The sequence below is a fragment of the Sorex araneus genome, chromosome 2, assembly GCF_027595985.1.
Source record: "Sorex araneus isolate mSorAra2 chromosome 2, mSorAra2.pri, whole genome shotgun sequence".
NCBI classification, from domain to species: Eukaryota; Metazoa; Chordata; class Mammalia; order Eulipotyphla; family Soricidae; genus Sorex; species Sorex araneus.
The window spans coordinates 152,183,598-152,255,686 of record NC_073303.1 but is presented as its reverse complement, the minus strand read 5'-3'; positions in this window follow the sequence as shown (position 1 = coordinate 152,255,686).

The window sequence follows — 72,089 nt, the reverse complement described above, 5'->3', positions numbered from 1 at the left end:
GATAGTTTTGCAGAGTTGTTCTTGCAAAAACTTGGGGCTAGTTACTTAGTAAAAAAGTTTTCAACAAATTGTGGAATAAATATGAAGAAAAGTAAATTTATATGTCCCTGCACAGATGAAGTTTTATATATATAAAAGTTATATATATATAAGTTATATATGTGTATATATATATATATGTCATTTCCAAACACTGCTGCACAGATAAATTTTTTTTACAGATAAATTTTTAAAAGACCCTAATGTTGAGTGAAAAAGAAGGGATGAAAATGATATATAAGGGGGTATGGTGTCACCAGCAGGTCAACCTGTACCTGCAGGGTGAGTGCATCAGCAACCTGATGGTGCCTTCAGGCTTCCTGATACCCCCAAATTGCCACTGTGCCTCTGGTCAGACCCCAACAACTTAGGGCCAAGTTTACCAAGAAACTGAATGGCCAAAATTTAGGTATGTGGAGGCCACACCCACAAACCACCTCTGGCTCAGCTATATAAGCTCATATATCAGCCTGTTTCAGAGACTCATAAATCTCAAAAGAGATCAAAAACCACAGTTAGGGCAGTGCAGCACGCACTGTGGGTGAGTAAGCACACCCTGCATGGCATATGTCAATAGTTTATTTCTCTGGAAAACATGAAAACAAGGGCCATGATCCAGAGACACACAAAAGAATCTCCAAACTGAACAAACAGCTCACTGTAGAGATGCCTCCGGACTTTAAGCCAGGCCAGCTTCACTGGGGTGCCTCAGACAGAGGCAGGCGTCATCCCTCCATCTGCCCCCTAAAAACCCCAGAGGCCGTAAACTTCCAGAACCCAATGAAAAGTGCAGGTATGCAGGTTCAGTGACAACTCCAGGACTCAAGGGATAGGAGATGGGCTGGTTCCTCTCATTGCCCCCATCCCCATGGGACCCTGGAGGTAACACCCACAAACTGCCTCTGGCTGCTACTTAAGCTCCTTAGTGGCCATGATCCAGAGACACACAAAAGAATTTCCGAATGGAGCAGCTCGCTGCAGAGATTTCTCCAAACCCTAATTATCTAAAATTTAGAATTCCAGGAACATGCGACTGCTCTTGTTGCCACGTGACATCTTATGCTATTCATAACGAGCAATACAAAAGAGAGTATGGGAGAGATTGTCTGCCACAGAGGCAGGGGGAGGAGTGGGATGGGGGGAATACTGGGGACATTGGTGGTGAAAATGTGCACTGGTGGAGGGTTGGGTGATTGATCATTGTATGACTGAAACTCAAACAGGAAAGCTTTGTAACTATATCCCACAGTGATTCAATAAATAAATCACTGTATCACTGTATCACTGTCATCCCATTGCTCATCAATTTGTTCAAGCGGGCACCAGTAACGTCTCTCATTGAGAGACTTATTGTTACTGTTTTTGGCATATCCAATATGCACGGGTAGCTTGCCAGGCTCTGCCTTGCGGGCTTCATACTCTCAGTAGCTTGCCGGGCTCTCCGAGAGGGGTGGAGGAATTGAACACGAGTTGGCCGAGTGAAAGGCGAAAGCCCAACCACTGTGCTATCGCTCCAGCCCCAATAAATAAATAAATAAATAAATAAATAAATAAATTTTTAAAAAAGAGAATTCCATATACCATAGAACTCCTGGGTAAAGACTAAAATATTATAAAACAATACTACTTATTGCTAAAGGTGCATAATTTTGCTGTAAGGATATAGATCAATTTCAGGATAATGGTTAGTATTGAGACTTGAGGATGAAAAGCATTTAACTTTATCATTTTCTTTATTTAAAAAACATCTTAAGGAGACAGGTAAAAATATTAAGAAGTGCCAAATTCAGTTGGTCTGCACCTGAGTGTTTTATTATTCTCTATATATTTGAAAATGTCCATAATTATATGCTTTTAAGGAAACAACGACATTATTCCCATAGTTATTGTTTTCAATATACAATTGAAATTGCATGAGCTCTCTCCTTTTTGCATACTATTTTTCCTCAAATCTCCTTTTCTGCTCTCTAATTGTAAATGATAGTGGTAGAGAAAATTTAGAGGGTGTTTGCTCAAATCTTTTATTTAACACAGGTACTTCTGATTTCAGATTGGTGTTCCAAGTAAAAACAATTGCTAGAATTTCATTTTATGCTTAATAATCTGTAAAGTGAGGTTTTGATTAACTGGATATTTTATTTTAACCAAGTCAAGGTCTGTGAACAATGATTTCTTTTTAAAAGTAGAACTAATAAATTGCACTCAACATTATTATTCTGTGGAACATGTAGTTTTGCCGGTAATGACACAAAAGACAGTGGAGTATCTCAGGGTCATCATCATAATCATCAATTGTCATTATTTTGATAATATGTGGAAATGTCAAATGAAAGAGATATGGTTGGTAAAATGTCAGATAATATAAAATAATGGAAATGCAGGGAAGCAAGGGGATTTTCACCTTTTGAAATATTGAAGAAAGGTGTTTTTTATATTTAATTTCATTTAAATTTTGGAACAATCTTACCAGGTAGATTTTGTTATTCTTATTTTTACATATAGATAATGAGATTTGGTAATTCACCTTATTTATTTAAGAAAAAGCTTTGACTTGAAAATAAAGAGAGAGAGAGTGTGAGAGAGAAGAGATAAGAACAGAGAGATGTGAAATGTCCTTTTAATGTTTCAAACCTTTTCAATACCATACTCAAGCTCTATGAAATTGGAAAACTCAAAAATAAATAAATAAAAGAAATTGGAAAACTCAAATTTTTAATCATCAAATGCAGTGTTTCTCAGAGTAAAACAGTTCTTTTTTTTAATTGAGAGACAAAAACAATATAAAAGCATTTTACCTCTGGGTATGCAACTCCTGATATATGTAGGCCTCATTACTTGGATCCACGCAGTTGCAACTTGTACATGACCAAAGTTGAGGATTGACATAAGGTACATTGAAGACAAGGTCGGCAAAACTCTCCATGATATTGAAGCTACAGGTATCTTCAAAGAGGACTTGCCACTGACCAGGCAAGTGAAAACAGAGATAAACAAAATGGGACTATCTTAAACTGAGAAGCTTCTGTACCTCAAAAGATACAGCGATCAGAATACAAAGACAGTCTACAGAATGGGAAAGGTTACTCACCCAATACCCATTGGATAAGGGGTTGATATCAAGGATTTACAAGGCACTGGTAAAACTCCACAAGAAGAAAACATCCAACCCCATCAGAAAATGGAGCAATGAAATGAACAGAAACTTTCTCAAGGAAGAAATCCAAATGGCTAAAAGATACATGAAAAAATGCTCTTCATCACTAATCATAAGGGAGATGCAGATCAAAACAACAATGAAATACCATCTCACACCACAGAGACTGGCCCACATCCAAAAGAACAAAAGTTACCAGTGTTGGCGCGGATGTGGGGAGAAAGGGACTCTCTTTCACTGCTGGTGGGAATACCGACTGGTTCAGCCCTTTTGGAAAACAGTATGGACACTTCTCAAAAAATTAGAAATTGAGCTCCCATTTGACCCAGCAATACCACTTCTGGGTATATATCGTGGAGATGCAAAAAAGTATAGTAAAAGTGACATCTTCACCTATATGTTCATTGCAGCACTGTTCACAATACCCAGAATCTGGAAAAAAAACTGAGTGCCTGAGAACAAATGACTGGCTACAGAAACTTTGGTACATCTATACAATGGAATACTATGCAGCTGTTAGAAAAGATGAAGTCATAAAATTTGCATATAAGTGGATCAACATGGAAAGTATCATGCTAAGTGAAATGAGTCAGAGAGGGACAGACATAGAAAGATTGCACTTATTTGTGGACTATAAAGTAACAGAATGGGAGACTAACTCCCAAGAATAGTAGAGATAAGTATCAAGAGGAGTACTCCACAGCTTGGAAGCTGACCTCACACACTAGGTGAAGAAGCATCTCTGATAGAGAAGGGATCACCAAGCAAAGGGTACTAGGTGGGCCCCCTAGGGATGGGAGATACAGGCTGAAAATAGACTATAGACCGAACAAGATGCCTACTTAATACCTCTGTAGCAAACCACAACACCCAAAAAGAGAGAGCAAACAAATGGGAATGCCCTACCACAGAGACAGGGTGGGGTGAAGGGGACAGGATAGGGGTGGTGGGAGGGATTCTGGGACCATTGGTGGTGGAAAATGGGCACTGGTGGAGGGATGGGCACTCGATCATTGTATGACTGAAACATAAGCATGAAAACCTGTAAGTCTGTAACTTAAAAAAAATAAAATAAAATCTCTTTAAGAGACAAAAAAATTGAATATTGAACCCCCATTGTTTGGAGATGCATTTTGATTTTTGAACTGTGAATATTTATGGTATGTATTTATTTATTTTAGTATCTTTTATATAGTTTGAGTAACATGATTACAATAATATAAATGCCTATGGTACATTTGGTACTGATGTACAAAGTTACCATAATTTCACAAAACCAAAGTTCCCAATACTTTCCACCATGTTACTTCAAAGTACACAATAAGTTCCATGTGTTACTTCATCTTTATTCCCTTCACTTCCCCTCCACTCACTGTTTAGTAATATTTGTTTTGTAATTCAGGGCCAAATGTTTATCATCATTATGTATTGTCTAATTCCTTGTTTTTGTTTCTTTCTATACTACAGATGAGTGAGATCATTCAGTTTTTGTCCTTTTCCCTCTGACAAGTTTGCTTAATACAGAATGTTTTGTTTACTGTATTCCAAAATGTATACTATAAGTAAGGAGAGTCAGTTTTTATCTATAATCACCTCTAAACAACTAATTTCTAGCTGGTAGACAAAATCCCTATAATCCACAATATTTTCCTTTCATTGAAATCCAAGAGGATACATTGACAAAGGTGTAAGTTGAAACTACACTCATATGGGAAGGTTGGACTGAATTAGTAAAAATATGGTCTCTTGATTTAATTATAAAGAAGTGAGGCAGCAGTGTTTTCAAGTACATGTATGCCAGGATTTCAGTTATCAAACTAGACCTAGTATTTGTCCTTGGGGTCTTAATTATTGGTAAGAAAAAAAGTGGTATGCAATCATCTTATCAACAGAGAATGAAGTAGGCATTTCTTAAGTGATTGCAAGTTTATTCTCTTAAGCGTGTTAAGCAACTCCTCGCTCCCTTTCATCTTATCAACAAGCATGGAATACTCTTTCTTCATAAGAAACACTTAGAGAGTCTTTCAAATCTAAAATAAACATCTGTGAATTATAGAGGTTTTGAAATTTCAACAGCCACCACCCCCCAATACACACACACACACACACACACACACACACACACACACACACACACACACACACACACACACAGTGACTTCACTAAGGAAACTAAGTGACTCAGTCCACATCCCTGGTGGAACCATCCTGAATCACAATATTGGACCACTTATGCTGGCAGCTAGTTTCTGGTAGTGACCACCCTATTGTCTGGCAAATGGGGGCTACTATGTCACGAGGAGCCCAGCGGACATGGGCAGGCAGACTGGCAGCGCTGCTTGCTGCAGCTAATTATTCTAGTCCAGTGTTTCCCTTCTGGGGAAGTAGGAGGAGAGAAATAGATGCCAAGTTCTTGCACAAGGTCAAATGTTTCTGGAGGAAGAGAGCCAGGGTTAAATTAGCGATCAGAATGAGGTAGGAAGCTGGGTGGAGAAACAGGCTGTCAGGGGTGGGCTGGGGTGGGGGAAAGTCTGGAAATTCAAATAAAGACAGCAGTTAAAAATAATTACTAACACATTTCCCAACTTAGAAAGCTAGCCACATCCCACACCGCGGCCAGACTCTGAGGAGGTTGGAGCAGGCTCAGGCATAGGAAGGGATTGTGGAAGCCAGCTGCCTGAATCTGGTTTGGGAGCTGTGCTCCTCCAAAAGGGAAACTCCTCTCCAAAGAGAAAGCAAAGGACATCTCTGCCTAGATTCTCCTTTAAGATAAACATGCTCTACACATGTGGAGTATTCATCCCATCCTTTAAGGACCGCTCAATAGCACAGTCAAGAAAAAAAACATAATTTCAACATCAAAACAGGGGAAAGGAAAATCTTTTAGAAAAATGTAAGCCTTTGTGAACCTAAAATACCTCCCTTCTCTGTTGTTCTTCTGCATCACGGGAGGAATGAAACTGTTTGTGGGAGGGACAGATCTCGGGGGAAGAGGAGAAGGGGAGGGGGGTGGGGAACGGAAAGGGAGCCAATTCTCTCCGGAGTCAGGGAGAAAATCATGATTGGATTGACTGTTTTGACAGTTGATTTTTATTATTTTTTTGCTGCAACTTTAGAACCCTGACAGACAATTGCTGAGCATCAAATTGATGAGTGAATACTTCATCAGATCTGGTTGCCTTAACAACTAAAATAGCCAAAATGTTAAGACAGTCAAATAAGATTGATTATTTTTGATATAATCTGTGGGTGGTTGACCCAGGAATTCTCAACCTAATCATGCATATAAACACAATGGCTGTATCAACAGATGCAAAAGCAGCCAGAGGACAATTGAGAAAGCTGTCAATCACCTCCTTGCCTCATTTCTACAATGCCCCCCACCCTGAATGACACGCAGAGAAAAGCCTAAAAAAGTCCCTAGATTGCTTCTGGGTGCTGGGTGTCTTAGCAAGCAGGCAGTCTCCAAAGCAGAGAATTTTAATCCTTTCAGTTTCTAGCAAAAAGACATACTCTGGCTTGTAATGGAAAAACAAATTTCCCCAAATTGTTGTCTAGAGGTGCTGAATCATGCATGAATGTCGGCAGACGATGCCAAGCATGGAATCATTTCATAGGGGCTTTATCTGGTGTGAACCAAGAGAACTCTACTTTATGAATTTTCTTTAAACATTCACAGATAATTGTTGTGCTGTGTCAGAGACCAAAAGGGAAATTAAATCTCTCTCATAATTGGATTTGGTATTTGCAGGCGTTCCTGAAGACAAGGGGGAGGAAGTTCATTTTAGATTTAAAAAAAAAATCTTGAACTAAAAAGTGCAAACACCGTATCAGGTGCTTATCTGAATTCAAATCACCACTTCCAGATCCATGGCTGCCTTCAAATCATGATACAGGTATAAAAGATTCTCAAAGCTTCCTTTTTATTTATTTGTTTATTTGGTTGGGCATTTTCTTTTCACTCTGAGTTCTAAAAATATTTTTTGATAGCTTAGTGGCAGTGCAGTATGTGTTGAAAAAATAGGAATTGATTAAGAAGTGAGAGACTGTGAGAAACTAAAAATGAGTGAAAGAAGTCTGCAAAGCATTTACAGTGTAATCTTCCAATAGAGATTTGAACAGTATCACATGCAATTAGAAACAGATGCATTTTCAACCTTTATTATTGAACAAAGAACATTCTCTGAATTTCCCCCTTTTTAAAAAGAATCTGAGAAAACATGACACTAAAATCTATATGCTAGCATGGCATTACTTTGAACACCTACTTGCTTGAAATTTCAGAGTCAGTTTCAACTCTTGGAGGTCCTGACATAAAAAGCATGTAACTGGATATTACAGAAAAGTTATTGAAATAATCACTTATGAAAACAAAACACCAATCTCTAAATATCCGTTTGCTATATTAATTACCGAAGATATTAATTTGATATATAATTAGTTTAAATAATGACTGTAGATACATTTGAATGTATAAAACATGATGTCATATTCTATTTTGTGGGGATAGGGGTGCTCAGGGAAACTGGGGTCCACTCTAACTGATGCTGAGACAAATTATTCAGGACTAGACAATGCAGCACTGCTTGGCCCAGAGGTGCTTGGGGCTAAAGGATCATCTCTAGTGATGTATAAGGAGGCCAGGGGTACCTAAAATCAAAATTAGGGCCTTGAATATGTCAGAATGCAACCCTGAGCTTTCTCCCTGGTCCCATTAAATGGCTTTATATTTTACAATACCTTTTACCCTTCTTATTTCAATTGTTCCACATCACAGTCCTTTGGTCTTTGACATCTATATTGGACCATGCCCATAAATCTGTAGTCTTGTCTAACATGTAAGTCTTTCTCTTTCAGATAGAGTTGCTTAGAACTGAGCTTTACTTTGTAAAAGGATAGTTGCTAAACGAAGAATGAAAGGGTAGGGCCCAAACACAAACAATCCACTTTAAAGTGAGCAAATTAACCGCAAAAGATACAGTGACCAGAATACAAAGACTATCCACAGAATGGGAAAGGATATTTACACAATACCCATCAGATAAGGGGTTGATATCAATGGTATATAAAGCACTGGTTGAACTCCACAAGAAGAAAACATCCAACCCCATCAAAAAATGGGGCGAAGAAATGAACAGAAACTTTACCAAGGAAGAAATACGAATGGGCAAAAGGCACATGAAAAAGTGCTCTACATCACTAATCATCAGAGAGATGCAATCAAAACAACCAGAGATACCACCTCACACCACAGAGAATGGCACACATCCAAAAGAACAAAAGCAACTGCTGTTGGAGAGGATGTGGGGAGAAAGGGACCCTCTACACTGCTGGTGGGAATGCCGACTGGTTCAGCCCTTCTGGAAAACAATATGGACGATTCTCAAAAAATTAGATATTGAGCTCCCATTTGACCCAGCAATACCACTGCTGGGAATATATCCCAGAGAGGCAAAAAAGTATAGTCGAAACGACATCTGCACTTATATGTTCATCACAGCACTGTTTACAATAGCCAGAATCTGGAAAAAAACCCGAATGCTCTAGAACAGATGACTGGTTGAGGAAACTTTGGTACATCTATATAATGGAATACTATGCAGCTGTTAGAAAAAAGGAAATCATGAATTTTGCATATAAGTGGATCGGCATGGAAAGTTTCATGCTGAGTGAAATGACTCAGAAAGAGAGAGACAGACATAGAAAGATTGCACTCATCTGTGGTATATAGAATAACAGAGTGGGAGACTAACACCCAAGAATTGTAGAAATAAGTACCAAGAGATTGACTCCATGGTTTGGAGGCTGGCCTCACATTCTGGGGAAAGGGCAACTCAGAGAAGGGATCACCAACTATAATGTAGTCGAAGGCCATGCAGGGGAAGGGTGTTGTGGGCTGAATGAGGGCTAGAGACTGAGCACAGTGGCCACTGAACACTTTTATTGCAAACCACAACAGCTAATTAGAGAGAGAGAAGAGAAGGGAATGCCCTGCCACAGTGGCAGGGTGGGGTGGGGGGAGATGGGATTGGGGAGGGTGGGAGGGATGCTGGGTTTACTGGTGGTGGAGAATGGGCACTGGCGAAGGGATGGGTTCCCGAACTTTGTATGAGGGAAACATGAGCACAAAAGTGTATAAATCTGTAACTGTACCCTCACAGTTATTCACTAATTAAAAATAAATAAATTTAAAAAATAAATAAAAATTAAAAAGCAAAAGCTCAAAAAAAATAAATAAAGTGAGCAAATTACTCCTTTCTTGAGAATCTGTACCAGGAAATTCCTAAAAAGTAAGACAGTGATGAGAACTGACTTCCAAGCGGTGATGTAGAGAGAAACTAACTAAAGTTCTAAGAGAGCAAAATGTGTAAGTTAGCAGAAGTGACAAAGAAAGGACATAGAGATAGCAGGAGAGCTAGGAGTACGAGAAACTGAAAAGCAGAGAATAGGCAAGAGCCCTGAAGTGGGACTCTATGCCCTGGTGCTGAGACCACTAAGAAGCACCTCGGAGGCAGCTGCCCTTCCCATTCTCGGTTTGTTTTCTTTTCAGGAAACCCTTGGAGACATGGCCAGAAGAGCATTGTTACCCTCTGCGCTGTTCAAAAATGAAAACTAAAACAAAAAGGGGAAGCAATTATATTTTCCGAAAGGATATTTATATTATGGTTCTTGACACAGGAGTTAAAAGTGTTAGAGCCAACACACATTCCCAGATTTTTCTAGAATTGATACTGATTCAAGTTTAACACAAGATGGCATTAAAATGATATACCCCTGATCCTTTGGCACTACTTCCATTAAGAGGTTCTGTCCATGTCTCCTATCCTTGAAACTAAATAGGAATTTGTAATAGTTCTGATCTTTGGAGACTAGAAGGAGTAATGCAGCTTGATCTTTGAGACTAAGTTAGAGAAGATTATACAACTTCTACTAAGTCTTATGGGATGCTTTTGGAACCCAAACGTTGTAATGTAAAGAACCCAACCATGTCCACTTGGACAATCTGTTTGGAAAGATCCTGAGACTACTGAAAATAATACAGGTGCTATTGGACAGGACAGTCAACAGAGAGACAAGATGGTTAGACAAAGAGGTTTTAATAAACAGCTGACATGTTGAAAGAAAGTGGGCTCACACCTTCTCTGTACAGCTCCAAGTAAAAAGTTACATACCTTTAGTGAGAATATGATGCAGACCAGTGGGTGCCAAGGTGCTTGAACAATTTCACTGTTTTATGATCCTGGCATTTTCAGAGAAGGACAAGATAAGGTAAACTTGAATATTCTTTTTTTTTGGGGGGGGGTCACACCCAGCGATGCACAGGGCTTACTCCTGGCTCATGCATTCAGGAATTACTCCTGGTAGTACTCAGGGGACCATATGGAATGCTGGGAGTCAAACCTGGATTGGCCGAGTGCAAGGCAAACACTTTACTTGCTAAGCTATCACTCCAGCCCCAACTTGAATATTCTTTACATTTTAGCTAGATCAGCCAGTACTTTCTCAGCAGCCATACCCAGAGGTGTTTGCTAGTTTATAATGTTTAGACCAAGCTCATAGCTGATTTCAAGGTGGTTTCAGGAATAAAGGAGAGAGGAAGAGGTAGAAGATCTCCCAGTTCCTACCTGTTCCAACCATCCCTCTTTTACACTACATCCTCCAATCCCAAACCTCCATAACTATTTTGAGTCTAACTACTGTTTGGCTGAAAGTACATGAGAGATCTACGCCAGAACCACCCAGCTGAGATTTTCCTAAACTCAATATCCAGGAACTATGCATAAAATGCTCTTTTCAGCTATGGTTTAAACATACTGTAGCAATAATGCTTTCCAGACATTGTGTTTCCTCCTTATTGGTAGGAGAGATATGATATAATACTTTGTTCTTTTTGTTGAAAAAGAAACCACTGCACCTCTGAAAATTTCACTAAAATAATAGTTCCTGAATGTCCAGTGGGTTTCTCTCATACCTTATGGGGTTTGTCATCTAATCTGAGCCATGTAATGCCACTAAGAAAGTGAACAAGCAATCTGAGTCTCTGGAATACCCAAATAGTCAGGTTATTATATTATAGGAGAGAGGTTTAACATAGCCCTGGGAAAGATTGTGTATACTATTGTCTATTCTATATGCAGCCACTACAGGCTACCAGGCATTAGATACCAAGCTAATCTGCTCTAACAAAGATTCACATTTATCACAGTGCCTACCACTGGGCATACTATTTCAGTTTCTGGTAGTCCAGTAGGGTTAGGTTGAATTTTTTTGATCAACCTTGAGTCTTTAGGGCTTCAAGAAAGACATTAATGCCTGTTATTTCCCCTAGAAGCAATATTGCTTGATGATTTCTCCATAGTTGTGGGGCATAGTATGAGACAATTCTCTTGGACTTTTCAGAAACAACCATAGATATCCTGTTGACATCTGAGTCAGTTATATATTGAGGCACTAGAGAAATGACCACAGATTGGGCCTATAAACTGAAGTGATTCACTGTAAGCAAGGTTTCAATCTGAACACACAGTTCTTGAAATGGTTGGATATCCCCCCTTTTTTAAAAAAAAATAATTTCTCACCTAAGTTTATAATTATGGATCCCTTTGAAGAAGGATTTAAGGATCGTTACAGTAATACTTATTTTGATCTTACAGAGTTGTCCCATTAAAATTACGCTTTCTTAGAGTCAATCCACACTGGGTTGAGAATAGGATCAGCCTATAAAGCAAGCAAGATATGGTGACATTTTATTGAAACCACCAGCCTCTCTCTCTCTGTCTATGTCTCTGTCTCTCTCTCTCTATTCTTTCTTTCCTTCTTTCTCTCTTTTTGTTTTTTAGGACACATTCAGCCATGCTTAGGGGCTATTCCCAATATGTTGGTCAAGTGTTACTCTTGGCAGTACCTGGAGGATCAAGGGATGCCTGAGCTAGAACCCAGAACCTTTGTGCTATCTCCATAACAATTTTTGTTCTCTGTTGTTGTGTAGATCGAGGAGTAATTTTGTTGCCTATTTTGACCTTAGGAACACTTTGCTACATTAACTTATCTCCATAGCACTTAGTCTATGAATCATACTACCTCCACCGATACTGCCATTCTTTATAATAGTGGGTGCACTTTGCTTTCTCTATTAAAGTACTATTACCTGGCCTCTATTTTTTTAATCATCCAGTCAGCATTTTGCTCTCCAAGAACTAGTTTTACAACAGCATCCTCCAAAATCAGTCCTAGTTACCAGAGGTCAGCCAGCATTGAGGTTCTCTCTAGTACATCCATTTCCTTTGCTAAATGGAACATCCTCTGAACTCTCTCAAAGAATACAATGAGCAAACAAGTTTTCTGACATTACATAATCAGCCATTTCATTATAACTACTTTCCAGAACCTTGATCCATTCCTCCACCATTTGCCCAGTAATATTGTCATGTCTCCTGAATCTCTTGCTAGATCTCAAATCCTGCATCAAGGGTCACTGTTTTAATACAATATTTATAAAGTATATTTATTTTTCTTTGGGGGCCACACCAAGCAATGATCCAAACTTACCCTTGGATCTGTGCTCAAAGATTACTCCTGGTTGAGCTTGAGGGACCATATCCAGTGCCAGGGATCAAACCCAAGTCAGTCATGTGCATGGAAAGTATCCTACCTGCTGTACTATTGCTCCAGCCCTATAAACTAACTTTCTACCAACATTATACTCCACCCCCATAATCCAGTATCTTTCCAAAACCTAGTTTGTTATATTTTTCTGGTTATTAACTACAAATGGTGACAATGTTCTTTTATAATGTACAATCCTTTTCCTTGCTTTGCAATTCCAGGCTTCCCCAGCTGAGTTATATTGTTACTTCAGCCCAAGTTATTCTTCTAGTGATTGATTGCACTGAGAGGAGATTACAAGAAGGAGATGTTGTCTTGTAAAGTTGAGGCCTTTTTTTCTAGGCCCAGAAAGTACAATAGAATCTGGAAATTTAGATTTCTTACCTTGTGTCTCAGCACATCCTATGTTTTCCCAACAGGCCACACCTTAGCAAAGGAGAGAGATCCATGGGGTTCTGGATTTTTCTGCTTTCTTTGCTCCATGAGAGGAGAAAGTCTATTTTCACAAAACTTTCTCTCTCTCTCTCTCTCTCTCTCTCTCTCTCTCTCTCTCTCTCTCTCTCTCTCCCTCCCTCCCTCTCTCTCTCTCTCTCTCTCTCTCTCTCTCTCTCTCTCTCTCTCTCTCTCTCTCTCTCTCCCTCCCTCCCTCCCTCCCTCCCTCCTTCCCTCCCTCTTCCTCTCCCTCTTCCTCTCTCTTACCCTCTCCCTCTCTCTCTCTGGCAGTTTGGTGCTCAAGCATATAAGTTTGAGGTCCATGAGGGCTACCTTGGATATGCTGCAATGACAATGATATGGAGCAAGAGGCACCAATAATAAGATTCTGAGCTCACAAATGCCAGACGTGTGCTTTAGTTCTTTCAGCTAGCTCCCTCATACTGAGATGAGAAAGTCTAAATACTACCAAGGAGGATATTAGGCTTTCATACCATTTTTATTGGTGATGACTTGCCCTCACTTAGCCTTTTCTTAAAAAATTTTAGGGCCATATCCAGTAGTGCTCAGGCACCACATCTAGTAGGGCTCAGGTGCCTCTGGTGCTAGGGGTTAAACCTGGGCCTATCACAATGCATGCGTTCCAGCCAGTTGAGTTATCTCTGCTGCTTGCCTTTAGTTCCTCTGATGCATGAATAGTCCCCGGAAGTATCATTCCATTTTAATGTCATTATAATGACCACTTTCCCCAGACCTCTAAATTGCCAGATTTATTGTACTTGATAGTGTTATTCCTTTCCAAAGTATTCCATTCCAGTTCACTGCTAGTAAAAGTTTTAATTATTGTATAGCAAACACATACCAAGGGCTATGAATGCTTCATCTCCCACCAGTGATGGTGTCATCTTTGCCAGCTGGCTGAAGTCTGCTTTCTCCAGCCCCTTCTGGTGCCATCTGTGGCAGGTCAGGTTCCCTAGGAAACAGACTCTGAAATTCTTAGTTTTGTGTGCAAGAGGTTCACTGGGAGAGTGCTCCCAGGAATAAGAGCCATAAGAGTGGTGTGGCAGTGACCATGTAGGCTTCAGATGACTGTAAGAGGCACTTTGGACTATCAGTATTTCAGAGTTTTGCTTCCTTGGGGCAGGGATGCTGGATCTTCCTAAATCACTGTCAACACATGTCAAACATCTTTCCACCTAGGAAGGAGGCCGACCCTAAGTGGGGGAGTTCTTTTGGACTGCTGTCAAGTCCTAAAGAGGAGTTCAGCCTAGGGTTTCCCAGAATCCGGGGAAACAAAAAACCTTGATCTGAAAAGGAATCTGAGTGGCACCTGGCAACATGTACTATTTTCCACAATCTGATGGCTATTTTCCATGTCTGCATTTGGGCCTACCTATCTTTTTCTGATTGACTGACAGCTTCCTGACTCTCGATAACAGCATGAGTAGAATTAAAGTAGCGATAACAGCCCACTAGTAGTTACGGACCCGAGGTTCTTTGGCTCTTAAAAAATAGAAATCTGTAAGAGGCCCTTATTCTTTTTTTTTTTTTCCCCCAGACAAAGTTTATTGGCGGGAAGGGGCTTGTGGAAGGCCAGGGTTGGATCTTGTGTCTGAGCAAAAGGAAGGTAGCACAGGACAGCATGCCTTGACTGGCTCCCCAAAGAGAGTCTGATCAGGTATTCAGAAGCATCTATCCAACCCGCAACTTCCTAGTCTGTTGCCAGGAAACGTGGCGCTTGGCTCCAGATGCATGCAAATGGCCACGGGGCTGCGCATGCGTAATTGAGACCCATGGCACCCAGCCCCACTAAGATGGCGGCGTTGCTCATCTCCGCCTCCGCAGGCAGCTTGAGTAGCGTACAGACGGCTTCATACTGTGCAAGCACAGAATTAGGGGTTCCTCTTTGCCTTGCCAGGGGACACAGGGAGTGTTTGTAGTCAAAGGCCTGACTAACTGGGAGACTCTGGAGAATTTGTAGGTTGGGAGGTATTTGGTCTTTTCTGTTCGTTCTTTTGTTGTTTGGGTTTGGAGACTACACCTGGCAGTGCTTGGGGAAGTACTGCTGGCTCCGTGCTGGGGTACTTAGTGGAAGGTGACTCCTGCCTCTGTGCTCTGTGGTGCCCCTGACAGTGGTCTGGAAGCAGGAGGTGCTGAGAACAAAACCTGGCCTCCTGTGCGTGTGCAAAGCGTGTGCTATAGACAATTGCACTACGTCTCCAGTCCCAGTGCTTCGTCTTAAGGTGCTATATGCTGGGAAAGCTGTTTAAGTGTCTGAAGAATTTACCTGCTAGTTTCTTGATTGAGGTTAGGGGCTAAGTTTTGTCCTTACTCTATTTCACTAAGAGGCAAATGTTGTTCTGATAAGAATTCCTGGTCCTGAATTCCCATCATTCTGAGAGATTCTGCACACATCAGGCATTATTTGATCCCACAGCACACAGGAAATAATGTTGGAAAGCTCATTCCAGTTCAGTCTATCCATGAAATGCTCCCATCAGATTCAGTGCATTGCACAGGTCCACAGACAGGGAGCAGTAAAGGAAAGGATACCTGTGATGCTGTGCTTTAAAATATATATAACATTGCCGTTCACTGTTCTTGGTACAGAGCTCCTTAAATACTTGGTGATAACAGCTGAAGGTGATTTGGAGTGTGATAACGAGGTGACTTTTGGAGAACCCATAGATCACCAAACTATGAGGAAGACCGCTAGGGAGACAAGTGATTAAGGGTTGGGATATTCAGGATCTCATTCCAGCATTGACCAGACCTCCATGGCTGGAGATTAAATTTCATCACGAATTACCCAGGATTTAATCAACCAAGGTTATGTAATAAAGTCCAATTAAAACTCAAATGAAAGGGCTTCAGAACTCAGGTTTAGTGAAAGAGGGTTGGTGTCTTCAGAGAGCACAGACTTACTGCACCACTTACCCCAGGGTTGAACTTTCAGCATCTCTTCCAGAGGATATTTCTGAGCTAAATACTTTTCTAATAAATGTAAATTTTACTAAGTGAATGTCTAGTGATATTTTGGGAGTGGGTTGCTGGGGTCTTTGGGTCACACCTAGATATGCTTAGGGTTTGGTCCTGGCTCTGTAAGTTCTCAGGAACCACTCCTGGCTGTGCTCAGGGGACCATATTTTGTGTTGGGGATCAAACCACATTTAGTCTTGTGTGAGGTAAATGCCTTACCTGATGATGTCTCGCAATTTAAATGAACTTTAGAAGGGACACATGGAGACATGAAGGTCTAATCAGAAGCACAGGGGACCAACTGTGGTTGTCATCTAAAGGGAGGGAAAGCTGGTCTTGTAGAACTGACCCCTCAATGTGGAATCTGATGCTGCTTCTGTCCATGGTGTGTCCAGATCAGAACATTAAAGCTACAAAGTTTGGAATCTTGACATCATTTGGGCCATAGTTGAAGGATAAGAAGAAAAGTGTGACAACATAATTTATTGCTCTTGGAACTGGACAATACAAAAATCTGGAGTCTACTTCTGGGTTTGCCATTACCTGAATTACTTTGGGGAAAATCTCTTAACCTTCTTGCATTTTTATTTTTCCAACTATGAAATGGGTTTTGGCATATTCAATATGCACGGGTAGCTTGCCAGGCTCTGCCGCGCGGGCTCGATACTCTCAGTAGTTGCCGGGCTCTCTGAGAGGGGTGAAGGAATCGAACTCGGGTTGGCCGCGCCAAAAACAGTAACAATAAGTCTCTCAGTGAGAGATGTTACTAGTGCCCGCTCGAACAAATCGATGAGCAACGGGATGACAGATGAAATGGGCATGAGATAACCAAGTTGTGTTATTCTTGTTTTTAGCAGTTTAAAAATATCGTTAGGAAGATATAAAGCAGTATTATTATTGTAGTGAAAAGGGAAAGATTATTAAGGATTGGAACATGAACTCTAAATTGATTTTATTTTTATGTTCTCTCTGTCTCTGTCTCTCTCATCTCTCTGTCTCTGTATCTCTGTCTCTGTCTCTGTCTCTGTGTCTCTCTGCCTGTCTGTCTGTCTGTCTCTCTATCTCCCTCTCTCTTTCTCTCTCTCTCTCTCCTCCCTTTGCCTTTGGGCCTTATGGTTTGAAATACAGATAATGAAATGTTATCAGGTATATCCCTTACCTACTTTCAACACTCAAACTGGTTATTTTCTCCTCTCTACAGGATTATAAAGATAAACCCAAAGAGAATCTGGCCAGATGTCACTTGGAAATCTCCCCTTGATAGTATAGAAAGGAACAATTTTAAACAAATTATCTAATACTGGGAGAAGGCCATTTTCTATAGTTGTAACCAAAGGCAAAACTACTAGCAATGCTACCTAAATCTCCCAGGACAGCCATCCTCTGATAGAATGAGAGAAAAGGAAGTGAGAGGTGAACAGTAATAATATTTTGTATTCATATAGATTTTCCCCTCCATTGATTTCCAAATATTTGGCAAACCTTAATTGACTAATCCTCGCATATCCCTTTGAGGTTAAGTAGGCAGCAAGTATTATCCCTGATTTTTAAATGGAGGAATAAAGATACAAAAAGCTTAAGAGCCTCGCCTGAGGTGACAAACACGGACTCTTTACAAAGCTGAGCACCCAGTGACGCAGGACCCCCTATGCCTATCCATCATCCAGACGCAGATCTCACTGTGCAGGGCCATGTGGGTCTTTTGTTGAGCTCTCTGAATCAAAGTCCTTGACAATTCATTTTACCAAAGACAGATGACATGATATCTTTGTTCTTATGTAGCACTTGCTTTGGATCAAAGGCAAAGATACATATTTTCAGGCGTGATGAACTTTTCTACAATTAAGCAAAGCTCAGTGTGGGCTGAAAAGAGGCCGTGTGTGTGTGTGTGTGTGTGTGTGTGTGTGTGTGTGTGTGTTTAATTTCCAAGTAAGACACCGATGTTCTTTTCTAGGGCTGAATAGTCTTTGAATCTAACAGCAAGGCAGAGTCTGTGAACAAAACCCTCCCTATTCACTTCAAACTGTAGTATCTTTGCTAAACATTCTTCAGAGAATTCCCAGCTTTGTCTAGCAGATTACCAAGGCTTCTCTTCAAACTGCCCAGCTGACCCTTGTTCATCTAGTAGCCTTGATGTTGCCAGGAGAAACAGACTGTCTTCTATGGATTAAAGATTGTTTTAGAATATAAGACAATTTTGCATTTTGAAAAGTCTGGTGAGAATTGCATGGAGATTTTAGGTATCTATATAAGCATAAAATCTATTAAGAACAGAATGATTTCACCTTAACAAAATTCATAAAGCACTGCACATTTTAGAGCATAGTCATTAAGCAGAGAAATGAAATTTTCATCCATGTTTCTTTAAGTGCTGGGTTGTATTCAGGGCTCAGGACACCTTTCTGATCAGAGAGTCTATAACCTGGGCCCCAACAAAGTCCTGTAGCCTTTTCTTTAAGGCCAGCTGGAGGGCCCTGCTAGCAGATGAACCAAAGGAGATAAAGACTCAAGCTTCTTTGAATTACAAGTGTATATGGAAGAAAGTGTATAGAAGAAAGGGATATGTTATTTATTTATATATTTATCAGTGATGAGAAATGTGGGTGTATGAGCAAATATAATATGTCCTATTTGGGGGCCTGAGAGTAGATTCCCAAGCAGTGTTTAGGGGGTCCTGAGACCCCTTTCTGCAATTTTCAACCAAGTGCACTACCAGTTTAGAGCAAGTGTCTGAACCTGTGATACTGTTTGGGTGGGGCCTAAGGTGGCAGAGATGCCTGGGCTACCCCAAGGGTGCCCAGAGGCTGCCAGGGCTGTATCTTGAGATACTTGAGGAAGCATCCAGTACTGGGAATGGAGACCGGGTCTGGTGCTTGCCCCACTGTGCTCTCTCCAGCCCCTGCCTTTGATTATTTATTATGAATTGGTAATAATTCCCAAGCCTTATATCTCATATGCCCAAACCATATCTAAGTTCTGCTGTGAATGTGGAATTACAAAGATGAAAAGATAAGCCAAGGCATATTAAAGATGTTGAGGGGCTGGAGCGATAGCACAGCAGGTAGGGCATTTACCTTGCACGCGGCTGACCAGGGTTCTATTCCCAGCATCCCATATGGTCCCCTGAGCACCATCAGGAGTAATTCCTGAGTGCAAAGCCAGGAGTGACCCCTGTGCATTACCAGGTGTGACCCAAAGAGCAAAATAAATAAGAAAATAAATAAAGACATTGAGCTTCTTTTGAGCGTGATCAGTTTGATCGAGGTTTCTTCATTACGGCATTATACTAAATTAGACAGGCCAGTGTTGAAGGCCTCCCTTGCTAGCCTCGGTTCTCCTTAGTGCTTTGACTGGAGGCATTTCCAGGCTTTGGGACAGAGAGCAGTCTGGGCCTAAGGACTTCTTTGTTTCATTAATTTCACATAATTTAATGGTTCCCAAACTCATCTCACTTAACATCCTGGGTGGAGGTGGAATTGTCACTTATGTCTGTGACCTTAAACAAGGTTTCCATATTTATGGGTCTCTGATTCCTCAAAAATCAAACAAAAAAACTAAGGGACTGGGGAGTTGGGGGGTAGAAACAGGGCACAGTCTTGCACATGCAAGACATGTGCTGTCAGCTACAACCTGGCACACATGTTAATTTTGTTTGGGGGGAGCATGTCTGGAGGTGGAGCGTTAGCACAGAGGGTAGGGTGTTTGCCTTGCATGCGACCAACCCCAGGTTCGATTCCTCTGCCCCTCTCGCAGAGCCCAGCAAGCTACCAAGAGTATCTTGCCCACACAACAGAGCCTGGCAAGCAACCTGTGGCGTATTCAATATGCCAAAAACAGTAACAAGTCCCACAATGGAGATATTACTGGAGCCCACTCGAGCAAATCGATGAGTGATGGGATGACAGTGACAGTGATGTCTGGAGCTGCTCAGGACTTGCTCCTGGCCCTGCCTCAGAGGTCACTCCTGGAGGTGCAGGGGCACCATATCCAGTGCCAAGGGACTAAAGTAGAGTTGACCATATGCAAAGCAAGTGCCTTGCTCTGTGCTGTCTGTTCAGCCTGACTACCCAGGGGATTTTTAAGGTCCTTTTGACAGTCTCTGAATGACAAGCAGTCAGAACAACCAATATCCTCAACTCTCCTCTTCGACTTCTTCCCTTTTGATGAGTTCTGGGCCTGAGACAGGAGCAGGAATCGTTTCAGTTGGGGGGTGCCCACTCCTCCTCCCTGAGCTGGCTGGCCCTGCTGTGAAGGCTCATCTCCAGGGAAAGTGGGAGAAAGGGCACTCGCGGTGGGAACTGTCCTTGTTTCCACTCCCGAACAGGCTCTTTAAATATGAATCCCATTTGCTCTTAACCATAAGAGGGAAATATTGCTTGGCTTATTTTACAGGGAAGGAAACCGAAAGTCAAAAGAGAAAAAAAATGATTTACTGAGAATCCACAGCACAGTAATCGACTATGTAAATTGTGCCTCCTGCTATGAAATTAAAATGCAGGTCATTTGTTTTAAAAAAAAAATCTTTGGGGACTTGTGTGTTTTATTGGGATGGGTCTCCAGCAGGCTTGGGAGGTCTGGAGTCCCCTCCCAGTGCCTCCTGGCCAACCAGGCACACTGGACATTCAAGAATGTACTGCTGGGCATCACCTGACACCCCAGCATTGCTTGGGGGCCTCCAGAGCTGAACCAATTGAAGCTTGAGAGAAGATGGTGTGGCAGGGATCCAACAGGGGTCAGCTGTATACGAGTCACGCACCTTAACTCTTAGGCTGTCTTGTGTTGGTTCCTTGTGCTGTATTTAAGACCAAACCTGGCGTTGCTTGGGAGCTGCTTCTGGCGAGGTGCTCAGGGGTCACTCCTGAAGCTGCTCAGGGACTGTGAGTGCCAAGGATCAAACCCAGGTTTCTATATGGCAAGTGTATGCTAGCCCTGGCCCTGTTAAAATATCATTAAAATGTTTAAGAAAGTACAAGCAGAGGGGCTGGAGCGATAGCACAGCGGGTAGGGCATTTGCCTTGCATGTGGCTGAGCCAGGTTCGATTCTCAGCATCCCATATGGTCCCCCTGAGCACCGCCAAGAGTAATTCCTGAGTACAAAGCCAGGAATAACCCCTGTGCATCGCCAGGTGTTACCCAAAAAGCAAAAAAAAGAAAGAAAGTACAAGCAGAGCACTGAACACAGGTGCTTTTAAATGTGGGCATCTGAGTTGAAAAGTACGGCTGTGGGGATAGTCAGAATGAAAGCTTGTTCCTCCATGTGCTATGCGTCTGGATCGTCCCCATTTGTTCCTCCTGAGCCACTGTGGACACCTCACAATGCTCCATTCCCAGGCTACTGACCTCTGGGACATGCCATTTGGCTTCTGGTTGGGTTGGCCAATGGGAGACTCTGACGGGAAGCTGGAGATGGGCCTCATGAGGGTCCCCAACCCCCACCCCTGGGCTGGAGCTAGTCACTGCACTCTCCCTGTCCCTCCAGTGGGTGGCCAGGCTCATGGAGTTTGCTTATAGTTCCCAACCACTGGGCTCAGTGACTCTGATTGCAAGCCTGGAGTTTTTGGGAATGCCCCTACTCCAGAAAATGAAATAGCTTTATAGCTGTGGCTTTGGCATGCACTGTTCCTCCAGTTTCTTTTGGAAACTACAAAGTGATTTTTCTTAGGAAAAGCCTTGTCCTGCTCCTAGGCACTCTTTCAGGAGTCAAGCTTTTTTTTTTTTAAAGAGCTAGAGAGTAAATATTTTAGGTTTTGTAGCCTACACAAGATCCCACACCATAGTCTTCTTTCTTTGCTATTTTACAACCCTTTAAAATTTTTTAGCTTTTTTTGTGTGGGATTAGGATATTGATCCAATAATTTAAAGAATGTTTACAGTTATAGCATAGGCTAACAAGGCAACTGACAACTATCTTTTCTAGTGGCACAGAGGAAGCCAGCAAGTAAGCATGCATGCATGCATATGCTCTTCCACCACTCTCTGTCTCTCTTCTCTGTCTCTCTGTCTTTGTCTCTCTGTCTCTCTTTCTCTCTCTCACTCTCTCTCACACACAGACATACACACACAGAGAGAGAGAGAGAAAGAGAGAGAGAGACTTTCTGGGAGCATTAAGTTTAGAGTTTTTTACACCTAATTCTGAAATTCTTTCTTCCACCTAAGAGCCAAGTTAGTTAACCTGGACTAGTGTGAATTGTTTCACTCATTTGCACAATGCTTCTATCTCTACATTCCTGTCCCAAGAACTCATCACTCTTCTCCCCCCTGATTCTGGTGGTTTTGGAACCTTTCCCAGGAGATCCCAGGAACTGTGCCACTCTTGGTCAAGGTGACTTGATTACTGCTGCTGTCAATTTCACAGGGAGAACAAATGCATTTTCAGTATAGAAAATTAGAAAATGATTACCAAAAATGACTGTGAGCAATCCATGTGCAAACATTTAGTCATAACTCTCTGTGGCATTGCAGATGGTGACTAGAGGCCCCTGAGCGGAAACCAGGGCTTTAGCAGTGGCAGCTGTCTCGGCCTCTCATTCAGTGGGTCCTGATGAAGAGTCACTGCTCCCTGGCAAGGATGCACTGCAGGTTCCTTTAATAAACTGCTGTTGCCAATGGCCTGGTGTCCACATATGCAGTGGAAAGAAATGAGCATTTCATTGCCAAGATCTCTAATCCTCACTGAAGGGGTGTCCAGATTGTCACGTAAGCCAGCTCATGCCTGCAGTAACTGACCTCTGGAAGCAAGCTGACTTCCATGGAGTGTCTTATAGGGGAATATTTTTTCCTTAAAACAAATGCTTTGACAGAGTGGTTTATAAAAAGCTGTAACACCGCCTCCTCCATGACTAGACTGGAGAGGTGGGTTGTTCTTATTCTCTACTCTTTTCAGAAGAACGAAGCAAAAAATCATCATGAGATAACTGTCAAACATGGTGTCCATAGAGAGCAGCGTCAAACATTCTCTCTACTGTGCTCAGTTAGTAAAGTCTTATTTCATTGGACCACATTCTAAGTTTGAAGACAAGGTTTGGGTCATAAGATAAATGTTTACCACAATGAGAAGACTAGGGGAGATTGACCTCTGAGGAAATTAGAGTGAGTTAGGAAGAGGACTTGTTGACTAACTGGATGTTAACTGGATGATGAAGATTCTCATAGATCCCATGTATTTTTTAGAACATCTTGGCGTTCTTTCTAAAATGCAAATCCTGATACAGTGGTTCTGGGGTGGGACCTGAGAGTCTGTGTTTCTTTTGTTGCTCATACTTCTGTTTGGGTGCTGTTCTCAGAGTATATATTCCTGCCTCTGTGCCCAGGGGTCACTCCTGGTAGTACATGGAGGAAAACATGTGGTGGCAGGGAACCAAGCTGAGTCAGCTGCATGCAAGGCAGCATCTCACCCATGGTTCTTCCTCTCTGGCCCCTTGTCTGTTTCTAACAAGATCCTGCTGTGATTGCATGGTGATAGCCAGAGATCAGAGAGTATCAGTCACCGTGTGCCAGTCACTAACAAAGAGCGGTACTAATAATTCACATACATAGGTATTTATTTTCTCCTCCCTTCTCTCTGTTAACTGCGACGATGGGGTTGTACACATCCTTGGGGATGGTGCCAGCACGTTTTAGCTGTGGTGCCCACCAGTGGGTGCATGTCAGTTTGTGGTGTTGGCACACTGGGATGCTTGCAGGGCTCATGCTCCTGTAGGGTGCTCGCGTCCATTTCTGGTTGTAATGTTTGCTGGCAGCCGCTGTGGTGTTCAAACCTGCACGTACACCAGTTTCCCCCCATTTCTGTCTGAAGTTCACACACATCGCTTTGGTTTTGATAATCAGTCTTTAGTTGGGTGTTCACAAACACCTGGACCCCATTTGCAGCGTCAGGGATCACAGACCATAAAGCCACACTGCAAAAATAGTGGGACTGCCAGGTCAGCTCACAGCACGTGCCACAGCATGTGGCAGGAACAGAAATCATGACTCCCTGCTTACAAGCAAGGCACGTTAGCCATCCATCCACCTCTCCAAGATAATGCATACTGAGAGCCAACTGTGAGAACAGAATTCACAAAGCAAGGAAGGGGGTTGCTGGGAATTATTTTTAAACCCCATGCTCTTTGCCCAGCTCCAGGCTGGCTCACTGCAGGGTAGAAAGGTGAGGGGGAAAGTTGCAACCATCTATGCGAGTGGGGGGTCCAGACCCCCAACAGCCCAAGGAGCTGGCAGCTCAGGTGCAGCACCTGCTGAATTCCCCAGGCAGATCTGTCTGGATGGAGGCTTGGCCTCATTTGGTGAAAAGCATTCCAGGATTTTTTAAAAAGTACATCTGGCATTTCCAGACACAGATGATGAACAGGCTCGCCTTTCAGCTCAGCCAATCTGACTGATGGTGCAGAAATGGAGGAGTGGGACAGATGAACGGAGAAAAGCCTTTATCTGCTTGAAAAATGGCTACTTACTTCCCTACAAAACACACTAGAATTATGAACTGTTCAGGGCAAATGTGTGATATGTCTTCCTAGCTGACCATGGTCCCTGATGCTCTCAGCATATAGGTGTAATGGGCTTGGCCTTTTTGCCTTCCCCTTGGTAAGTAAGGAGCCTCGATGCATTTGGCAAGTTAGTAAGTGTGGAGTCCCATGCATGTATTTAGTCCAGGGGGACACATCTATTTCAAGTGATTTTATCTGTGAAAAGATGCCTGGGTTCCAGAAACTTTCCAGAAGTGCATTTCTCACCTCCATCTCCCTTTTGAGGAGGCGTGGGTGATTGTGGACTTCTATGACTGGGAAGAATCACAATCAACTTTCCAGAAACATCTTCCCTTGGAAAGCTCAAATGAGTTTTTTTTCTCTTTGGCCTCTTCTCTGAGCAGTTTCTGTTGTAGATCTCCAGGCAGATGAGACACCAGGGAAAATTCTCTTTGAAATTTTCTCACCTCTTCCATCTGGATCTGTTCTTCCTACTCTCCGCTCTTTCCAGCTTCTTCTACTTCCAAATACACGATTCCATCCAAAGCCACAAGATGTGTCTAATATTTCTAAAGGAGCCAGGAAGGGGAAAAGGGCATGGCAACAAACATTTGGAGGTTACAGGGATTCATATTGACTTGCTATATGGATGAAAAACTAGCCACTTCTTCATTGTGATAGAACAAATAGAGTCATGACTTGCGTGTTATAATTTATACAACTTATGTCACTGTCACACTGTCACTGTCATCCCATTGCTCATTGAGTTGTTCGAGCGGGCACCAGCAATGTCTCTTATTGTGAGACTAATTGTTACTGTTTTTTGGCATATCGGATACGCCACTGATGGCTTGCCAGGCTCTGTTGTGCGGGCGCGATACTCTCGGTAGCTTGCCGGGCTCTCTGAGAGGGGCGGAGGAATCAAACACAGGTTGGCCCCGTGAAAGGGGAATGCCCTACCGCTGTGCTATCGCTTCAGCCCATACAACTTACTTACTTCTAAATTTTTTATCACATTTCTGATGGTTATGAACCATTTACCCCCATGGAAAGATGAACGTTTTTTTGTCTCTTCTGCCCAAATGCATTCATCTTGAGCTTATAGTCAGGCATTGTTCTTCTCAATGTAGTATTGAAATTTATTTCTTAGCCCAAGATGGAGCCACGTCTGCCTGAGATGACTTGCCAGCAAAACAAAACTTAGACAATTCCCATGCTTCTGGAATATGCTATTGACCAGAAACACTATAGAACTAGTCAGCAAATTCCCAAATGCTAAGTCAATGCTGGGCCCTATATTTCTCTCCTTATTTTGCAGTCTATGAAAGCAACTTATCTTCTGCCCAATTTCTCTGAGACTTCACACTTCAAGAAGTATTAAAGTTTATTTTCACCTAAATTGTCTGCATTTTGTCATCTTTAGGTGAGGTTCTGAGCCATGCTTGACCCAATAAATTAATAACCATGAAGGAGACATATATTTGTGTCTAGCACTTGGAGTTAGAGATAAAGGAACAGACTACCAGCACATTGGTATAACTTTATTTGGGCAAACATTAGAGTCCTTCGCCATTAAAAAAAAAAAACATGATAAGCAGCTGTGAGAAGATGAAGGAGATTTATTTTCATATGTACAAGAGTCCATATCTATATCACATCTATATGGGCACATTCAGTGGGTCAGGGTGCTAGCAGGCAATCTTCAGGGTTGATTGGCTCTTACCCTAGCCAGAAAGAATTGTGACAGGGCTGTGGGCCACGGCCACTGGTTCATCTCTGTAAGTCATGAGAGACAGCTAGAATCGTGGAACCAAACTATGAGAGCAAAAGCTGTAGGTCTCTTAATAGGGCTGACAAGTAGCTTTGTATGGATTTCTGGTTCTAGAGCTAAGATGTAGTGTGGATTCCTGTTTGGTGCCTTGTGTTTGCAAGGTCAGGTGAGGGATCTAGACAACCAGAGCAATAGAGCAATAGTACAGTGAGTACATTTGCCTTGCATGTGACCAACCCGAGTTCTATCCCCAGGACCTCTTATGGCCCCACATGCACCTCAGGGCACAGAGCCAGGAGTAAGTCCCTAACACTTCTGAGTGTAGGCCAACCCCCACCTCTCCTCCTCCCAAAATAAAAAATTTGAAAAGCTTTCTGCCCTGTGTCTTGTCTTCCAACTTCTGATTCCTGCCATGAGCAGGAATCACTGATCACTGCCCACCCCTTAATGGATTTTCCCACAATTACCAATAAGTGAAGGGAGTTACGAAAATAATAACAGGACTCCTATATTAGCACTATCAAGGAGAGAAGGTGGGGGTGGGGGCGGGTGCTGTGTGAGTCAGCCTTACGTGTGTGGCAACTGGATTCAGGAGCATGGAATGAGTATATGGAATGGCTGTGGCCCTCATATTGCCAGCTGAGGCAGAAAGACCCGTTAAGTGAGTCATGGTATTGCACTATTGAACAGTTTTGACCTTCAAAACAATTCCATGTGCTTTAAATAAAGAGGAGTTCAAGCTTTGCACCTAATATTATTTTCCACCTCACTACCTGCAATAGGAATTTAGGTTGCCAGTCTCCTAACCTGAACTATCCTAAAGGTGCTGATTCCCACTACATCCTGAGGGAAACGTGGGTTACCTAAGGTAAGGGAGAAATGGAAAAGTGGGAGGAATGGAAAAGTTTGGTGGACTTTGTGGGGGAAAGAGTAAAACAGAAATGTCCGCCTGAAATCTGAGGCTTTTATCTATTCAGATAGGAAAAGGTCATCCCACATACATGTTTCTATGTGTAGATACATGCTTAATTTACATACATTTGTGTGTATTTACATTATATTGTAAACAAAAATGTATGGTGGCATACATCCACAAAACTGTGGCAAGCTAGCTCGTTAGCTTGCAAGTAAGAAAAATGAAATAATTCATCAATTCCTCTTTAGCATTTTTGGGGAATGGGACCACACACGTGGCTATTCCCCGGTTCAGAGGTGAGTCCTGGTGATGCCAGTGGGGGACCATGTGCAGTGTCCAGGGATTGGAAGAATCTCACACCATTCATCAATTCCTCCTTAACATTTTCAGGGAGCAGGACCACAGGCGACTGTTTCAGAGGCTATTTTTGGATCTGTGCTTGGGTTGACTCTTGGTGATGCAGGTGGAGGATGACATGCAGTGTCCAGGTATTCAAACCAGTGTTGTTGCTCTCTGGGTCTCCTGCTTAACAGTTTTATATGTAGACTCTTCTGAGAAAATCTGTTTCCCATTGACGTTATCCTGCTATGGGATCTAACCCACCTTGCCCCCAGGTCACAGTAGGGATCAGAATCAGGAAAGTTCAGCACAGATTTTGGTTGTTCGCAGCACTCCTACAAACATGGATGGCCTCCTCACTGAGGTTATCTAATATATAGTTATAGGATCAGCTGTCAGAGTTTCACAGTTCAAGAAGTCCTTAGGACAGTCATTAATATAGATATCAGAAACTTCCTTATTTCCTAACAGCTACACTAACCCCATAAAACTAGCATTTGTGCAGGAACCCTAATATTTGACATTTCTTTTTTTAGGGGGGTCATACCCGGCAATGCACAGGGGTTACCTCCTGGCTTTGCACTCAGGAGTTACTCCTGGTGGTGCTCAGGGGGGCATATGGGATGCTGGGAATCGAACCCAGGTCGGCTGTGTGCAAGGCGAATGCCCTACCCGCTGTGCTATCGCTCCAGCCCCTAATGCTTGATATTTCTTGCAGAGTTGTTCAAGCAAAGCTTTGTTTCTCTTCTACCTTCCAGACCACGACTAGCCCAAGGATTTGCAGTTGCCTGAGAGGGACTGTCCTCTTCCCATGCTACTTAATAAACCACCTCTTAGCTACACCCCTTAGCTTTGAAATTAGTGTGCACCTCTCCAGAAAGACTTCCTAATTGCAGCCTGGCTTCCTTTCCCCACCTAGAACATTCTACAACTCCCAGTAACTCAGCATTTCGCCCAAACCCTAGCAAATGAGGGCACTTAAGCCACTATTAACTTTGACAGAAAATCTACATCTGTCTGTGTTTTCCCCTTCCTGGGGCTATATTGCATTGAAATGCCCTTAATTTTTCACCATTTAAAGAGAAACAGAGCTAGAAGTCACAAAGCCTTTGTAAGAGGGCTGCATGGTTCTCATTAGGGATTTGCAAGTGTCCCTCTTCATTCACCTCCCTCTCCCGCTGTAGCTCCTCTGTGTCTGTGCTGGTGAAGCGGTGATCAGTAGGTTAGATTCCATCTTCGTTTTTACCGAGGCAGCAAGTCAGTTCTAGTCATCACCTCCACACTTTTCTTCAGGATGAAGTTCACACAAATCTCCCGGTTGTCTGCCCTGTCATTCTCTAATAGAAAAGATTTTGCATTAATCCTCCTCCTTCCGTGCAGGAAGGAAAAAAGGGCTCATCCAAGTCCTGTTGGGCTGCACCACCTGCCCATGCATCCAGAGCCAAGTACTGATGGATTTGGAGCTGGGGGATGATTGGGAATAGGGTTTATTTTATGAGCTGCAGAAAGTTGGCTGGGTAACCCAGTGGGAGGCTTTGCTAGGAAGAGATTTTTTTATCATGCACTGTATGTCTGCTCCTTAGAAAATTGCATGTCATTAGCCCTCCTTGGGAATGGGAAAGGGGAAAGACGAAGATACTCTCCAAACCCTGGGCTCAGGAGTTGAGTTGGCAAAATTAGACCTTTCTCTGTTTGGGGGAAGTGCCAGTAGGGAGCACTAACTGCATGGAAGTGGGGCGCCAGAAGCCAGAGTTCCGTGACCTAGAGCGGATAGCGTACTGCTAGAAACTTCCGGGATAGGGGGAAGAAGTGATTAATCTTAGAAACAGAGACTTTGCTGAGACTCTTTTGGCATGCATTTCCATGCAAGTCTCCACAGGCGTCTCAACCAACATTGAGCTAAACTAGTTAACGCCGAAGAGCTTCAGTAAATGTTCTGAGGAAAGCACCTCGGTGGAATTTTCACTTTTAGTTTTGATTGATGGGTGAGAGACAGCTGCTGGGTTGCTTTTTTTTGTGAGCACTTTTCCTCTAAGTTTCCATTCGTACCAAGTCCAGGTTGACCTAGTTTGGGGGAAAAAAAGAGTTTGGGATGAAGAAGAAGAAATATTTCTTGGGCTTCTGGGATGAAGTTGTTTGCCTTGCATGCCACATCTTACCCAGGTTCAATATCTGGCACCACAAGGTCCCCCTAGCATCTACCAAGCTGATAGTGACCTCCTCAGGCATGGCTTGATGAGACCCAAACACCCCTCACCCCCAAAAAAGAGAAACATCTCGTCTGCAACTGGCTGGAAAGCTGTTAGAGAAGCAGGATTCAAACAACCAGGGCCATAACTGAGGTAAGGGCTTCACTGATAAAATGAAATAGTGCCCAGTGAGATTTTGTAGCTAGTTGTTGTAATTCTAACATTATTCACTCTCTGCCTCTATCATCCAACACCACATGGTTACACATTGTTTTCCTTGTGCTGCCTTTTAGGATTTATCCTTTGAGCAACTTGCAAATAGACAGTATGTTGACTATAGCCACCACCATGCCCACTGCAGCCAAGGATTCATCAAATTTATCACTGCAAGTTTGCTATTAGACTCTTTAACCTACCCCCCTGCCCCCCCCCCCCCCCACACACAAGGTCTGCCAACCAATGCATTCTCTGTGAGTTCAGGTTTTCTTCTGCACTCTCTTGTTGCCACACAAGAGAAGGTGGTGCACAATTAGGGAACCTGGGGAACAGACGGTAGGTGTTTGGGAGCAATAAAGAGGAGTCCCCTTGACCAGACCATTAAGCTGGCATCCATGCCTCACCCTGGCAGGATCTTGGTTCAAGGTGAAAAATGAGACCTCCCTCTAGGTGGCACTGCCAGGGAAAAGAGCAAGAATGCCCTGATTCAATGCACAGCCTGAGTGATAGGGAGACAACTGTTCCCTGGGGCTGTGGAAAGACTTGGCGTGAACTTGAGGGTCTTCCTGGGGTCCGTCCTGCTGGAGAATCTCAGCCCTCCTTTCTGGAACACAGCTTCAAGACTTCTGGGTGAACCAATTAGATGATGGCAAATGCCACCGCGGCAGAGTGTCATTTTCTCTTTCTTCAGTGAGACGCCCTTTCTCTGCAGAGGCCACTGTAATTAACCCAGGAGAGAATAAATCCTCCCTCCTGCCAAACCCAGAGGTTGCCATTGTGGACTGACATGTTCAAACCAGTTCTCAGGGCTCACCCAATGTAGACATCTTTACGGTTGATGGCAGAAGCGGAGAAAAAGTGCCTTTAGTATTCCATCTACCTTCTGGATTCGTGCGCCAGCCTGCTATCAGTGATCTCCAGGAAGGAGCTGCTGGGCTCATTAGGGAATCAGACAATGATAATCCCAATGCCTGAGTCAGGGTGGGGGCAGAGCTGCCAGCTCCTTTTGTCTAAATGCCACAAATTGTTACAGTTTTGCTTATGCGCTTCAGGGTTGGCGTCATCACCCTTTAATTGGCCAGAAGGCTCCGCTGTAACATTCAAAAGGAATAACAACCTTCTCAATCCCTGTCCAGTTTCCAATATAATTATTTGTCAGAATCATATTAACCTGATGTATGACAAACTCGTAAAATGGATACATTTAGGTCTCCAGGAGTCCTCCCTCATTAACTCTGATAATTATAGCTATGGTTTCAAGGCAACAATCCCTCCTCCTGTGAAACACCGAGCAGGGATGTCAGATTTCCCTGACGCTTGTTAGGGGAGTCATTTGTTTTCCAGCATTGCAAGAAAGGATGCAATAAACCCAGCCTGGGTCCAAATGCTGAAGCCCTGGTGGCCTTTTCTTCCTGTTAGTCTCCTTTTAGGGAAGGGAAAGAAATCCAAAATTTGGCACTTGTACACAAATCCTGCGAGTGTGATGACTTTGCGAATGTAGGGAGGCCGAGGCTGGCTCTGAGGTCGAACTACATGAATTCCACAGCCTGACCTGACCTCTTGCTAAGCAGAGAAGGATGCTGAATTTCTCTGCACACAAATGTTTCCATCTCGAAAATGGGCACCGTAATAATTTTTACACTCCCATGGTTGTTAGAGGAACTTAGTGGATTTACACATGCAAAGTGCTTAGAGGTATCTTTGGCACAAAATAATCTTCAAGTAATCCTGACCTAAAAGAATAATGACTTGCTATTATCTGTTGCCTTGGTCTAGAGCTTAACTAGCCTTCCACTCTGCAACTCCATTGTCTAGCCTAGCTAGTTTCAGACTGTTTGGGGAAACTGATCTTGATCAGAAACACTGCAGCTTTCCCAGAAGGGAGGCGGCTTAGCTGTGAAAGTGCAGTGGGCAAAAATCTGCTAGAAATCATGCTCTGAAGTCTGTAGCCAGAGTGTTGCTCTGGCTATCTGGCTCATGTATGGAAATTCTGGGTGAATTTTCATTGAAATAAAAGTACTGGGGGCTTGGAGAGATAGTACAGGGGTTAAGATGTTTGATTTGCATGTGGCTGACCCCCCCCTTTAATTCTAGTATCACAAATGGTCCCTGAGCACAACCAAGAATGATCCTTGAACACAGAGTCAGGAGTATTCCCTGAGCATTGTGTGGTAGGGCTCAACTGCACACACACACACACACACACACACACATACACACACACACACACACACACAAAGGTTTCCCAACAGATTTAATAAATGTCATTTCAGATACTAAGGGTCTATGTAAATTCTCGCAGCTAATCTGAAGGGCCCAGAGAAACTTAGTCCTGCAGTCTTCTTAGAATTCTCCATAGAACAGTGATAGGAGACCCTTGAAAGATATTTTTTTTAAGTTTTGGGTAGCCCCATGGCTGAGACTTGGATATCTTAACATTGCCAAATGTTAAGTGCTTCCAAGATGAGGTGCTTCTGGCAATGATCAATGTTCATTTGATCCCTGGCACTGTAGATGATTCTCCAAGCACTGCCAGGAGTGACCCTGAGCACAGAGTCAAGAGTAAGCCTAGACCACTGCTGGGTGTGGACCAAAAGTCAAGAAACCAAAACAAAAAAACCCCAAAGCAGGTGTTGGAGTGGGCAGTGATAGAGGACCTGCTGGCAGGTGCAAAACCATGAGTTCTCTCCCTGCACCGCCCCACATGCTGGGTCCTACTAGCACTGCTCTCTGTCTCTCATCCCAGCACTTCAGCAAGGGAGGCGGTTTCTGGTGATCTGTTCAGCAAAACAGTAATGACAAAGAGATGAAAGGGAAAAACTTTCATCAAGTAAATACTTTCAAGTTTTGGAGGAAAGAAAGAAAGAAAGAAAGAAAGAAAGAAAGAAGAAAGAAAGAAAGAAAGAAAGAAAGAAAGAAAGAAAGAAAGAAAGAAAGAAAGAAAGAAAGAAAGAAAGAAAGAAAGAAAGAAAGAAAGAAAGAAAGAAAGAAAGAGAGAGAGAGAGAAAGAAAGAAAGAAAGAAAGAAAGAAAGAAAGAAAGAAAGAAAGAAAGAAAGAAAGAAAGAAAGAAGAAGAAAGAAAGAAAGAGAGAGAGAGAGAGAGAGAGAGAGGGAGGGAGGGAGGGAGGGAGGGAGGGAGGGAGGGAGAGAGGAAGGAAGGAAGGAAGGAAGGAAGGAAGGAAGGAAGGAAGGAAGGAAGGAAGGAAGGAAGGAAGGAGGAAGGGAAGGAGGGAGGGAGGAAGGGAGGGAGGAAGGAAAGGAGAGAGGGCAAAAGGAGAAAAAAATTAAAGAATAAAGAGAGAAAGCAAAAGTGTTTTCAAGAGCTTGTAAAGAGCCACGTTGTGCAAGATGACAGCCTTGAACTTTTACTTCCTTCCACTGGCAGTGACAAGCTGTTGGTAAGGATGGGTCTGAGTTCCCCACAGTGTCTCCGGTAGTCATTTTCACAGCTCGACTTGTTCCAGAAATCTAAGACTCTGTCTTTCTTAAGTTGCCCACCTATTTCCTGAGGGCCAAACATCAGGCACTTGCCATCTACTCTCACAAAAACACCTTACAAACGATTTGTGCATTCTGAACAATAATGAAAACACAGTGAAGACCTTTGGATGGTACCCCCAAATTCACAGTAAAGTACCAGCCTTTTCTCATCACATCTTTCCTAGGAATATCTTCCCCTGAATTTCAGACTCCTCTAACCAATGTTCCCTCTCACTGTCACTCTCAAACTACTGATAGAGCAAGGAATTTCTACCAGTGCATCACATTATCATTTCCTCACTCTCTCCACCTTTCTAAAGATGATTAGCTTTGTTTGTTTTTTTGTTTGTGAGTGTGTGTGTGAGTGTGTGTGTGAGTGTGTGTGTGTGTTGGTACACTTCAGGCACTGGTGTTTATACCTGAGCCAGGATTTATCATATAGGTCATATATAAGGCATGAAATTTACCATGTAAGTCACAGCCCTGGCCCCCCAAATGATTCATGTTCATTTACTTTTACTGATGAAAATTGCCTATGAGTCACCTCACCACCACACCAAAGTGCCTGAGACCCTCTTCCAATGTCGCTCTGTTATTCCAGTCCATCCATCTCCTCATTCCTCCTCTCCCCCCACTTCTTACTTGTGTTCTCAGCTCCATAGGCCAGGGCCAGGAGTCTGCTCACATTTGACACCACCCATTGCCTTGTTCTGTTTCTATACCACAAATGAGTGAAAACACCCAGTGTTTTACTTTGTCCTTTTAGCTCATTTCATGGAGCATGATATGCCTCGGTTCTTTCAAATTGCAGCAAACAGCATGATTCCATTTTTCCTTATGGCTGCATAACATAACACTGTTTGTAGCACTGTAGCACTGTCACACTGTTGTCCAGTTGTTCATCGATTTGCTCCAGCGGGCACCAGTAATGTCTCCATTGTGAGACTTGTAGTTACTGTTTTTGGTATATAGAATATGTCATGGGTAGCTTGCCAGGCTCTGCCATGAGGGCGGGATACTCTTGGTAGCTTACTGTGCTCTCCAAGAGGAACAGAGGAATTGAATCCAGGTCAGCTGTGTGCAAAGCAAACACCCTACCTGCTGTGCTATCACTGTATGTAGAGAAAATAACTTCTTTATCCTTTTATCCATGTGTCTATCTACCAAAGCTTCTTTATTTATTTATTGTTGGACAGTTGTGTTGTTTCCATATCTTGGTTGTTTTATTTAGTGCTGCAATGAACATAGGTGTGCATATAGCTCTTCAAATTAAATATTTTTGTGTTTTATTGGTAGATACAAGAATAGAGCCACTGGATTACATGAAAGTTCTAGTCTTACTTTTTTTTTTTTTTTGGCGAAGTCTTCATACAGTCTCCCATCGAAGCTGAGCAGATGACATTGCCTCGACAGTGAATGAAGGCTCTTTTTTACCACACCCTACCAGCCCTGGTTATGTCTAGTATTTTTGATATGTGCTATTCTTACTGGTGTGAGATGCTATCTCATTGTTATCTTGATTTGCATCTCCTTGATAATAAGTAACAACGAACTTTTTTTTTTACAGTGAACAATTTTTCATGTGACTAGAAGCTGTCTACATGTCCTCTTTGTGGAAATGTCTGTTCAAAAAGTGATTCATTTTTTTTTAAAGTCACATTTCCGGGACCTCTTTCTGATCTAACTTCTCCTTGACAACTCAAAAAAATAATTGTGTATTCTGTCAGCTTTGCCCATTTGTACCCTTATTCCTTGATATCAGTTCTGGGAATGAAGGGATGATTTATTAGAGGCACCAGCATGGAATACCGTGGCGATTGTCAAGATAGGATTCCAGGGAGGCAGACGCTCAAGTGCAAGCCAGAACATCCTCTGAGACAGTCATTCACAGGAACAAATGCAACAGCTTTCCAGCCCCGGGCTTCTTTTATCACTGCATCAAGGAGTCAGGGAAACTTGTTGCTCATTAGGAAACTAAGTAGGTATTTCAGCAAAGACAGGAAATGACCTTGTGAGCTATTTAATGTGGCTTCCATTGACATCTATTGATGCATTGCAGCTCTCCATCAAAAATGAGGACACCGATTATCAAATGCTTTGGCCCCTTTATTTAGTGTCTCTCCACTGAATATTGTCAACAATGGTAAAACTATTTGCCTCTCTCCCCCATTTCTCTAAGCTCTCAAAATTGATTTTCCCCTTCTGTGACTCATTAATTTTATCCCTTTGTTCAAAAAATATTTGTTGAACATCATTTATTAAGAGCCAAGTGCTGGGAGAATAAAAGTGAACAATACCCTAGATACTCGCACACCACAGGTTTTACTACAATCAAGTCTGATACCAATCTAACAGCCATGCTTTTCTTTTTAAGGTGACTTTGGCATATCTGATCTGATCCATTTAAGTCTTGATATCAGAATACTGCAGAGCACTATTACATGACTTCCCTGAGTGAATATCTTACTGCCTTAACAGTATTTCTAGCTCCTAGAAGGCAGAAAACAACTTAATAATTTCTCATATATCCTGTACCGAGGATTTATGTTGTGCACACAAAATATTTATGTTATATTTACAAATAATTAAAAATATTTGAAAATAAACTTTTGTCTTTTTACAGGAGACTCCAGGCGTCCAGCCAACCATAAGGGAAGTGGAGAATCAGCTTTATACATGATTTTATTTCAGACATTTCCAAACCAGTGGTCTGTACATTAAACCCAGCCAGCAGACATACTGTATTTGATTAACAGTGTTACCATTAAAAAAGAAAAAATTGAGCCAACATTTAAAAAATATTGAGATCTCTCTCTGTCTCTGTTTGTCTCTCTCTTTCTCACTCTCTCTCTCTCTCATACACACACACACACACACACACACACACACACACACACACACATGAATTTCAAGTGTCTCTGTATTTACAACTTCCCTTGAAAAACTGTAAGACCCATAACCCTTGGCCTCATACCTGCTTGGCAGAAGTTCTGGCAGGAAACGGTGCCTGACCACTTTGGAGAGCAAACATTTCCTGGTGTGCTGCAGTCCCTGTCGTTCTGTATTTCATCACATTTAGCCTGCTTCACTTACACAATGGCCAGATCCTGAGGCATTTACATGGTGACCTCTATTTTATAGCAAGGCACTCTGGTGGGGGAAAGGAAAGGAAATAGCCCATTCTGCACACAGGAACAGAACAATTGTGTCACGCCAGTAGCTCCTGGTGCTCCAGAGCCCCGCACTGGCCCCCAAGATGACCTCTCACCTTGGGTGTTGGGCCTTGCTTACTGTTAGCTTTCTCTGGAATGTGAGTGCTCCCTGCTAGGGAACCTACTTGGGCTCCAAATGGCCTGTTTTATCTCATCCAAGTTCTCTCTCCTCCAAGCCAACATACCCTAGAACTCTTTGGAGCAGGTTTTTGGCTCTTTGTGTGCTGACATGGATTACCCTCTAATCCTGCCAAGGAAATGTGCCCGCCCGACTGTTCCTCCCCACCAACGCTCCCAATTTACTCATTCTCTCTCCAGGCCACAGACTTCATGGAGTGGAAGGATGATAGCCAGGAGGGAAGTTAAAAAGGGGAGGAAGGCAGAGAGAAGAAAAATATTAGGACAATTTTATGTGCTTTATTCTATTTCACCTCAGTTCCTCATGCACAAAGATTTTAGTCATGCATGTGGGTGTATCTGTGTGTGGTATTTGTGGTGTGTATCTTGTGTTTTATGAGAAGAGGGAATGAAAGGAATAGAACAAATAGGCCTGCAACTATTATTCCAACTAGAAAAGAAAAAGCAATAGAATTTTGAAGTCGAATGTGACAGCCTTTGTGTAAAAACGAGCTGCTTTCTTACCAAATAGAACTGTGTGTGTGCATGTATATAGAAATATTTATGCATGTGTGTGTGCACACACACGCATTGGTGCACATTTTATATATAAACAAATTACTTGCTTATGTAGAAGCTAGAAAATTAAAATATGAAAAAGGAAAGCTTATAAAAATAAAACTGTTTTATCACTCAGAATTTTTAATCTATTTCTTATTTCTATGCATAATACTCCTGAGAAATTTGTATTGCATACTTAAGTTTCTAACTTGCCTGTTCCTCTTAAAACTATATCATGGCATATCCCTAATAGCACACTAACTCTGAATAGCCTTCATTTTAATAGTTCCATTATGCACACAGGATGAATTTTTATAATCAACTCTTTTGTTTTATTGTTGAGCATTTAGATTGATAGAAGTCTTTGACTTCTATAAATAACATATGATAAACATTGTTGCATATATATATCTATCTTTGCATTTAGTCCTATATTGTTAAGATGCTTCTTAAAATTGCTAAGCAAAGAGTAAAAATACATTTAAAATTCATATGTTGTATGTGGCTAAATTGCTTTCCTGAAGATGATACTGCCTAATCTTCCCACAAACACCTATATAAGGTAGGTACCAAAAAACCCACAGACATTTTTAATAGGGTACACCTAGTCAAGATGTCTAGCAGTTATTTTATTACATAATTTATGTGTCAACAGGGTATATCATTTGAGAGCAGTCAAAGTCAGTAACTAGACAGGAATTTCCCCAAGCCCCACCACAATTCAATATTCCAAAGGGAAATAAATAGTAACTTTCTTGTCTCTCACCAAAGACAACTCCCCAATCTTTACCTCTCTCCCTCATCCTGTTTTTGCTTCCAGGATAGACAGACAGTATTTAACCCAAGTAAAAGAGAAAAGAATATTCCCTGCTACTTCCAGAGGCATGCCCTGAACATCACACCACAAGTCAAAGGAAAAAGCCCCTCGCTCTTGGGACCCTTTAGGATCCCCTTTGCCTCTGCTGCCCACTTTGTTAATATTCTCTTCCTTTTTTTCATTCATTGTTGTCTTTTATCATTTTGTGCTAAACCTCTCTTTCCAAAGTGAAAGGGAAGAAATACAGCACGCGCATGCACACACTCACACACACACACACACGCACACGCACACACACACGCGCGCGCACACACACACACACACACGCACACACACACACACACACACACACACACACACACCGTCTCCCTAGAGTGTACATCAAGATTTCACAACCTTGTTGCTCTTGGACTGTTTCAGTTTGTGTTTAGCTGTTGTTACTTACTATTTGCCCTTTGTTCTACAGTCTTCCCTCCCTTTTATTTGTGGTACTGGTGCAGATGGGACTGAACTGATTGCCAATCTGACATCAGTCATTAAACTTCGGTACCCCAGGGATCTCTTACCGCACTTCTTACCTTGCCTAGGGGAACTTGCCTCACCTGGCATTCTAGGGGAAGAGAAAGATGAAGGAGGAGGGGTATGAGGTCATCTTTGTTTGCCTGTGGCTAAGAGATTTGAAACACAGTGTTGAATGGTCACCTTCAAAATGTCCAGTTAATTTTCCATGCTAAGAGGCACCTTGGACCATCATACGAATGCCAACTTGAAGGTCGCATGTGCATCCTGGGAATTTCAGCTTGCGTAGAAAATGACCTTTTCTAGGAATCCTGTTATGATCCAGGCACATAAAATTTACAGTGTGGTTTTAATGTTAAAATCCAATATTTTTCTCCTATGAACTGGTAAAATATCTGTGTCTCTTCTTTCTCAAGGATTGCCACCTTACAAAATAGATTCTCTACTTTTTGCCATTTTCAACTCATACCACTATTTGGTTCAAATCAGTCAGTTTCCTTAATCCTAGGGTTTTTAAAATATCAATTACCAAAAGACAAAGGTTGTCTCTGAGTTTTAACTCCTTGTAAGTTTTCTGACACGTGGATGGTTTTAATGCTTCCTCGTTCACTAACCAGAAAATAACATTTTAGAATGAAGGCAACCTAAAAAGAACTTTACTACTGTCCCAAAATTATATATCTGTGGTAAATTCTGAATTATAACATAAACCACTTCCCTGAACTGCAGTTCCCTAAGGATTTTACTATTCAACTGAACTAATCTCAGGGAGATCAATGTGCTACATTCCCTTCTTCAGAGAGAACAGGGATCATTTCGGTGGAACAGTGTCTTTCTCTGTGGCTACTGAGGACTCTGTCAGTCAGCCACCAGAGTGGAGTTTTCCAAACTCAAATCATCTCCTTTGTCAACTACATTCTCTTCAGGCTCTGGTAGACAAAGCCCTGTAAATACAGAGCACTGAATGGAGACCCACAGTACAGCCCAGATGTAGGATATCATTGGTTTGTCCTTTCTCCCTTTCCACAGAGTTTGGGCCTATCTGGTAATAATCTCTAAACTATTCTAGACTACATTGGTATGTCCTGCTCCCCTTGCCACTAGGAGTTTAGGTATATCAGTCACACCCATCAAAGTGCTCCCAAATCACTCCCACTCCTTTGTCTATATGTAATCACTTCTATGCTCCCTTCCCCAAATAGTCATTCAGCTCTTCCCCTAATCAGACTCTGTTAATTTGTAAGGTCAGAACTTGCTAGCACAGTGAACTTGTATTGTAAGTTAATATTGCCTTTCTCCACTCCTTATGTCTTTTGAATAGTTTACTTTAAAACAATATCCTTTTTGTATGGACAAAGAAAGACAGTTGTTAATATGCTTTGGTAACATGGGATTTAATTGGCTTCAAATATTATTCACTCCCGGGCATCTGCTTTCTTGACTTAAGCCTCAGCTGCCCTTACTTCCTAGAACCCCCAAAAGTAGGGTCCCGACGAGGGACAGGATGGACCCAGGGCAAGCAGTGAGTTGTGTGCTACCCTGGCTTCGAGATGGGCCTGGCCAAAGCGCCTAATGCTTAACTATATGTTAAGAGCTTGGTCATGGGCATGTCATGTCATGATCCAAAAGCAACAACGAGACTAGGACCCTGCTAGGGATAGGAAAGACTAATCTGGCCTGAGCACTGTAGTCTGAGATCGAGATGACCCCAGGAGAACAATTCTATAAGCTTAATGCATCTCTTGCTATGTCCATACAAAATGATTAATAATATTAATGCTTATGTGTTAGTTGGACAAGGAGAGGAGAAACACACCCATGGTATTCCGCTCTTGGGCAGGTGTCCTGCTGAAAGAGTATCTGTCCTAGAAGGAGCACCCCCTGAGGGAAAGAACTTTACCCCTATCGATTGTGACCACACCTATGTGTAAGCCCCAACCCCGCATTCTTCTTAGGGATTTAACTAGGCTGGGAGAGTGGGCTAGGGGACGAGTCCCAGGGTCAGTCCCAGAGTCAATCCCAGGGCCAGGCCCAGGGCCAGTTCCAGGGCCAGGCCCAGTGCGAGATCTGGAGAAGCTAGACCAAGATCCAGATCCAGAGGAGAAGGAGAATGAAGTAGCATGGGGGAGGAAGAAGCAGGAGGAGGATCAGAGGAGAATGGAGATGGGAATGGAATAAACTGCAACTGAGACCAATTAGCCTGGCTCCCGTTCCTTCCTTCACCTGCCTCATCATCACAATCAGCCTCCCCGGGGTGGGGGAAGCAGCTGGAGACTACTGAACGAGGGTGGCAGGAGAGACAGGGCCGCTGCCCTGTGCCCTGTGCCCGGTGCGGTGAGGTGCTCTCTCCTCCTCGCCCCTTCCTTCTTTTTCTTTTTTGTGTTTTTACACACCCAGACTCACACCAGCACCCAGAAAAACAACAGCACGCTGCCTCAGCAAGTCCTTGGAAACCTGTGCTCCTGCCCTCACAGCCTGGTTGCCCCACTCGAGTGCCCCCTTGGCTTAGAGAAATAAATGAGCTTTTATGCCTGAGCCTGTCATGTGAATTGCTCTGATGCTGAAGAGCAAGAAACTGCCATGCATGGCATTTGCAGCCAACAATCTTATTTGGTCTCTTTTTTTTTGAGGGGTCATGCAGGGGGGGCTTCTAAGCATTGCTTAGGGGACCCAGTGGCCACTCAGGGTTAGCCTGTGGTTGAGTCCAAGGGTCTGAGAATACAGTGTGTTTAGGCCAAATGATGTTAAAGGTCACCAGAATCACTCCAAAGAGCCTGGATATCTTCAGTGTCACATCTGACAAGGTTTGAGAGGCTGTATAGTGCCCAGAATCAAACTGGGTCACAAACATCTGTACTCTCTCCTTGGTCACTCGAGTTTTCTACCTAGTATAATTTAGAACAAATTTAGTTTATCTGTTTTCAATTACATTATCAATGTAATTCAAGTTTATTGTAGAAAATTGGGGAAAGTGAAGATAAGAAGGGGTTGCCAGTAGGAGAGGAGACCTCCCCCCAGTGAAGGAGCAGACTTACCAGGTGGTTCATGTGAAATGCAGAGAGAGGCAGTGGCCTGGAGAAGGACATCTAACCATTCCCATCTCCACCCCCTGTGGTCACCAAGGTGGCGTGGGGAACCTCATCTAGGGCTAATGAGTCTGAACCCCTGCTTGATACAAGTCTCACAGTTCACCAAGCCCACTAGGTAGTCTTCAAACCACACTTGGGTTCCATTCTGCCCAGCAAAGGAATTGATCCTTGCCATCCCATTTCTGGGGAATGAAGAATTGCTCTTTGCAATAAAGGACAGTCAGTGCTAAATCTTACCCAAGCTTTCCAGGTCTATCATCTTCCCTCACATAAAAGAATTTCAGGAGGAGATGAATGGTGAAATAAAAGAAGTCAATCTGAGAAATAAAGGAAGAGAAAGGGAAAGACAGAGAAAGAGAGAGAGAGAGTTGTGTGTGAGTGTGGGTGTGTGTAGGTGTGGGTGTGTATGTTCAAGGGAGAATACAACCTTCTCCAGAGTGAAAAAGCAAGTACATATCTTGAGCATGGATGCACAGGTCATTTCCCTGAAATGGAAAATTTCATCTCAAAGTGAGAAAGTCCTCATCTCAGCGGGCCTTGTGGGCAAATGTTCACCTTCTCCTCTGCCAATTTCATTTATATACAGTTTTCTTCAAACTGTCTCTCAAAGTCCATTGCTAGGGTGATGCCGAGGGGGTAAGCAAGCAGTTATGGCTGATCTTTTGACGTTCTTAGCATGACTTTTGTGCAGTGTCTCCTCCTGGGGGCCCAGCCTTGCTCAAGGTCTGGAAGTCTGAATCTCAGTCATCTTCTTGGCCTCCTCAGTTGGGTTCTGCGTCTAAAGTCCTTCATGCCTTTCAGCTAATTTGAGTTCCAAATTGTGTTTTTCTCCCAAAATACATTACCAGAGCCCTCTTATCTCTCTGCCTGCAATGAAAAGTCAACAAAATTGCTTATAATTCACCAGAAATGTTTATATGTGTATACACTCTTCCAGATATTTAAATATAAACATTTAAATGGAATATATATACTTATATGAAAATAGGATCATGATAATTTTGTCTAATGAGTGAAATCTGCCTTGATGTTGAATGTCTAAAATTCAAGTAGCGAATCCTTCATTTTTCTTCATAATTTTCCCCTAATATCTAGTGACAACAAATTTAGACGGGCAGGTAAATGGAGAGGGGGATGGGAGACTGGCAATGAGTTTCAAAAACTAATAAAAGCAAGATAAGATCTAAAGAAAAGTTACTCTGTCACTAGGGAAAAGCAGTTCAAACGCTTGAGGGCTGGGAACTGGGTCTGGAAAGACCAGAGGCAGAGAGGAAACGCTGGACCCTCTCAGGAAAGGAAAAAGTTCAGCAGGATTAATGTTCCTAAAATGTGATCACTGAATTTCAAAGGGCTTTTCCCTTGACAGGACCCTCACAACAGACTCTTACCTACATAGAAAAGCCCAGTCTGAGACGGTTTTTACACAGTTTTCTGATAAAACCAACTTTATAAAAAGCAAGTGGCAGGAACTCGTATAGAGGTTAACTGACTTCAGTTTGGGATATGTAATTCCATTCGTTTTATGGGATTATCTCTCTCTCACTCTCTCTCTCTCTCTCCTCTCATGTTCACGTGTTTAATAAATAAAACAATTTTATTTCACTGTCTTCTCTGGAAATTCTTTTCTTCTATGATGTAAGACACAAACAAGAAACTAAATGAAGTAAGAACTGAGACTGATCTCTTTGACAAATCTGAAATTTCTGGGTACACACCCACTCCTCCCTGATCCCGCACAATAAATCTCAGACTTAAAGAGGAATGATTTATAGCTTCCATAAACCGTGTGCTTCTTTTTCTTGGTTTACTTCATTTTTTCAGATTGGGTAAATGAAAGTAAAGACAACATGACTGGGAAGAAGAGAAAGGAGGCAACCAACGTCCAGTCTTATCTTTAGGCCATTTCCCTCAAGATTGAGTCTGGGCTCATTTAGTTATAATCAAAGAAGGAGCTTTTTCTGGGTAGAGTGACAGGCATTGTTGTCGTCGTTGTTGGTGTTGTTGGTATTGCTTCTCGATGGTTTTCTTTTGCGGCCCCACATTGTGGTATCTGGAGGACATGCAGTGTCAGGGAATGAGCCTGGTGCCCCAGCATTCATTGCTTGCGCCCCAGCCATTTGAGTCATGTCCCTGACCCATGTGCAACTGGATTTATGGAGCTTTTCATTCTTGGACAGGCAACTGTAAACGATGACATAGTTGTGAGATAAGAAATAGTTGATAAGATTACTATCAACAAATCAATGTTTTATTTTGAACATGCAACATTCAACCAGTTGTAGGGTTTGGGGGAAGGGCTTGTGCGACATTGGACAGTATTCAGGGACTACTCCTGTCCCTGTGCTCGGGACTAATCCCTGGGGATGATGTACAGGGATTAAACTGAAGGCAGCAACATGAAAGCAATAGACTTAACCCTGACCTATTATATAACTCCAAACACTTCCATTATTTTGAGGGGGGTTTTGCAGGGAGGGGGATTGGGGAAGGACAGGGAGGGGGATCCACCTAGTGGTGCTCAGAGGCTATTGCTGGCTCTGTGCTCACTGACCTTTGGTAGTGCCATACATGGTATCTGGGATAGAACAGGAATCAGCATGCAAGACAGGAGACTTAACCCCTTTACTATCTCTCCAGTCTTCAGTAGGTAGTTCTTATGACATGGGTAATGAAGGCTAGAAGCTTTAGTCAGAGTTAGGGGGTAAGAAAGGAAAATGGCTAGTCTAAGTGTAATGTATACATGACCTGAGTTTAAAAAGTTTTATAAATGTTGTTACTTTCTGGGTCTGGAATAATAGTACAGTGGGTAGGCCATTTTCCTTGCATACTGATTACCCAGGTTGGAGCCCCAGCACCTCATATAGTCCCCAGGCCCTCCAGGAGTGATACCTGAACACAGAGTTAGGAGTAAATCACAGAGCATCACCAGGAGTTGCCCAAAGACAAACAAACAAAAAGTTGCCTTCTACAGAAGAATGCTCTGTTATGCAGAAATCACCATTTGTTAAAACTACACCTATTCTCTGTGTGAATCATATTGACATTTTGCTGAAAGACTTAACATGCTATAGATGTTCAACCTAAGAAGCAAGAACAATGAAACTCAAAACTCACAGTATAATACATAGAGCCAAGAGAATGTGGGGATAATGGGCCAGGTAAGTGACGAACATCTTCCAGATTACTACAATATATTTTTATTATGAAAATCACATCCACTTGAGCCTGATAGTTTTTAACCACCATGACAACTCTAGCTGTGACTAAGTATGGTCAGAAACTAGGTGGTACCTTGATTCTAGGAATTCTCCACTCCATAGTCCTCCATCCTTGAAATAAAAATGGGGGTGGGGGTGGGGAGTCATACCCAGCAATGCTCAAGGGTCAGTCCTGGCTCTGCACTCAGGAATTATTCCTGGTGGTCTGGAGAACATATAGGATGCTGCGGATCAAACCTGAGTCAGATGCTTGCAAGGCAAATGCCTCACCCGCTGTGCTAGTGCTCTGGCCCTCATTCCCTGGAAATTTGTATACATTTCACCCGTAATTAAATTGTCCTATTTCTTTATCTATATAAACTGAAAATTTGTGTAAAGACAGTGCACCTATACTTGGTATATGCCCACACTCTGACTCTTAAAATGTGGACATTTTTTTTTTCTTTTTGGGTCACACCACTGTGCTATTGCTCCAGCCTCCTAAAGTATGTACTATTACTTTACTATTACTTAACAAATATTTTCTATTGTTTATTACTCTGACTCATGCTTGAATTTTTTTCCTATGTAGTCAAATGAATGTACATAAGATTTGGATCTAGACTGGGTACTTCCTGCATTAAGGATACCATTCTCTTTGTACACTGTTATGTTTTATGCTTTTTTGAATGTTGGACCTAATATCAACAGATTTTTGGGGAGTAACTATTTGAGTTACTTTAGTAAATGTTCTTTTTATGATTACCTTATGCAGTTTGTTGAAATAAACTTATTTAGGATTTCTGGGGTTTTGTTTTTATTTAATTTAGGACTGAAGTGATAGCACAGCAGGTAGGGCGTTTGCCTTGTACGTGGCTGACCCGGATTCGATTCCTCCATCCCTCTCAGAGAGCCTGGCAAGCTACCAAAAGTATCCAACCTGCACGGCAGAGCCTGGCAAGCTACCTGTGGCATATTCCATATGCCAAAAACAGTAACAGCAAGTCTCACAATGAAGATGTTACTGGTACCTGCTCAAGCAAGTTGATCAACAATGGGACTACAGTGCTACAAGTTTTTGCTACGGCTTCTACTCACTCCTTACTCCTGGCTCTGTGCCCATGGATCACTCTTGGTGGTACTCAGGGAAACATATGTCACGCTGGAGATCAAACTTTAGTCAGCAGCATGAAAGAGAAGAATCCTACCCACTGTACTATCGCTATACCCCCCAATTTCTGGCTTTATACTCATCACAGTGCAGACTAAGAAATAGTTTTGAAGCAGACAGGCAGGCAGGAAGATATGGAAGGGCTCCCTATGGTTATGAGTTCTTCAAAAGTATTAAGCCAATTAGCTCTAAGGCTGCTCAAAGCACACCTGAGGACAGAGGAACTAAGGCTGATAAGACTTTTAACTTGGGACAGCACAGACTCCGAGAACCCTTCTCTGAAAGAACCTCCAGCAGGAGCAGAGGCCTGAAAAAGAATATGAAAGAAGACCATCAACTATTCCAACCTCTACTCCCTTGGAACCACCCTAGCAACAAACTTTTACCTAGTTAGAAAGTTCCCCATGCATAGGTGCTTTGGAGAAACCCTATGAAAGTCCATTTGAACAAAGGAAGTGTGTGCATATGCTGCCAGAGCCTGTGGGCTGCCTGTGGCCAGGTGTTATAGCCATGCACATGTGGTCCCTGAACACATATGTTGCCCACGTTTCCCCTCTTGAGATATGTGTTTTCGTATTTTCATATCTAATGCTGGAATGTTCACTGGGGCTGCCTCTCTTCACTTTAGTGAAGTTCTTGCTCTTTTTTAAGTGTATTTCTCTGTCTTTCCCTCACCCACCCCCTGTCCATCAAAACTTCCAAATAAAGTGTTATTTACTTCACTGCTTGTCTTCTCCTGAAATTCTTTTCTGTGAGGGAAAGACAGGGATCTGAAAGGTCTGGGTAAGTTCCAGGACTGACTTTCCTGTAAGGAACAAGGCTCACAGTCCCAGATTTCCATGGTCATTCCCTGGGTGGATCAAGGCTGCCAACTGTCTAATCCCCACTGCACATAAGTCACCCGGGAACCCCACTGGCATGATTATATGGCAACCATAAAGGGATGATTATGATGATGATGATGATGATGATGATGCAGTGAAGAACTCCTGAGAAAGAGGAAAATCTGTGGAGGTATGCTCTTTGGGAAAAATCTCCAGTGGGAGCACTGTGCTGTTTGAGCTCTGTGTGAATGTGTGAGTTCCAAGAGGATGCATCCCTTCACTTGTATGTCTTCGTGTCACCAATCACAGTGGGAAGGACTCAAGAGAAACCCACTAGATTTTAAGAACTTTAAGATTCTGGGGGACTATAGCATAAGATCAGTCTCCAGGCAGGAACTCTTTCCCCTCTCTCTGCTCTCAGTCCACAAAAGAGAGTTGGCTATAGATCACCCGGAGGGAATTGAGATGTTTAAGAGGCCGACTCTTGGGCTCAGGTCTAAGCAAACTAAAGACAGGCAGAAGGAACTAGTGAAAAGATGGCAAGTTAGCAGGGCAGAACCTTTTTCTCTCTCTCAATCCAGATGCAAGGTCTTCCAAAGCCTCAGCACTCTAGCTTAGGTTCAGCTTACAGCTGTGGTAATGTTCAAGGACAGGTCAGACTCCACCTAGGAATGCTTGGGGTGCTTGGAGTAGAGCAGAGGTCACTGATGGAGATGTCCACAGTAATGACTCTGACAACTTTTAGGAACCCTTGCCAGCGCCTGGGGTGGTGTCTCCTCCTGCAAACTTTAAGGTATTAAAGGCTCCTTGCAGCAAAAAATTACAGTAGATAATGGAAAGTTACAGCAGATAAATAAATCAGAAGGCATTAAAATCCCCCTTGGGAGAGATTAAAGAGATCCTGAGAAAGAATGCCAAAGAGGGCTGGTTTTAGCTTTTCCTCTCCTTACATTGCTGCACTGGCATCAGTTTCATTGTTTTATTGTATAAGAAGACAATTCTTAATTAAGTACATGTAAAGTGAACATTTGTCAAAGATTTTATTTAACTCATTAGTTAATGAGAAAGCCAGATGTTACAACTGTTTCAATTCTGAGAAATTTAAAGCAGACACCTATATGAGCAATCAAAAACACTGAAATGAGGAGATTTTAAAAAATCTACTGAATATTCACAGGGCAGAAATCAATTGCATTCAAGCAGACACAAGATTTTATATTGCTGGGCATTAGAATTATTAGATTATTATCAGGTTTCTACAACTTCGAGTTATACAAGAGCTCAGTGACAAAGATGAAAATACCTCTTTAGAAGGGGACTTCAGTAACCTTATACCTCCATTTCAAAATCTTTCCCATTTCTGTTACAGACACCAGGTTTTTTGGTTCTCAAGAACAAGAAATTTACCAGAGGCCAGACTCTTTCCCTCATAGTATGTTGAGAAAGGGGATCTCTTCTGCAGATGGACACAAGGAGGAAGTTTTACCCAAACATAGGACAGTAACACCAGAGAGGGTTAGCTATATGAAGAAGGAAGCATGGTTATGGATTTAATCTCTCATATGTGAGATTCTATTTTTTTTTAACTTTTTTTAAAATTTTTTTATTGAGTCACCATGTGGAAAGTTACAAAGTTTTCAGGTTTAAATCTCAGTTATACAATGCTCGAATACCCATCCCTTCACCAGTGCACATATTCCACCACCAAGAATCCCAGTATAGCTCCACCCCGCACCCCCACACCACTAACCCCCCCAAGCTCCTAGCCCCCCCATCCTCAGCCCCCCGCCTGTGTAACTAATAAATTTCACTTTACTTTCACTTTGATTGCATACAATATTTCAACAAAACTCACTATTATTGTTTGGAGAGTCTCTCCCCTAAAGTCAGACCTGCTGAAAAGGAAGCATTAGATAATTTGTTTTCCATTGCTGAGGATGAAGAGGTATGAGGTCGAGTGACCACACTTAGCGGCCTCTCAGCTTTGGGTTTCTGTATTTTAGTATTTTAGTAACTAAGTCCAGAGAGATATCTGCCAGAAGTTGCATCGTTGCCAACTTGTACTTCTCAGTTACATTATATTCCACATCATATGTGAGATTCTAAAGCATTTGTCCAGCCCTGCAATGACTTTCTACGTTACCAAGAGACATGCACAAAAGTCCTACAATTGTGATTGGCAGATGATCTGCGCATACCTGATTGGCATCTGCTGTGGCTGGTGACATTACTGTAAGAACAGCACATGCATTTGTCATCACCCCAGGAAGGTTATCCCCAGGAAGGTTGTCTAGTTATCAGTTGCTTGATATGGGCAATGGTCCTGAGGAACTTCCCTTGCTTTGCTGGTAAGAAAGTTTGGGGAAAAAAATGGTTGAAGCTGTGTTAACTTGCCCTGAAGCATTTGTAGGTTAGATATTATCTTGGGGCGAGTTCTCCAGGGATTGACAAATTTGGCTCCTTGATAGCTCAAAGAGCTAAATTCAGTCTGCATTCTATCTCCATTTTAATTGAAGTCTCTGTGCCATTGCCTTAACTGCAAGATTTTTTTTATCTTTCTAGTTGCGTGTTCTTTAAGCAACTCGGGTTGAGCAAAAAAATATCTATTTCCTAAGGAAGAAACTTCCCACAAGCCAAAATGTTATTGACCCCCAAATTACCAGCTGGTCCATAGGAAACTGGGGAGAAGAAAGAGGAATGGGTTGGGTTCTTAGATAAGTTTTCTCAGTGCCAGACAACTTGGCTCCAAGGAGAACAGGACCCAGAAATCTGACACTTGTTTCGTCAGCTTCACATGCTCTTGTTCCAATAGCTCTTTGTTGAAGTGTAACTATGTCAGGGTGACCTAGGAAACTGAACCAGAGGGTCACTGCAGGGTAAAATCAGACAAACTCACAACATTTCAACACACAGCTTTTACAATCTAAACAATATTTAAATGCTTGCTGCCAGAAAACTTCCTGGGATTGTGATGTCATCTAGATTAAACCACGGCATTAAAACTATTCCTCCTGCAATGCTCAGGTCCCATCATTCCTTGAAAATAATGGATTCAGAGAGCTACTCAGGCTAATGAGTGATCGCTGGGAACCATCAAAGGGAATTTCCGGTGTGAAGTAGAAAATCAGTCTTCGGGAATTTCCTGGACTGCTGGGTGATACCAGACCTTCGGTTGGGGGCAGAGTCCTTACAAAGCACACTAGATATTTGTTTTGGAGATACCAGATAGTTACTGTTTAAAGAAATCATTTCCTCTAAATTAGTCTGAAGCTAGCTTCCTTGAAGTGAAACATTCTCCCTGTTTACTTAGCATGAATAGGAGTTAGTGTCTCAGAAAAATGTGGGTCAAGGAAGAGATCTGTCATTAAACACCTTAGAAATGTACCAACTCTGGAAAATTCTGGGGACTTCAATGAAGAACTAAGCTGAGCAAGACCCTCCTTGATGAAAGTAGATAAAGGACCAAACATGACAGCTTCTCAGTATCTGTATTGCAAACCATAATGCCCAAAAGTAAAGAAAGAGTAAGAAGGAAATTGTCTGCCATTGTGTGGGTGTGGGGTGGGGTGGAGGTGGTGGGAGGGACACTGGGCACGTGGATGGTAGAAAATGAACACTGGTGGAGGGATGGGTGTTCAATCATTATATGACTGAAACTCAATCATGAAAGCTTTGTAACTGTATCTCATGATGATTCAATTAAAAAAAAAAAAAAAAAAGAACCTGCCTGCATGGAGCTGTTAGGTTCTGAGTGACTCAGGAGACAGGTGATTACAGTAACAGTTTATCATTTTGCTTCAAGAATTTGAGCCATTCCCAGCTTTTACACATTATGCAGAAATGCAATCTAAAAATAAAACAAAATAGGCCCTATGGCTTGGGACTCCCCCGCCCCCACTTTGTCTCATGCTATCTGCCACCATAATTATGAGGAGAATAATCGTGAACACTCTCGCCTCTTCTCATAAGTGACTGGATATACATTTTTATATCCAGTGTGTGAGTTCTATAAGCTGCTAGGGTGCAAAAGGAGGAATCATCCTGTTCTTCAGTTGGACAAATAGTTGTACAAGCGTGAGGCAGACGGGTGGGAGAAATATTACTGTAAGATTTATGAATGATACATATATCTCCTCCTATACATACATAGAGAAGAGATCCAACACAGCTGTTACTCTCCCACATAGCTGTACATAAACTTTGCCAGAGTGGAAGATACTGGAAAGAAGACGAAGGTCATCTGGGGAGGTTTCAGTAGACGCAGTAAAGCACGGATATATAGACTTGTGTTTGTGTTGAGGGAGGAGGGGCGGGTAGGATTCCCAAGCAGTGCTCAGAGCTTCTGAAGGTCACTGCTGACTGCACTAGCCCTGGTTTGATCTTCATTTCTGATAAGGATGTGTCTAGTCAACCAGGTTGGATGGTTTGGTGGGCCTGGTAATACCCTGTGCCTAGGCAGGGCAGGCAGTGCTGGGGACAGAATTCAGGTTCTTGTCCACGCGAGGTCTGCACTCCTGACCCCACTCAGCTACCTCCCAGCCCCCTGGCATGGAAGTTAAAGTTTCAATAAGGACATTAGGTCTTCCAGGGACACATCCTTATCAGAAATGAAGATCTTTATTTTTGAGTATATATTATATTTATATTTTTTAGGGAATGCCTCAACAAGAGGTATTAAGGGGATACTCTTGATTTGTACTCAAGAGTCACTCCTGGTGGTGCTTGAGGGACCACGTGGTTGTGGGGATCAAACCAGGGCTAGTCTCATTGAAGGTAGTGCCTTAATACATATTCTATCTAAATTTCTAAATGTCTCTTTAAAGGCAACCTCTATTCTGTCTTCAGTATCCTTCCCATTAAAACCAACCTTTTATTAGAGATATATTGGGAGTTTGCTTTTTTGTTTTGTTTGTTGTTTTGGGGCCACCTCTGACAGTGCTCAGGGATAACTCCTGACTGCACTCAGGAAATACTCATGGCACAGTGCTCTCCTTCCAACCCATGAAGACTCCAGCTTGGTCTCTTCTTATGTAAATGATATGGACTGAAACTTCAGGAAGGGGAGCAAAAAGCTACCACTACCTGAAAAACCCATCATATGCCACTCACTGCTGACCAACTCTCTCGTGCTCCTTTTAATGAGTGTGACTGGGTGATTACCAGGAATTAATTCAGTTGAGAAGATAATCAATAGATGGCCCACTGAGAGTGGGCCATTAAAACGGAACTGCTCTTCTCTTCAGGTGTGATAAATAGTGCATTTAAAGTATTCAATACTATAATAAGAGTTGTAATTAAGTGAGGCAACTTGGCATCTTAATAACTGCATGCTTGAAAAGATTTAAACTTCAGACAGAGACACGGGATGACATTCATAATCCTTCAAATGGGTTTCCTTTCTAAAAGAGAGAAAATAATGCCTGACTCTTCTGGGAAGCTGACAGGGCAGATCTCTCCCGGATCTTCAAGGAGTTCAAAGGAAGAGGTGACTTTGAGTGCCTGCCACTTTTGTTTTCAGTATTTCCCAGCTCGCTTATTACCACCTCCCTAGTGAGAGGAAGTCAGGAAGACCTGGGGGCTAAATGCAGAGCAGATACCAAGTGGTCTCAGCAAATCACTTAGCAATATAGAATTCACTTAGCAATATACAAATGACTTTGGAAAAGTACAATAAGGCTTTCCACACTAAGCTGGTGCACAGGAGACTGTGGTGGGGTGGGGAGGGGTGCAGGAGAGGCCCTCCATACTGTGCCTCCCTCTGCAATCCTGGGAGTTAGGGGGCTTCAGGGAAACACTTGGCAGTGTTCAGGAGTTTCCAGGGATAGAGACAACTGTTGTCTCTGTTGTCTCTCAGAGAACACAGGATGGTGATACTCAAACCAGGCCCATAGCATTTAAGGCATGCACTTTAACCTCTGTGTTATCTGTCTGGCCCTACTGTTTCTTATTTTTCAAAGATAAGTACTTTTTGGAATCAGCAAGATAGTGCAGAGGTAAAGACATTTGCTTGCCTTGCATGTGGCCAGCCCAGCATTCATAGGATCTCTCCAGCACCACCTGGAGTGAATTCTGCACACAGAGCCAGCGTAAGCCCTGAGCACTGCCCAAGAACACACCAGAGACGGAAGGAAAGACAGAGTGACGGAGAGACAGAGACAGAGGCAGAGTCCAAGAGAGAGCATTTTTTGCTGTTATTTGTCCTTTGCAGAGTTTGAGGTGAGCATATGACAACACACAAACACACACATTTAAATGTGTTTTTACTCCTCTTGAAGGCTCAAAAGAAATCACTTCACGCCACTTTTAGATATCATTTAAAATTTTAAGTCATCTAGTTAGTTCTTTGCCAAGATAGATGCGTTCTATTGGGTTTCAGTCTGTCCTGAAGTTGTGTGTCGATGGGCTGTACTTTTGGCAATGGCGGCTGATGTTGTCAGGACGCATCTCCCCAGGCTGGGGACTGTGATCCTAAGGAGACACTCTGCAAAGGAAGGAAGGAAAATGCTTCCACTCTCGTGCATCTTAGTTTAAATGCCCTGTGCCTTAGATCATAATCTCTGGACAGTGTTTATGGAAAATTGCATATTAACCAGTCTTCATTTGGGGACACAGTTAAGCCCACCAGACAAAGAATGAATCTATCAAAGTACAGCTGGGCACATCCTCTGCCATCTTGGCCACACTCACATCCCAGTGTGCCACCAATTGCTGCTATTCCAAATTCTGAATATTATATTTAATGATCTCTGTAGAGATTGCAGGAGTGAAATAAAATGCTCATGGAGACCATAGAGAAGCTTTTAAGCTTAAAAGTATTATTAAAGTTTAACTTGATGGTCAATGAAAATATCTTGCTTCGTGTGTTAGTGAGAGAATTCCTACACTTATTAGGGACAGTTTGGGGGCACTGTTTTCTCCTATCAGGCAAACAGTGCTGTCCCTAGGTGCAGAGGAAAGAGGAACCACTTCTGTCTTTCTCTCATTTTCTTACTTCCTCTGAGTTGAGCCTGGAAGAAGAAAGTTTAAGCATACCCACTAGCCGCCAATGCAGTGGCACAGGACAAGGGACCAAGTCCACTTACATAAAGCTCACATCCTGTGCTTTCATTTAAAATGTAGAAACTGTTCAACTGGGAGGAAGAAAGGAGACTGAAAGGTAATAATAATAATAACAATAATAATAATAATAAACAACTGTGATGCATGAATCCCTATTGGAGACAGTACTTTACACTATTGCATCAAAAGTTATAAGAAAAAGCACCAGCGGTATGGTGCCCCAGCAAGTCAACCTGTACCTGCAGGGCAAGTGCATCAGCAGCCTGATGGTGCCTTCAGGCTTCCTAATACCCCCACATTATCACTGTGCCTTTGGCCGGACCCAACAACTTGGGACCAAGTTTACCAAGAAATTAAACGGTCAAAAGTTAAGTATGTGGGAGCCACACCCACAAACCACCTCCAGTTCAGCTATACAAGTTCATTTATTGGCCTTATTTCAGAGACACATAAAATTCGATAGAGATAGAAAAAAAAAAACACCTGCATTTAATCTAGGATCCATGCATGACTGAACAGACCAGAGTAAATCAGAGGGGTGAGGGTTAGTCTGATTTCCACCCAAGCAGAGCCCCCAGCAGCCACTTGCTTCCACAATCCAAAATCGCAGCCATAACCCCAATCTGACTCCACTATTTCAGAATGGACCTCACCAAGATATATTCTGCTGAAAACTTGGGCATACAGGCTTTTGTGACTGAAATCTCCAGGTTTCCCAGAGTTGGGATGGGCTACCTCCCCTCACTTCCCAATACTACTGGAAGCACTGGCAGTCACCCCCACAAACCGACTCCAGAGCCACCACCACATGAGCTCTAGTACTGGCCTTGCTTCAGAGACCCATAAATAAATCTCAAAAGAGATAAAAAGCCACAGTTAATCCTAGACCCACGCATGGCTGAACAAACCATGAATAAATCAAATAAACCATAAACAAACTGAATAAATCGGAGGGGTGCAGGTTGGCCAGGGTCCTGCCGAACAAAAGCTCCCAGCTGTCACTTGCTTCCACAACCCAAAATCGCTGCTATAACCCTGACCTGACTCCACTGTCTCAGGACAAACCTCACCAAGATATAATCTGCTGAACATTCAGGTATGCTGGTTTTGTGACTGAAATCTCCAGGTTTTCCTGGGTTCAGGATGGGCTACCTCCCCCCACCTCTCTGTACTTCTAGAAGCCTCAGCAGTCACATCCACATACCAAAGCAGCCACTCAATTAAAAAGCTACTAGAATTTTACCATTCCGATAAAAATACCGAATGCCCTGAACAAACACACCATGACCTCTTAGCACCTGCACTGCAAACAATAATGCACAAAAGGAAAAGGAGAGAGAGAGAGAGAGAGAGAGAGAGAGAGAGAGAGAGAGAGAGAGCAAGAAGGAAAGTGCCTCCCATAGAGGGAAGCTGGGGATTGGGGGAGGGGGGTGGTAGGGAAACAGGGAACATTGGTGGTGAAAAGGTACACTGGTGAAGGGATGGGTTCTGGATTATTGTATGACTGAAACCCAATTATGAACAGCTTTGTAATGGTCTATCTCACGGATATTTAATTTAAAAAATTCTTTTTAAAGTAATGTGGAGTTCATGCCCAATTCAGTCAGCTTAATCAATGGCTGAATAAATAGCAGTACTCCTACATTTAAAAAAATGTTATAAGGAAAAGCATCTCTGACAGAGGCAGGCAGGTGGGTGGGAGGACCTGGTGAAAGGATTTGTGTTGAGACATCATATTCCTGACACCAGTATACTGGTCATTTTCTGGAACCACTTAGAGCACTGAGAAGTCTGCTGTCCTGAGTACCTTACCCTCTTTATTGTGGGGGACTCACACCCTGTGATGCTTAGAGGTTACTGCAGACTCTGAGCTCAGGATTTACTCCTTGCAGTGCTCAGGGGACCATTCATCTAAGATATCAGGGATCAAACCCAAGTCATCCACATGTAAGGCAAGTGTCCTACTCACCATACCATCACTCCAGCCCCTCATCTCAGTCTCTAACAAAAGAGTCTTTCCTGATTGAATTCCACTATAGTAGCTGATGGCTCAGGTGAAAAGTGAAGGATGGGACTCCCCCAGGTTTCAAATAATTGGCTTGAGAGTATGATTCAGAGCAAGTTTTTTTCCCAATACAATTGCCTTGGCACCTGACACTAAACAATGCCAATCAGGCTTCTATAGAAATTGGAACTATTATCTTAAAGAACGAATTTCCAAAAGGATAACCCAAAGGGATAGATACAGGTTGATCTCTTGCATATGTGGGACCTAAAGTTATACAACAAGGTAACAACAAACAGCTAAGAGCAACACAACAGAACAACTGATCCACAAAACAAGTTGGTGGTGTTGGGTTGAGAGGGGGCAGGAGTGGGGGGAAGGGTTTAAAGGAAGAGGCATTGGAGTTCTTGTGGAAGAGAAGTGGGTGCACTGGTGAAAGTTGTGGTGTTGGAATTATATGCGTAGGACTAGTACTGTAAGTCATTAACAGTATTGTAAGTCACAGAAACTTAATCAAAAGGGGTTTTTGTTTCTTTTTAAAAGAAAAGTTTCCAGATGTAAGGATATCTCCAGAAATAACCTTTTATCAGGAAAATTTGTTCCCTATCTCAGAGGCTGTGGCTACAGACCCTCTTGTTCTGCTGTAGGAGTCACTCTTTCCTCCACACTTTAGACCCCCTACTCTGTTCTTGAAATCCAGACTTCTATCCTGTTTATTTGCTTAAGAATTAAAATCCTTGGGGTCGGAGTCATAGTATGACAGAGATGGTTCTTGCCTTGTAAGCTGCAGACCTGGAATCAATCCCCAGCACCCCATGTGTCACCTGAGCCCTGTCAGGACTGACGCTTGAGTGCAGGGCTAGGAATAAGCCCTGAGCATTGCTGCATGTGGACCCAAAACAAAAAAAATTTTAATGTAAAAAATTTAATAATAGAATAAAAAATCTTGGACTGTCCCAATTTACTTTTGAATTTGCTGTGGAAATTCTCTATATAAGTATGATTAAATTTCTTTTGCTGCTATTTTGAATAATGTTAATTTGCTTGTTTGACTAGCCCAAGAAGAACCAATAGGCATTGGGGAATTTCCCAACTACTATCCCCCAAGGCATATTTGCAAACCAAACAAGTACCAATGGACCAATTCATCTTGTGGTTTGTTTTACCTGTTTTATTATTTCTTTAATTTTATTTTTGGTTTGGGGGAATGCCCGACAGTGCTCAGGACTTACTCCTGGCTCTGTTCTCAGGAATCACTCTGGTGTACTTGGGTGTCCAAAAGAGGTGCTGGGGATTGAACTGTCCTAAGCTGCTTGCAAGGCAAGTGCAACTGACAAAACTATCACTCCAGCCCATGTTTGAACTCTTTTAGCACTTCTCTTGCCTGTTTCAAATCATACCCAGGTATTTACTCCCTCCCGTAACTCCCTCCCTCCCCTTTCTGAAAGAGGAGGAAGAACTGGAAAAACAGCTACTCGGTAACCACCTGACTTAGAGGAAACTGAAATTTCCCTCCTCACCAGTGCAAATTGCTAAAAATAGCACCCCAAGCTTGAACTTTCTTCTTTGTGGTGTTTTTTGTCCTCCCCACTCAAAGCTACCAAATTTTCAGTGGTCATACCAGTAGCTTGCTAAAGCTTGCATTTCTCAAAGTGCATTTCCTCTGCTATTTCCAAATAGACTTGATTTCCAGCAATTTGAACTTGACCCAATTTACCACTTTAGTTAAGTTGACCCTACCACGAGAGGGTTCAGGGATCCCACCAGACCATCCTATGTCTAAAGTTAAGGTAAACCAAGGTAGATTTGGCCACCTTGCAATGTACTTCAGCTTATATTAATGAGCTCCACGCTCTATCCCCTTGCATTCTGTTATCCCCCAGGGTATTAATAATAATAGCAACAACAGTAATTATTAAAAAATTAAAATACCTATGACTTCTTAGATGCTTATTAAGAACCAAACACTATACTCGATATATTACATGCATTATCTCTCTTAATGTTGATCACAGACTAAAAGTATGCTCCCCTCATTACTAGTGAGTGAGGCTTGCAGTTTGTCAGACCTAACCACACTTGATCACTTATGGAGCTTTATCAAGAAGTTGTAGTTATCAGTCCTAACTGAGTTTCTGTCGTGTGGCCTTATGGAGGGATGCTGTTTTAGTTACCTGTGGGTGGAGACTGAGAATTCATGGTTTTTAATGATTTCCAATCACCAAGGGAGCTGTAAAAATATACTGATCCTAGGTCCCAACCACACGTTCTGATCTGTATAATATGGCATGATGCCTATGTGTTGAGATTTAATCAGAGTTCCTCAGGTAAGTTTAATGCACTGAAGTGTAGGGCATGTTTTTAAAAATAAGGTCAAGAAGTGTCAGCATGTCAGAAAAGACGAAATCACAAACTTTGCATGTAAGTGGAACAACATGGAAAGTATCATGCTAAATGAAATGAGTCAGAAAGAGAGAGACAGACATAGAAGAATTGCACTCCTCTGCGGAATATAAAACAACAGGATGGGAGACTAACACCCAAGAATAGTAGAAATAAGTACCAGGAGGTTTGCTCCATGGCTTGGAAGCTGACCTCACATGCTGGGGTTGAAAAGGCAGCTCAGATAGAGAAGGGAACACCAACTAAAGTTGGTCAGAGCACCCACTCAGGATAGGAGAGGCGCACTGAAAGCAGACTATAGATTGAACACGATGGCCACCCAATACCTCCATTCCAAACCACAACACCCAAAAGGAGAAAGAGAACAAAAGGAAATGCCCTGCCACAGAAGCGGGTGCGGGGACGGTGGGGGGTGGGATGGGGGTGTGGGAGGGATGCTGGGGTCATCAGTGGAGGAGAATGGGCACTGGTGGAGGGATGGGTACTCGAGCATTGTATGACTGAAATGCAAGCACGAAAATATGTAAATCTGTAACTGTACCCTCACGGTGATTCATTAATAAAAAAATAATAAGTTTTTTAAAAAGAAACATCGAAAAAAGAAGTGTCAGCACTCATGCTCATATGATTTTACTCAATTTATGTGATCAGGAGAAGCAAAGATTTCCACCAACCTGAGTGACACCCACCTGCCTCTCACTGGCAACCATGAGAAATAACCGCAACGTGAACTCCATCTCCCTCCACTGACATTTTGTTCAAAGTAATTCTCCCCAACTTCCTTCCAGGACCTAATAAAATTTAGCCCCCTCTTCGATTTATCTCACTTTTGTAGGGTCTAGTATAACTTTATTGCAGGTGACTTAAGTGAAATGAGGAAAAACAAGGCAGCAGCCTTGAAAGGAAAGTCCATCACTTTCCACTCTGCCCACCTTGGTAACCCATGAAGGGTCTGGGGAGGCTTAGGACTGAAGAAAGCCAGCTTCAAGCACCCACACAGCACAGATCTTACGTCTCAGTCTCACCAGCTTCACACGATAGCCATCAGTCATCAAACTTTCCCTGAGTTCCACATGATCAACGTGGCAGGGGAATTAATCCCTGCTTCCTAGATTCTCGGGGAGCTGTGAATTCGCTGGAGTGAGGAATTGCTCTTTGCAAGAAGAGGAAAAATCCTCCCTAATCACTCTTCAACTTCTTTCCCCTCCATTACAACACCTACCTTCAGAGAAAAGAATTTCAGGAAGGAGATGGATAGTGAAGTGAGGTAAGTCTATCTGAGAAATATTAAGGAGAGGGGAAAAACAGTTTGAATTCCAGAGAAAATGCATGTTTCTCCTGAATGGAGAGAGCCAAGCATTCATTCTGAGAGCTACATGTAGGTCCCCAAGATGGAGGAGGAACCAAGAATGCACACCTAAAACAAAGATCAGAGATGACTGAGGATCCCACAAACCCTCCCCCCAAATACTCACCCACATTCCTCCAAACGTTGGGCAGGGAGGAGGGTGTGCAACTTTGTCCCTGAAAAATTAGTTTGTATACAATTTTCCAAGATGCTCCCAAAGGCTGTTAAAGTTGTTGTCAAGGGGGAGAGCTTAGAGCTGCTTAGGGTCTTCTTTGCTTTTTTTAGGTTTTTTTAGGCCTTATGATTTACAATATTGGTACTGACAACAGCTCATGAAAAAAAAAATCCAACACCACAATCTCTACCAGAGCATCAGCTTCCCTCTGCTGCATCTCCCTTCCTCCCCTCCTGCCCCTCCTCATCCCCTCTGTAGTGATATGCTTCCTACTAAAGGTCTCAGTTCTCAATTTCTGTTGCCTTTTAGTTTTTGTTGGTTTTTTTCACTATGATGCTTACATGGCCTTTGTTCCCACTAGGGAATCTCTTTACAGAGAAGGTACCTAGTGAAGCTCTGATCCTGCACTTAACTATCTTCTCCACTCCTCCGATGAGCCCTCTACTTCAAAAGCTCTCCTGCTCTTGGGTTGGTTTGGTTTCCCGCCCATGCATTTCCCCAAACCTGTCACCTTGGTCCCCTCACTCTATCTGCAACAGTATGCTTGTTCCAAATTACAATTCTCAGTTATCTCAATTGTATGCGAGTTTGGGTTTGCCTCTATATCTTTATTTAAGTTGTTGTCCAGCTAAGCTTGAGATCCATGTCCCTTCATTGGAGACTTTGCCCAAGATCTATGGAAATCAGGGCATGAAGTTGAGATTTGAACTGGCTGACCCCATTTCTGAGCCTTTCACCTTTCTCTCTTGGCCCATTAAAGAGCCACCTTTCACTTGCATCTCTATCAGATTTCATTCCTGACATGTGAAGCTTCCTTTTTATCTATTGTGGAAGATAAACTTACCTTTGAAATGAAAAGTGTCATTTCATTTAAAATGAAAAAATATTCTCTATTGAAATATTGAATGTATTCAAAGTATAGAGAGAATAAAGTGAAGATCATTAGCTTCTCAGGTGAGGGGTGGGAGGGGTGTATATTGGGGTTCTTGGTTGGTGGAACATGTGCACTGGTGCAGGGATGGGGGTTTAATCATTACATGACTGAGACTTAAACCTGAAAGCTTTGTATTTTTTTTTCAATTAAATAAATAAATAAATAAATAAATAAAATAAGATGAAAAGTGTCTTAGGACTCATGAGAAAAAAGAGAAAGCAATTTGGCAGTTGGAGATAGTAGCAACATCCCCCACTTCACTCCCCTATTAATTCTCCTTCCTGTGATTCATATTACCTGAGTTGTGAAAGCAAGGGGTGTGTCTCTCCTGTCTTTCATAGCAGAGACCCAAAGTCCTCCCAGGCTGCCCTCCCAGGCTCCTTTCTTTGCAACTTAATTGCCACATTAAGGTGGAGAATAGATTCTAATAGGAATTAAACTGAGCAGGACAAGATATTAAAGACCCGCCCTCTTTGTTTTAATGTTTTGAAAACTTCCCCTGGATGTGGGTTGAATCTCCACTATCCCTTTGATCCCCCAGTTTAGCTACTGACATTGGCTACTCTGGGGCTATCCTAGTTAGGGGTGGGCCACCCCCATCTCTGTCATGGTCTGTTCCTAGGGCTTACAGGCCTGTCCCTGCCAAAGAAATCACCTCTGGTTGGGTCTGTACTTCTGTTATTCCTGTCCCCAGTGTAACAGTTTGAGAGCTGTGTACTTTCCACCCATATTCCTGGAATTCCCAGTGGGCACACACACAGCTCAGTAGCACTTTCTTTCTTTTTCTTGGTTGCCAGCACCGCCCCCCACCCAACTCAAGCCTAGCAACCCTGTGGGGTGACAATCAGGGAGGAGGCACAAGCTAGTTCAGTCTGACAAAAGAGTCCCAGCTGCATCTAGTTCAGGCTCTATGGCGATTTCAGTGAAAACTCGTCTCTTTCAGATGTTACTCACACCTGTTAAAACAACAAAATTCAGAACTGGGGAAATAGCTCCAAGTGCAACAGATGCCTTGCATGGCTGAGGATGCAGTTTAATCGCTGACAGAGCATGGCCTCTTAAACACTCTCCCAGTGGGCCCTGAGCATCATTGCCTGTAAGCACTGAATTGCTGGCCCCCATATCCTGCACACAAGGGGGAGATCTTTCCTTGCCCCTAATCTAGTCTATTTTTCAACACTTCTTTGTCCCTACCCTTTCCGAAGATACAATTATGATGATGATGATGATGATGATGATGACGATGATGATCATCATGATCGTCATCATCATCATTATCATAGCTCTCTCTCCCCCTTGCATGTTCCTGGAGATTGATCCAGGGCCTCACCCATTATAGGCATGCATTCAGCCATTGAGCCACATCCCTGGCCTAATCTCTTTTAATAGCCCCCCTGATGTTTCCCTTCTTCTACTACCTTAGCAGCTCTGGGGTCTAAGCAGCATAACAATGTGATTCTGCTGCAGTTAAATTGGTTCCTGTCAGTACTCTGTTTAAAATCTGTCCCAACAGAGGCCAGAGAGTATAGGGATTAAGGCACTTGCTTTATAGAAGTCCAACTCCAGTTGGATCCACTGCACCACACATGGTCCCATGAGCACTGCAGCAATAAATACTGGGCAGAGGCAGAAGTAAGCTTTGAGTTCAGCTGGATGTGGTCCAAAATCCAAACCAAACACCCTTCCTACAATGACTTTCTAACTCATGTATAGTAAAGCAGATTCATATTATTATTAGCATAAAAGTGGATTTTTCCTGTGTTACTAAGTTCTTGAGAATTGTATGAAAGATTTGCAAAAAAAAAAAACCCTCTGTAGATTAAAGGTTGGGATTTACTGTACAGATAATGTAGATGGGTTTGGGTCTCTCCTCAGATGTCCAGTCCTCTCCTTTACCTGTGAATGACATTAACAATCCTGTCCCTGACACTGCCCCATTCCATGAACGACTTCACTTGTCCTGGCCCAGGCAGTCTACTCGCCTACTGTGAGCAATGTACAGGTTCTATCACTAACCTCTCTATTCCAAGGATACTTTCTTTAGTAGAAGTCCAACTATGGCCATGGCCACAAGTGTATGGGTGAGATCCCTGTGCTCTGGACCCGCATTGCTGGACTTCCCAACTGAATCCCAGCAATTCCTGTTGTCCTGTCCAGCTTTCCCAGTCTCCGGTCACGGTTACAAGTAGCTAGGTAAAACTCCTGTGCTCAACACCTTTTTACTACCTGGGAATCCAAGCCCTGCCTGAACCTGAACTTTCCTGGGCATCTGAGTTCTGTCTGTATTCTGCCCGTATTTGTCCATGTTTCTGGGGCACACGGACCTACCTGAGAGAGCAGAGTCCAAAGAATGAGAGCGAGAGAGTGCAAGAATGAGAGGGTGAGAGGGAGAGAGGAAGAGCGAGAGAGAGTAAGCAAGAGAGAGCAAGTAAGCAAGCGAAGCGAGAGCAGGAGAGTGAGAGTGAGAGTGAGGGAAAGAGAGAGAGATGTGGAGGAAAGGGGGAGGGGATTGAGGAGGGGGCTGGGGCCTGCCAATTATCTACTGCCACATCCCAACCTCGAGGCTTTCATTATCTATTCTGATTGGCTACCTGTTCCATGGGTGAAGATTTAAAGTAACCTGAGGCTCCACACCTCAGCTCCTGCTTTATCTGCTTTACCTAATAGACCTGGCCAAGGAAAAGTCAGAAAAAACCTTTGAACTACTGATGTCATCGGGTTCCTGGAGGTGTCATATGTGGGGCGGGAAGGAGATTTATCTCAATCTGCCTCTGCCACCCCAAGTCCCAGGGTTACTGGGTTCTTGTCTTACCTCACAGAAAAGAATTTCAGGAGTAGACAAGCAGTGATGTGAAACAGATTTTATTTGGAGGTTTCTGGAAGTGGAGGAGGGAGGGAAAGTGAGAGAGAGAAAGTAACACATTCAGGAGAGACCATGGGCTTCTCCAAAGGTGGAGAGAACTCCTATACCCACCCCATCATTAGATATGAAATATGCAAGTACACATCTCAAGAGGGGAAGGTGCGAGCATCACATGTGCTTGGGCACCACATGTACTCGACCACATGGGCACAAGCAGCACATAGACTTGGGCAGCATCTTCGCACCCTCCCTTTGTTTAAAGTGACTTTTATAGGGTTTTCCCATGTTGCCCCATGTGGGGCTTTCTGGCTAAGTTGCTTGCAAGGGGGTAGAGTTGGGAGTGGTCTTCTTTGAAACTCCTCTTCCCTTGTTCTTGGTGATCTCTCAAGGTGGATCCAGCCTTCTCTGGTCTGGGCTAGCTGAGGGTTAATAAGATTGAAGGAAGAAATTGAGGGTTTTTAGTAATCTCCCTCAGCCCTTTCTGTGGGGAGGGATCCAGTCTTCTCAGGGTCTGCTGTTGCAGAAGGTCTTATCAGATCTTGCTTTCTGGGTCAGACGTAGATCTGATGGCTTTATTCATCACTGGGCCTCTTCCGCCCAGATTTTCCATTTTCCAGTAGCAAGTGGTCACACCCAGGGACCACCCCTTGCATCGTGTAATCCCACCAAGAGCCAACATCCAGAAACTTAAGACCAAGCTCCTGAAGCGACATCTTATAGCCTACTTCTCCCTCTGGGAGAGCCTGGCAAGCTACTGAGAGTTTCTTGCCCACGTGGAAGAGCCTTGCAAACTCCCCACGGTGTATTCATATGCCAAAACCAGTAACAATGCTGGGTCTCATTCCTCTGACCCTGAAAGAGCCTCCAATGCAGCATCATTGGGAAGGATGAGTAAAGAGGGGCTCTTAAAATCTCAGGGCTAGGACGAATGGAGACTTTACTGAGACCGCTCAGAAATTCAAAGATCAACAGGATGATGATGATGATGATGATGAGGAGGAGGAGGAGGAGGAGGAGGAGGAGGACGACGACGACGACAACACAGGGAGTGGGGGGGATGGGGGTAGATTTGCTCACTAATCTACCTACCTACATCACTACTCATATAGAGTAATTCCTCCCTGGCCTTAGGGCCTTGCACTGATTACTCCCTTTATCAGAAATGCTGTCCCCTAAATATGAGTATTAACTCACTGTTGTCGGGTATTACTCAGTAATGTTTTTCAGTCTTTTGTATTGCTTTGAACTCTACATCTGGAAATTTGATTTTAAATAGTTATTGTTTGCTTTTCAATTGACACTATAATACGGGCCAAAATCTGTACAGGCAGCTTTTACCTGTGACCTCCTTTTATTTATATTTTATTATTATTTTTTGTTTGTTTGGGGGACACACATGGCTGTGTTCAGAGCTTACTCCAGACTTTGTGTTCAGGGAGTACCATTTGGAATGCTAGTAGGGCTCAACCCAGATCTGCCACATACAAGGCAAAAATTCTACCTGCTGTACTGTTGTTCTGACTGCTCCCCTTTTTTTTTATGACACAAAAAATCTAAACTACAAGAGAGCAGGGGAGATGGCTCAAAGGACTGAAATAAATGCTTTGCATGTTGGAGACCTAAATTCAATCCTTAGTACCACATTGACACAGGCGCTGTGGCAGCGGGTCTCTGTGTCGGTCAAAGGCTCCCACGTTCCTGAATTATTTTCACGGAAGAAAATACTGTGTGATAAAAATACTCAGACTCAGGGTTGGAAAGTAGAAAAGTTTAAGCAGAATAAAAAGTAGAAGAGAAAGGAAAAGGAACTCCTTTTTCCCGTGGGGAGGGGCTTATTATAGGACTAAATTAACTAAGGCTCTTCCTCCCCCCCCCAAGGTTTTTAATAAAGAAAACTGGGTGTTTGTGTTATAGAAAACACAGGTAAGTTAAAGATAAGGGAGAGCCTGTGTGTGTGTGTTTGTGTGTGTGTGTGTGTGTGTGTGTGTGTGTGTGTGTAGGCCCTTTGAAATGAAAATTGAGCTCTTTGCATTTCTTATTGTTGTCATTCTTATCAAAAAAGCAAGGATCAGAGTGGTCTGGCCATTTTCCTTAGGTATTGTCATTTCTTAGCCTCCCTGAGCCTGAGCTCCAGGTCAGAATTTTAGGATGCTGGACTGTTGTTAACTTCCTATTTATCTAAAAGAGCCCAAGAATTCTCAGGAACTTAAAAATCTAGATTGGGAAGGCAGGAGCACAATGAATAGGGTGTTTGCTTTGCACACATTCGACCCGGGTTCGATTCCCAGCATCCCATATGGTCCCCCAAGCATCACCAGGAGTAATTCCTGAGTGCAGAGCCAGGAATGCAGAGCCCTGAGCATCTATGGATATGCCCCCCTCCCCTCAAAAAAAAAAAGAAAAAAATCTAGATTAAGGGCAGTCAAAAATGGGAGTGTTCACAGCAGCTGGCAAGGGGAAACTGAGGCTTCCTCTTTCAACATGGTCTCCAGCAATGCGGGAAGTGACACCACCTTCCTCCTCTCCCCACCCCATCCACCAAGCACTGAGCCCGAAGTAACCACTGCAAAGAGTGACCCAAATCTGGAACCAAAATAAAACAAGAGAAACTAAGGGTGTTAAAGCGCTTTATTTACACGCATGAGACTACGAGTATGAGTCTTGGCGCAAGACTCCAAATGCAGTCCTTGTTGCTCCACCGTCTGTCATCCCCAAACTGAAATGGTTTGGAAGTCGATGGACCCCCACGGGTGGCTTAAGTGAGGCAGGGAGGAGAGAGATCGTCACTTTCTCCAGATCCACCCCTGCCACCCCAGAACCAGCTGGAAAGATGAGGACTAATACAGTCTCAGTGAGTCCCTGGTCAGCATGGGCCAGAACCCCGCCAGCCCCACAGGCGGCTGTCAGGCCACACCTGACACTTGGTGGACACTTCGTCTTCCAGACACGGGAGTTGACCCCCAGCAGCTGCTTTCTCAGGGAGCCATGGACTCAGGTTGCAGCTGTTAGGACCCACTTAGCTGGAGAACTACCATGACAAGCTTTGCAGCCTTCTAAGTAACTTAGGCCTCTTCCAGGAACAAGAAAAGCAGGAAAAAAAAACAGATGTTTTTGTCAAAGATTATATCCCTGGAATAAAATTAGCACTGTCTTCTCGTTGTTCATTTATTTGCTCGAGCGGGCACCAGTAACGTCTCCATTGTGAGACTTGTTGTTACTGTTTCTGTCATATCGAATACACCATGGATAGCTTGCCAGGCTCTGCTGTGCGGGCAGGATACTCTCGGTGGCTTGCTGGGTTCGTCAAGAGGGACAGAGGAATCTAACCCAGATCGGCCACATGCAAGGTCTCCGGAATGTAACTGTCAGGGAGTGGGCTGGATGTTGCGGGCCAAAAACAACAAAAATATATGTGTACTCTGTAGGTAATAGAAAAGAACTCGCTGAATTTAGTGCTCGAGATCCTTGTGAAACCCGCTGCGCCTGGTGGATACTTGGACCCCAGCTAGCTGGAACAATAAACCTTGCTATGTGACTTGCATTATCGGCTCGGTTCTCTGTCCTTAAGGGGTGGTTGGCTCCGGACTCAAACAGATCAAGGATTTGCTTTTTGCAGCAAAGGAAAATCAGTTCTAGGCTTTACTCAGGGTTACTGGGTTCCATCTTGCCTCCCAGAAAAGAATATCAGGAGTAGGGGCTGGAGCGGTAGTACAGCGGGTAGGGCGTTTGTCTTGTACGCAGTCAACCTTGGTTCAATTCCCAGAATCCCATATGGTCCCTTGAGCAATGCCAGGAATAATTCCTGAGCACAGAGCCTGGAGTAACCCTTGAGCATCGCCAGGTGTGACCCAAAAAGAAAAGAAAAAAAAGAATTTCAGTAGACAGATGAACAGTGAAGTGAAACATTTTGTTTGGAGGATTTTGAGAAAAGGGAAGGAGGAAGAGAAAGTGGGAAAGAGTAATGTGCTCTAGAGAGAACACGGGCTTTTCCAAAGGGAGAGAAAGCCCTTATCCTCAACCCAGCTTTAGATATGATAGTAGATATCTCAAGAGGGGAGGCAGGCAATACATGTGCTGAAGGAGGGGGGGCACTTATGCTTGGCCATATGGGCATAAACAGCACATGGGCTCGGGCAGCATGTACACATCCTCCCTTTGTTCATGGTGGTTTTCATAGGGTTTCCCCAAGGTGTCCCACTTGAGAAAAATGGGGCTGGAGTGATAGCACAGTGGGTAGAGCATTTGCCTTGCATGTGGCCAACCCAGGTTCAATTCCCAGCATCTCATATGGTCCCCGTCTCATATGGCCAGGAGTAATTCCTGAGTGCAGAGCCAGGAGTAACCCCTGAGCATCGCCAGGTGTGACCCCAAAGAAAAAAAAGTCTGTTCCTAGCGTGGTTTCCAATGGTTAAAGTTGGGAGTGGTCAATATTCCTCTTTGAAATTCCTTTCCTTGTTCTTTCTGGAGCTTCTCCTGGAGGGGGGGGTCAGCTTTCTCTGGGTTTACTGGCTACAGGGGAAGCCTTATCATGCCTTAGCTCCTGTGCTCACATGTGAGATTTTTGCCGCCTTGGGCTGTTGGTTTTATTATTTCCCAGAAATTTCATTTCCAGGAGGGCCCTTCCCAGTCTACCTGCCTATATCATATTCCACCCTAGATATTTCACCACCTTAAATCTTTAAGGAGTAAATCTGTCTTCTGCAATTTCTTCATGCTAACAAAGGGCTCTAGACTCTGCCTACACAAGGGTGAAATCTCATGCTACCTTTGCTTTAGTGGGTCCCAGGTAATGAATTGGTTGAGTTTCTGAAGTTATCAACATCTGACAGAAAGAGATCAATTAGTCAGAGGAATGCCACTTTGTAATTACAAGGACCCTGAAACCCTGGGTAGGGCCTAGGAACTGACCCCATGTAGGGCTCAGCACAGACTTTATCAGTTTTAGTTTTCCCAGCCAGTCCTAGGGTGACAGAAGTGGATATGGAGAAAAGTAACCATCTCTCTCCTTCACTTAAGCCACCTGTGCCCCCCCCCACACACACACTTCAATTTCAGGTTACACCACAGTGAGGTGAGTACAAGCACCAAAACGAAAAGGGTGAGAAAAGGGTGAGACCCAGGTGAGTGCTGAGGCCAAGTGTGGAAGCAGAGTAACCTGATGTAACCTTCACCAAGGCTGTGTGTGACACAAAGTCATCACAACAGCAATGAGGCAGGCAGGTAGATAGGGAAAGGTCCGGGTGGCAGTGGGAATGATAAGACCAACTTGCCCTAAGGCTGTCAGAACCCCCGATGTGGACATGGGAACTAAGGCCTAATAAGACCTTTACCTGGCTGCCAGCACAGACCAGAGAAGGCTGCCCCCCTGCTCCCAGAAAAGCTCCATCAGGAATTACTGTCACTGTATCACTATCATCCCGTTGTTCATCCAGTTACTCAAGGGGGGTGCCAGTAACGTCTCCATTTATCCCAGCCCTGTGATTTTTAGCAGCCTCTCCTTACTCATCTTTCCCAATGATTGGAGGCTCTTTTCAGGATCAAGGCAATGAGACTGGTATTGTTACTGTATTTGACATATCGAATACACCATGGGGAGCTTGCTAGGCTCTTCTGTGTGGGTGGGATACTCTCAGTAGCTTGCTGGGTTCTCCAATAGGTATATATATATATATATATATATATTATATATATATATATATATATATAATTCCCTTTATGATGATGTGTCAGTCCAGAAATATGTTCATTCATGCATGAGGCTCGGCCCGAGCATGTGGAAAGCAGCCTGGAGCGTGGCAGTGGTTGGGTAGTGGAGGTCGGCTGCAGGGGCTGGGTCCCTTGGGGTGGGGAGGGCTCTCACCTGCCCTCTTCTGGGGTGCTCCAGTGTGGAGTCCTGTGGCATGGTTATGGGGGCCTCATTTTATTCTCCCTTCTGGGAGAAGCAGCCATTAGTTCTGGAGGGTGGCCTATGAGGAGATTATCTGGCATTGGCAGGAGGTGACTTATGGGTGTGACCCCCGGGTTGCCAGAGATTGGGGGAAGCAGGCAGAGGATCTCTGCTCCTGGGTCTCATTGAGTTCACAGTCCAAGATCACAAAGTTCCGCAGGGATAATGGCCAAGAAAGGAATTTCAAAGACCATCAACTAATCCCAACTCTGCCAACTTTACAATCTTCCTAGCAGTAGATTGTTATTTAAGTAGAAGGTCCTTGTGGGGCAGCTTAGGAGTCACCCTATTATAGCCAAATTATACAAAGGAAATAGGTGCATATGCTGCTCGAGCCCATTTGCTGCTTGTATCCATGTGTCATGGCCAACCACATGTGGTGCCTGAGCATATGTGTCACCCACATCTCCCTCTTAAGATGTGTACTTTAATGCTTTCATAGCTAGTGCTGGGATGTGCCCTGGGGCTGCCTCTTTCACTCTGAAGAAGCCTGTGTTCTCTCTTGAATGTGTTATTCTTTCTCTTTCTCCTTCCTTCTCTTTCCTCAAAAACCTCCAAATAAAATCTGCTTTTACTTCACTGTTCGTCTCTGGAAATTCTTTCTATGAGAAAGGTGAAGGACCAAAAAAGACCTGGGCAAGGCCATGGACTGACTTTCCTTTCCTGCAAAGAGCAATTCCTCACTCCATCTTGAGTCCATGGGTCCCCAAGAAATAGGGTGATGGGGATTTATACTCCCATGGAGCACAGGACAAGTGGACATCAGGTGTGACTTGACCTAGTGGGGTTGTGCAGGGACTCATCACAGACTTTATCAGTCCTAGACTTCCCAGCCACTCCTGACGACGCAAAGGTGGTTGAGGAGAAAGCTCTTGTCTCTCTTCTCTCTGCTTCACATAAGTCACCCTGGAGGTCCACCAGTATCGATAACAATAGAGGGATAGGAAGGAGAAAAGAAAGATGCTACACGGCCATTGAGATATGACACGATTACAATGCACATGCAGCATGCACACCTCATAGATAGTTTTGTATTTGGCCATAAGGATCCAATACATTCTGGCATATGAAAGAAATCCATCAAGCTTATAATAAGTCTATCTCAGGGGAATATCAAGATGAATCCTGGGCAAGTTCTGAAAACCATTAGTGACCACTGAGAATGAACTGAACTGTGGATTTACTTTGAAAAATGACGATTAGTAATGAAAATGTCAAGGGACTCTAACTTTCTTTAACAAGAGTAGATGGATTCTCTTTTATACAAAGCTTCAGCATGTAAAACAGTTTTGATCTTTCACTAGGATAAAACCTACTCAAGGCTATACTTGAAGCCTATGGTAGCCATAGCTGGGAGAGGAATTTAATGATTTTTAAATTATGACTTGGGATGTCTCTCAATTATTCTAAGAATCTGGGTAGGGCCAGCCTGCCTTTTTGAGTATACTCCATTTCAAGTGGGAATATTTTGTAAGTTTGTTATAACACACAGATAAATTAAATACATATGTGAAATAAGCATTTCAGTGCCATTTTGTTTGCAACTGTTTATGAAATATATGGAATATATATCTATGATTAAGCAAGACTTTCAGAAAATACTGACTCAGTGTCAGCTTGAATTAAAGAACTTAACTTAAACTGAGTTTAAAATTCAGAACAAATAATCTTGGAGTCAGCCCACATTTTACTCAGTAGTTGAGTATTCACATGTACTTCTTTAATGACTAACATCTCCTGAAAATCTATATTTGTATAATTTTATTTTTGCTATATTAAAAAAAACAAGTGAGTTAATTATAACAACAACAGTTTGGGTTTTTTTTAATAGTTAAGAACAATTAGTGGTTACCAGAATAGAAGGAAGAAGTGACAATGGTAAATTGAGTAAAGCATTGCCAACTATCTGATGAAGAATAAAATTGGAGGTTTAGTGTGAACTTAATGTAGTATATACACATTAATTTATAATGATGCATACTAGACATATATGTCATAATGCAATACTTCAATAAAAAGTTATAAAGAAAACTAAGCTTTGATGAGTCTTCAGAACTTGTGCCAGGATTTAAATCTATGATGATTTACTTTTATGTACCATGTGAAATGGGAAAGCCCAATAATTCTACATTAGCTCAACCCTAGGTCATGAATAAACACTTGAAAGAGCTTATCATCATGTACTGGTACTTCACAGTTACTCAGGTATGTAATCAGTCTTACAAAGCTGCACACTCAAAAGGAATATAATTTAAAAGGTATCCA